Genomic DNA, 72089 nt, shown 5'->3' on the forward strand with positions numbered 1-72089 from the left:
GTAGCACATAGACAAATAGTGATACAAAACTCATATGAATCTCAATCATGTAAGGCAGCTCATGAGATCATTGTATTGAAGTACATAGGAGAGAGATTAACCACATAGCTACCGGTACAGCCCCGAGCCTCGATGGAGAACTACTCCCTCCTCATGGGAGACAGCGGCGTTGATGAAGATGGCGGTGGTGTCGATGGAGGAGCCTTCCGGGGGCACTTCCCCGTCCCGGCGGCGTGCCGGAACAGAGACTCCTGTCCCCCAGATCTTGGCTTCGCGATGGCGGTGGCTCTGGATGGTTTCTCGTACCGTGGCTTTTTCGTATCGAGGTTTTAGGTCGAGGACCTTTATATAGGTGAAGAGGCGGAGTCGGAGGGGCGACGAGGCGGTGAGGGGGTATGGCGGCGCGGCCAGGGCTTGGGCCTGATACGTCTCCGACGTATCGATAATTTCTTGTGTTCCATGCCACATTATTGATAATATCTACATGTTTTATGCACACTTTATGTCATATTCGTGCATTTTCTGGAACTAACCTATTAACAAGATGCCGAAGAGCCGATTCTTGTTTCTGCTGTTTTTGGTTTCAGAAATCCTAGTAACGAAATATTCTCGAAATTGGACGAAATCAACGCCCAGGGTCCTATTTTGCCACGAAGCTTCCAGAAGACCGAAGAGGAGACGAAGTGGGGCCACGAGGCGGCCAAACCCTAGGGCGGCGCGGCCTGGCCCTTGGCCGCGCGGCCCTATGGTGTGGGCCCCTCGTGCCGCCTCCTGACCTGCCCTTCCGCCTACTTAAAGCCTCCGTCGCGAAACCCCCAGTACCGAGAGCCACGATACGGAAAACCTTCCAGAGACGCCGCCACCGCCAATCCCATCTCGGGGGATTCAGGAGATCGCCTCCGGCACCCTGCCGGAGAGGGGAATCATCTCCCGGAGGACTCTACGCCGCCATGGTCGCCTCCGGAGTGATGTGTGAGTAGTCTACCCCTGGACTATGGGTCCATAGCAGTAGCTAGATGGTTGCCTTCTCCCCATTGTGCTTCATTGTTGGATCTTGTGAGCTGCCTAACATGATCAAGATCATCTATCTGTAATTCTATATGTTGTGTTTGTTGGGATCCGATGAATAGAGAATACTTGTTATGTTGATTATCAAAGTTATGTCTATGTGTTGTTTATGATCTTGCATGCTCTCCGTTATTAGTAGATGCTCTGGCCAAGTTGATGCTAGTAACTCCAAGAGGGAGTATTTATGCTCGATAGTGGGTTCATGTCTCCGTGAATCTGGAGGAGTGACAAGAACCTCTAAGGTTATGGATGTGTTGTTGCCACTAGGGATAAAACATTGGTGCTATGTTTGAGGATGTAGTCACTGATTACATTACGCGCAATACTTAATGCAATTGTCTGTTGTTAGCAACTTAATACTGGAGGGGGTTCGGATGATAACCTGAAGGTGGACTTTTTAGTCATAGATGCATGCTGGATAGCGGTCTATGTACTTTGTCGTAATGCCCAATTAAATCTCACAATACTCATCATAATATGTATGTGCATGGTCATGCCCTCTCTATTTGTCAATTGCCCAACTGTAATTTGTTCACCCAACATGCTGTTTATCTTATGGGAGAGACACCTCTAGTGAACTGTGGACCCCGGTCCAATTCTCTATACTGAAATACAATCTACTGCAATACTGTTCTACTGTTTTCTGCAAACAATCATCTTCCACACTATACATCTAATCCTTTGTTACAGCAAGCCGGTGAGATTGACAACCTTGTTGTTTCGTTGGGGCAAAGTACTTTGGTTGTGTTGTGCAGGTTCCACGTTGGCGCCGGAATCCCTGGTGTTGCGCCGCACTACATCTCGCCGCCATCAACCTTCAACGTGCTTCTTGGCTCCTACTGGTTCGATAAACCTTGGTTTCATACTGAGGGAAAACTTGCCGCTGTACGCATCACACCTTCCTCTTGGGGTTCCCAACGGACGTGTGCTGTACACGCCATCAAGCAATTTTCCTGGCGCCGTTGCCGGGGAGATCAAGACACGCTGCCAGGGGAGTCTCCACTTCCCAATCTCTTTACTTTGTTTTTGTCTTGCTTAGTTTTATTTACTACTTTGTTTGCTGCACTAAATCAAAATACAAAAAAATTAGTTGCTAGTTTTACTTTATTTGCTATCTTGTTTGCTATATCAAAAACACAAAAAAAATTAGTTACTCGCATTTACTTTATCTAGTTTGCTTTATTTACTACTGCTAAAATGAGTAATCCTGAAGTTGAAGTTCGTACGTTTAAGCAACGAGGGGGAGAATGTTTAAGAGATGCTTGGTATAGAATTATTGATGCCCATAATAGGTGCACTAAGAAACACTCCACCACTATCCTACTCAGGAATTTTTATGTTGGTATCTCTAGCTGGAATAGGTATGTTCTTGATAGTCTCGCGAAAGGTAACTTCCTAAGTACTCCTGCACTAGAAGCTAGTTGCATTATTGAGAGTCTATTTGGAATACCCCCTGTTGATGAAGTTAAAACTGAAATCTCTCTTGAAGATGTTATGAAAAAATTGGAAACCATAGAGAAATTTTTTCCAAGTATTGAAGCTAAATTGGAAATGTTACTTGATAAAACTGATGAACTTGATAAATCCTTAGGAGGAAATGATGAAAGAATTAGTGTCCTAGGAACTTGTGTTGTCCATGACGATCAAAGCAATAGGATTGACGAACTTGAAAAAGCTATGGGAACCTTGGGTTCAACATTTTCTTCTCTTAAATATAAGGAGAAAGCTTATGTGGGTAAGGAGCAAAAGTTTATGTATGTCTCTAAAGTGCCTAAACCAAAGAAGTATTATTATAGGCCTAAAATTGACAAAGCCCTTAGTGCCACTACGGATGGGGGAGCTCATAATAATGATGCACCATCTCTTGATAATACTTGATACACACTTTCTGCGCCTAGCTGAAAGGCGTTAAAGAAAAGCGCTTATGGGAGACAACCCATGTTTTTACTACAGTACTTTGTTTTTATTTTGTGTCTTGGAAGTTGTTTACTACTGTAGCAACCTCTCCTTATCTTAGTTTAGTGTTTTGTTGTGCCAAGTAAAGTCGTTGATAGTAAAGTTCATACTAGATTTGGATTACTGCACAGAAACAGATTTCTTTTCTGTCACGAATCTGGGCTGTTTTCTCTGTAGGTAACTCAGAAAATTATGCCAATTTACGTGAGTGATCCTCAGATATGTACGCAACTTTCATTCAATTTGAGCATTTTCATTTGAGCAAGTCTGGTGCCTCGATAAAATTCGTCAATACGAACTGTTCTGTTTTGACAGATTCTGCCTTTTATTTCGCATTGCCTCTTTTGCTATGTTGGATGAATTTCTTTGATCCATTAATGTCCAGTAGCTTTATGCAATGTCCAGAAGTGTTAAGAATGATTATGTCACCTCTGAACATGTTAATTTTTATTGTCCACTAACCCTCTAATGAGTTGTTCTAAGTTTGGTGTGGAGGAAGTTTTCAAGGATCAAGAGAGGGAGATGATACAACATGATCAAGGAGAGTGAAAGCTCTAAGCTTGGGGATGCCCCGGTGGTTCACCCCTGCATATTCTAAGAAGACTCAAGCGTCTAAGCTTGGGGATTCCCAAGGCATCCCCTTCTTCATCGACAACATTATCAGGTTCCTCCCCTGAAACTATATTTTTATTCTATCACATCTTATGTGCTTTTCTTGGAGCGTCGGTTTGTTTTTGTTTTTTGTTTTGTTTGAATAAAATGGATCCTAGCATTCACTTTGTGGGAGAGAGACACGCTCCGCTGTAGCATATGGACAAGTATGTCCTTAGGCTCTACTCATAGTATTCATGGCGAAGTTTCTTCTTCGTTAAATTGTTATATGGTTGGAATTGGAAAATGATACATGTAGTAATTGCTATAAAAGTCTTGGGTAATGTGATACTTGGCAATTGTTGTGCTCATGTTTAAGCTCTTGCATCATATGCTTTGCACCCATTAATGAAGAAATACATAGAGCATGCTAAAATTTGGTTTGCATATTTGGTCTCTCTAAAGTCTAGATAATTTCTAGTATTGAGTTTGAGCAACAAGGAAGACGGTGTAGAGTCTTATAATGTTTTCAATATGTCTTTTATGTGAGTTTTGCTGCACCGGTTCATCCTTGTGTTTGTTTCAAATAACCTTGCTAGCCTAAACCTTGTATCGAGAGGGAATACTTCTCATGCATCCAAAATCCTTGAGCCAACCACTATGCCATTTGTGTCCAACATACCTACCTACTACATGGTATTTCTCCGCCATTCCAAAGTAAATTGCTTGAGTGCTACCTTTAAAATTCCATCATTCACCTTTACAATATATAGCTCATGGGACAAATAGCTTAAAAACTATTGTGGTATTGAATATGTACTTATGCACTTTATCTCTTATTAAGTTGCTTGTTGTGCGATAACCATGTTCACTAGGGACGCCATCAACTACTCTTTGTTGAATTTCATGTGAGTTGCTATGCATGTTCGTCTTGTCTGAAGTAAGGGAGATCTACCACCTTATGGTTAAGCATGCATATTGTTAGAGAAGAACATTGGGCCGCTAACTAAAACCATGATTCATGGTGGAAGTTTCAGTTTTGGACATATATCCTCAATCTCATATGAGAAAATTATTAATTGTTGTTACATGCTTATGCATAAAAGAGGAGTCCATTATCTGTTGTCTATGTTGTCCCGGTATGGATGTCTAAGTTGAGAATAATCAATAGCGAGAAATCCAATGCGAGCTTTCTCCTTAGACCTTTGTACAGGCGGCATGGAGGTGCCCCATTGTGACACTTGGTTAAAACATGTGCATTGCGATGATCCGGTAGTCCAAGCTAATTAGGACAAGGTGCGGGCACTATTAGTATACTATACATGAGGCTTGCAACTTGTAAGATATAATTTACATGATACATATGCTTTATTACTACCGTTGACAAAATTGTTTCATGTTTTCAAAATCAAAGCTCTAGCACAAATATAGCAATCGATGCTTTTCCTCTATGGAGGACCATTCTTTTACTTTCATTGTTGAGTCAGTTCACCTATTTCTCTCCACCTCAAGAAGCAAACACTTGTGTGAACTGTGCATTGATTCCTACATACTTGCATATTGTACTTATTATACTACTCTATGTTGACAATATCCATGAGATATACATGTTACAAGTTGAAAGCAACCGCTGAAACTTAATCTTCCTTTTTGTTGCTTCAATACCTTTACTTTGATTTATTGCTTTATGAGTTAACTCTTATGCAAGACTTATTGATGCTTGTCTTGAAGTACTATTCATGAAAAGTCTTTGCTATATGATTCACTTGTTTACTCATGTCATATACATTGTTTTGATCGCTGCATTCACTACATATGCTTTACAAATAGTATGATCAAGGTTATGATGGCATGTCACTCCAGAAATTATCTTTGTTATCGTTTTACCTGCTCGGGATGAGCAGAACTAAGCTTGGGGATGCTGATACGTCTCCGACGTATCGATAATTTCTTGTGTTCCATGCCACATTATTGATAATATCTACATGTTTTATGCACACTTTATGTCATATTTGTGCATTTTCTGGAACTAACCTATTAACAAGATGCCGAAGAGCCAGTTGCTGTTTTCTGCTGTTTTTGGTTTCAGAAATCCTAGTAACGAAATATTCTCGGAATTGGACGAAATCAACGCCCAGGGTCCTATTTTGCCACGAAGCTTCCAGAAGACCGAAGAGGAGACGAAGTGGGGCCACGAGGCGGCCAAACCCTAGGGCGGCGCGGCCTGGCCCTTGGTCGCGCGGCCCTATGGTGTGGGCCCCTCGTGCCGCCTCCTGACCTGCCCTTCCGTCTACTTAAAGCCTCCGTCGCGAAACCCCCAGTACCGAGAGCCACGATACGGAAAACCTTCCAGAGACGCCGCCGCCGCCAATCCCATCTCGGGGGATTCAGGAGATCGCCTCCGGCACCCTGCCGGAGAGGGGAATCATCTCCCGGAGGACTCTACGCCGCCATGGTCGCCTCCGGAGTGATGTGTGAGTAGTCTACCCCTGGACTATGGGTCCATAGCAGTAGCTAGATGGTTGTCTTCTCCCCATTGTGCTTCATTGTTGGATCTTGTGAGCTGCCTAACATGATCAAGATCATCTATCTGTAATTCTATATGTTGCGTTTGTTGGGATCCGATGAATAGAGAATACTTGTTATGTTGATTATCAAAGTTATGTCTATGTGTTGTTTATGATCTTGCATGCTCTCCGTTATTAGTAGATGCTCTGGCCAAGTTGATGCTAGTAACTCCAAGAGGGAGTATTTATGCTCGATAGTGGGTTCATGTCTCCGTGAATCTGGAGGAGTGACAAGAACCTCTAAGGTTATGGATGTGCTGTTGCCACTAGGGATAAAACATTGGTGCTATGTATGAGGATGTAGTCACTGATTACATTACGCGCAATACTTAATGCAATTGTCTGTTGTTAGCAACTTAATACTGGAGGGGGTTCGGATGATAACCTGAAGGTGGACTTTTTAGGCATAGATGCATGCTGGATAGCGGTCTATGTACTTTGTCGTAATGCCCAATTAAATCTCACAATACTCATCATAATATGTATGTGCATGGTCATGCCCTCTCTATTTGTCAATTGCCCAACTGTAATTTGTTCACCCAACATGCTGTTTATCTTATGGGAGAGACACCTCTAGTGAACTGTGGACCCCGGTCCAATTCTCTATACTGAAATACAATCTACTGCAATACTGTTCTACTGTTTTCTGCAAACAATCATCTTCCACACTATACATCTAATCCTTTGTTACAACAAGCCGGTGAGATTGCCAACCTCGCTGTTTCGTTGGGGCAAAGTACTTTGGTTGTGTTGTGCAGGTTCCACGTTGGCGCCGGAATCCCTGGTGTTGCGCCGCACTACATCTCGCCGCCATCAACCTTCAACGTGCTTCTTGGCTCCTACTGGTTCGATAAACCTTGGTTTCATACTGAGGGAAAACTTGCCGCTGTACGCATCACACCTTCCTCTTGGGGTTCCCAACGGACGTGTGCTGTACACGCCATCAGGGCCGCGCCAGCCACCCTCTTGGGGCCCCTGTGGCCCACCTCTGGTCCTTCCCGGGTGTTCTGGAAGCTTCGTGTATTTCTAAGATGCTGGGCGTTGATTTCGTCCGATTCCGAGAATATTTCCTTACTAGGATTTCTGAAACCAAAAACAGCAGAAAACAGCAACTAGCCTTTCGGCATCTCGTCAATAGGTTAGTTCCGGAAAACGCATAAATATGACATAAAGTGTGCATAAAACATGTAGATATCATCAATAATGTGGCATGGAACATAAGAAATTATCGATACGTCGGAGATGTATCAGCATCCCCAAGCTTAGTTCCTGCTCATCCCGAGCAGGTAAACGATAACAAAGATAATTTCTGGAGTGACATGCCATCATAACCTTGATCATACTATTGTAAGCATATGTAATGAATGCAGCGATCAAAACAATGTAAATGACATGAGTAAACAAATGAATCATATAGCAAAGACTTTTCATGAATAGTACTTCAAGACAAGCATCAATAAGTCTTGCATAAGAGTTAACTCATAAAGCAATAATTCAAAGTAAAGGTATTGAAGCAACACAAAGGAAGATTAAGTTTCAGCGGTTGCTTTCAACTTATAACATGTATATCTCATGGATAGTTGTCAATGCAAAGTAATATAACAGGTGCAATATGCAAGTATGTAGGAATTAATGCACAGTTCACACAAGTGTTTGCTTCTTGGGATGGAGAGAAATAGGTGAACTGACTCAACATAAAAGTAAAAGAAAGGCCCTTCGCAGAGGGAAGCATTGATTGCTATATTTGTGCTAGAGCTTTTATTTTGAAAACATAAAGAGAGCATGAAAATAAAGTTTTGAGAGGTGTTTCTTGTTGTCAACGAATGGTAACGGGCATTCTAACCCCCTTGCCAGACAAACCTTCAAAGAGCGGCTCCCATTTTATTTTATTTTTGGGTGGCACTCCTTCCAACCTTTCTTTCACAAACCATGGCTAACCGAATCCTCGGGTGCCTGCCAACAATCTCATACCATGAAGGAGTGCCTTTTTATTTTAGTTTTATTATGATGACACTCCTCCCCACCTTTGCTTTCTCAAGCCATGGCTAACCGAATCCTTCGGGTGCCGTCCATCAATCACATACCATGGAGGAGTGTCTATTTTTATTAATTAATTTGGGACTGGGAATCCCATTGCCAGCTCTTTTTGCAAAATTATTGGATAAGCGGATGAAGCCACTAGTCCATTGGTGAAAGTTGCCCAACAAGATTGAAAGATAAACACCACATACTTCCTCATGAGCTATAAAACATTGACACAAATCAGAGGTGATAAATTTTGAATTGTTTAAAGGTAGCACTCAAGCAATTTACTTTGGAATGGCGGAGAAATACCATGTAGTAGGTAGGTATGGTGGACACAAATGGCATAGTGGTTGGCTCAAGTATTTTGGATGCATGAGAAGTATTCCCTCTCGATACAAGGTTTAGGCTAGCAAGGTTATTTGAAGCAAACACAAGGATGAACCGGTGCAGCAAAACTCACATAAAAGACATATTGTAAACATTATAAGACTCTACACCGTCTTCCTCGTTGTTCAAACTCAATACTAGAAATTATCTAGACCTTAGAGAGACCAAATATGCAAACCAAATTTTAGCATGCTCTATGTATTTCTTCATTAATAGGTGCAAAGTATATGATGCAAGAGCTTAAACATACAACAATTGCCAAGTATCACATTATCCAAGATATTATACCAATTACTACATGTATCATTTTCCGATTCCAACCATATAACAATTTAACGAAGAAGAAACTTTCGCCATGAATATTAAAGGCTAAGAACACATGTGTTCATATGAACCAGCGGAGCGTGTCTCTCTCCCACACAAGTATTTATTCAAACAAAAACAAAAACAAGAAACATACAGACGCTCCAAGTAAAGTACATAAGATGTGACCGAATAAAAATATAGTTTCAAGAGAAGGAACCTGATAATTTGTCAATGAAGAAGGGGATGCCTTGGGCATCCCCAAGCTTAGATGCTTGAGTCTTCTTGAAATATGCAGGGATGAACCACCGGGGCATCCCCAAGCTTAGAGCTTTCACTTTTCTTGATCATATTGTATCATCCTCCTCTCTTGACCCTTGAAAACTTCCTCCACACCAAACTCAAAACAACTCATTAGAGGGTTAGTGCATAATCAAAATTCACATGTTCAGAGGTGACACAATCATTCTTAACACTTCTGGACATTGCTCAAAGCTACTGGAAGTCAATGGAACAAAGAAATCCATCCCACATAGCAAAAGAAGCAATGCGAAATAAAAGGCAGAATCTGTCAAAACAGAACAGTCCGTAAAGACGAATTTTAAAGGGGCACCAGACTTGCTCAAATGAAAATGCTCAAATTGAATGAAAGTTGCGTACATATCTGAGGATCACTCACGTAAATTGGCATAATTTGCTGAGTTACCTACAGAGAATTTTGCCCAGATTCGTGACAGCAAAGAAATCTGTTTCTGCGCAGTAATCCAAATCTAGTATGAACCTTACTATCAACGACTTTACTTGGCACAACAAAACACAAAACTAAGATAAGGAGAGGTTGCTACAGTAGTAAACAACTTCCAAGACACAAATATAAAACAAAGGTACTGTAGCAAAATAAACACATGGGTTATCTCCCAAGAAGTTCTTTCTTTATAACCATTAAGATGGGCTCAGCAAATTAAATGATGCACTCGCAAGAAATAGTAGTTGAAGCAAAAGAGAGCATCAAGAAGCAAATTCAAAATACATTTAAGTCTAACATGCTTCCTATGCATAGGAATCTTGTAAATAAACAAGTTCATGCAGAGCAAAGTGACAAGCATAGGAAGATAAAACAAGTGTAGCTTCAAAAAATTCAGCACATAGAGAGGTGTTTTAGTAACATGAAAATTTCTACAACCATATTTTCCTCTCTCATAATAACTTTCAGTAGCATCATGAGCAAACTCAATAATATAACTATCAAATGAAACATTCTTATCATGAGTCTCATGCATAAAATTATTACTACTCCCATCATAAGCATAGTCATTCTTATTAATTGTAGTGGGAGCAAATTCAACAAAGTAGCTATCATTATTTTTCTCATCATCAAATATAGGAGGAATATTGTAATCATAATCAAATTTATCCTCCATAACAGGTGGCAACAAAAGACTACTATCATTATAATCATCATAAATAGGAGGTAAAGTATCATCAAAGTAAATTTTCTCCTCAATGCTTGGGGGACTAAAAAGATCATGCTCATCAAAACCAGCTTCCCCAAGCTTAGAATTTTCCATAGCATTAGCAACAATAGTGTTCAAAGCATTCATATTAATAACATTCCCATTAGCATGCATATAAAGTTCCATGGGTTTTTTAATTCTCTCTTCAAACACATCATGTCCTAATTCAAGATAAAGTTCATAAAGATCTCTCATATTTTTGTTGTTTTCCATTATGCCTAACTAGTGTAAACAAGAAACAAAAAGATGCAATTGCAGGATCTAAAGGAAATAGCTTCGAGCACAAACACAATGGCGCCAGAAAAATCACATTACCTGGAACCGGAGTATGAGTGCCTTTTACCTTTCCTCCCCGGCAACGGCGCCAGAAAAGTGCTCGACGCGTAGTTGACGAGGGAGGAAATGGTGTAGCTTTCCTTCGTTCCCCGGCAACGGCGCCAGAAAAGTGCTTGATGTCTACGGGAGCTTCTATTCTTGTAGACAGTGTTGGACCTCCAAGAGCAGAGGTTTGTAGAACAGCAGCAAGTTTCCCTTAAGTGGATCACCCAAGGTTTATCGATCTCAGGGAGGAAGAGGTCAAAGATATCCCTCTCATGCAACCCTGCAACCACAAAGCAAGAAGTCTCTTGTGTCCCCAACACACCTAATAGGTGCACTAGTTCGGCGAAGAGATAGTGAAATACAGGTGGTATAAATAAGTATGAGCAGTAGCAACGGCACCAGAAAAGTGCTTTGTTGTCCAGGACTGGCGTGTAGTTGATGGTGGTAATATTGCAGGCAGTAGAAACACAGTAAAACAGTAAACAAGCAGCGATAGCAGTATTTAGGAACAAGGCTGTAATATCCCAGGTATTGGGGTTACAAAAATAGAGGAAACAGATGTGTGCATTGCATTCATGCATAGAAAATCTGGGGAATTTTCGCGCTTTAAAGTAAAACGATCCACAAGAATCAAGTTTCACTTGACCTTGGTGGAATTGAAGTAGCTCATCAAGTCAAGCGCTATAAACCTCAATGTGACTTTGCTAAAACCTTGTTTTGGGTAGAGATGATTTGATCTAAGGGGTTAGATCAAATGGAATTAAAACTAACACAATAACTTATTAATCAAAGATCAATTGCTTGATCTTATAAAAGATTATAATATGGTAATCCTTGTCATAACATATGAACATCTAATCAATTGGAAATCAAGTAACAATAATTGGAGAAACTACTATTCACTTATCTTCTCCATGTCTCAAACTAATCCATGCTCTTATCATCAAACCTTGGATATCCATTCTACTTTATCCTTGGAAACCAGACAAGGAGATCCAACTCAAGAAGTATATATTCTTCTCTATTCCAAATAGTTAAGAATCAAACCTAGAGAGGTGAGAGTTCTATTATAATTATTAGAAAAGCATTAACAAACCTTGAGCTAAACCTTGGATATACATCCAAGTATTCAAATCATCATCTTTGAGAGGAACACTAGGATATTATTCAAGACAATTCCTAGAGAGGGAACCCTTATATTTAACATAGACATTGATGATCACATCAATCTCTATAGAGCCTAACCTTAGGATAGTATTAAAGTCCTTCCCAAATAAGAGAGTGACCAATCATGCCAATCTTAGCTTTACCTATTTTAAGAATAAAGGACAACCATTGCACTAAAATATTAGGAGTACACCATAAACCCTAGAATAACTATTCCTATATGAGAGAACTCAAGTTATGGTGTTACACTCAAATTAATGAGGCAACACTTGGACTTGGGAAAGAGAACTATCCATATACTCAGATGATTATATCATCATTCCCTGGAAAGAACTCTAACATAATATCTCAGGCATTCTCCTGGGATATAAATTTAGAGGCAACCATAGTAGTCCCATTCAAGAAGGTAAATTAGAAGTATTATACCCTAGTTGATCAAGACAATGCTTGATCATGGAAGTAAGAAACCTATTTAATGAGAGATAACTTAGAAGCCAAACCTTGATCATTATAAATTGAGTAATGATCATAAACCCTAAGAACTTGAGATAAGGATATTAAGAACAAGTGGATCAAGCCTAATCCATGACCATACTTTAGAGAAATAGGAGAATAATCCAAATGCTAACACTTATATGACTAGTAGATCTTATTCACCACATGAAATCATAGGGGGATCACTAGTAAGAAAATCCAGACTTATATCTCAATCCCAACTTGTGGATCACTAGGTGATCATAAGTAGGACTATAGCACATCTATAATCCATTTATTCCTCAATTCAAGGACCTAAGAAAACTTTAGAGTAAAACTCCATACTTTATATGGGGAGAAATCATTAGTCCATATAACCAAAGTTAACTATAAAAAGAACCATAATCATTCTAGTTACTTTAATGATAAGTTGGGGAGAATAATAGAAGTTAATTGGTAGAAGATAAAACCAATTCTCAAATTCTTAGTAATTAGAGAAGCACATAAGGTATTAAGCAAGTAACCTTATCATAGATAGGGAGATTAAACTTTAGCCAATGCAATATGGGTCACCTCATTCACACAAACTAAAATTATATCTCAACCCTAGTTATGGTATCACTATGGTGATTACCATATAAACCTAGACCATAATTGAGAATTAAATCAATGGCCATTAGGTAAATATCACTAGAACCCTAGTGTGGCATATTAATAAAATCTTATGCTTCAATTATTAAACCTAAGAAAAACCCTTGAGTTACATCTTACAATTAAACCACAAGACCTTAATCAATAAGTGCTCACATGAAATATCATGCAAGTGATTAATTCCCTAAATAGAAAACAAGACATAACCAAAACTTCTGAAATACTTTGAGAAGAAAGTAGTAACTCTTAGATTTCTAAATTGAATGGAATTCATAACAAAAAGGAAGATGAAGTAAAAATATCAATTCATGTCTAATTGCTATTTTGAATAAGACACCAATATGCAATACAATCTAATACCAAGTAATTAATTCAAATGAAATAGTGGTGAAATAGTCATTGCATTACATGTTCATTGAATTAACATAATTGAGACACCTGAAATTAAAATTTAGATTAAAAAACAGAATACAAAATAGGTAATACAAAACAGAAAATAGATAAAAGAAAAAAAAAGAGAGAAGCTTCACCTGGACCTTACCTGCTCGGCCAAGCCCACCAGCACTGACCCACGAAGCCCGAGGCCCGATCCGGCCGAAGCCCGGCACGACCCGCGTACCCCTTCAGCCAAAATATCACGAGGCTCGTCCTCATCCTCTTCCCCACGCATGAAGGCCACCGAGACGACGTGCTCCGCTTCTCCTAGCCGCTGGCGACCTCCCCTGGCTCGACGCCGTGACGAGGCTTGCTCCTGCGCCCTATAAAAGCTCCGTGACAAGCACTGGCCCGAGTTCTTCCCTCTCTCTGTAAAAATTTCCCCAAACCGAAACCCTAGCCGCTCGGACGCCGACCATCGCCATCGTTCGGAGCATCCCTGAGCTTCGCCGTGGCCACCATCAGCATCGCCGTCCTCGACTTGCTCTTCCTGCAAGAGGAATCGAGCTGGGGAGACCCGTAGCGCCGTCGTCGACTCCATCCTCTCCGACGGCCGGAGCTAGGAATTCCGGCGATGCCGACCTCCTCTCGTCTCGCCGCCATGCTCATCGTGCTCAGGGTGAGTCACTGATGCTCAAGCGCCTCCTAGCCCCCTCGATTGCTCGCTGTATCGCCGCCGCGTCGTTAGACCGTGAGTGCCGCCGCCCCTCACCGCCGAGCACGCTCCGGCGACCATACCGGAGCGGCGCCACCACTATTAGGTTCGCCTAGATGTCCTCTCGCGTTTGAGCACACGCACGGGTCCGCGGGAGGCCTCCAACGCCGGCGACCCTCGCCACTGGCCGCCGGTGAAGGCCCTGGTTGCCACCTCACCGCCACGGGGGCAGCCAGCGTGGACATGGCCCACCAGTCATGGACTGTGTGGGTGTGCTGTCCGGGTAGATTTAGGATTTTCGTTCAATTTTAAATACAGAAAATTGCTGAAACTTTGCAAATGCTTAGAAAATTCATAAAAACTCAGAAAAATAAGTATAAGATATCAAAAATTCTTATAAAAGTAAACTCTAACCAATAAAAATATAAAATGAAATTTTTATTTTTAATAAAAATTTAATTGTTTTATACTTGTTATTTAAGCCTTATTTATTAATTCTAAATTCAATTAAAATTCCATAATTAGGAAAACTTTCCAAATTAAATAATGACCAGTAAATAAATAAAGAAAACATTAAAACTAATTTTCTTTATTTTGTTAATTTAGTAAATCATTATTAAAGAGAATTAAACTCTAATTAATAATTACCTAATTATTAATTGTTTAAAATAATAAAATGCCAAATTCAATATTATTTTTATTCCCAAATTATTAATAACTTCAACTTTAAATTGAAGTTATCAATCATAGAATTATAGGGTAATTAGAAAACCCTAGTTCCATATGGTAGGAAAACAGGAATTCATCATTTCATTTGAAACCCTAAAACCCTAATTCAATTAGGAACCTTAGCTCCACTACTTCATATGAACCCTAAATTATTCCCAAACATAAACCCTAAGTAACATGTGATCATGTTACTTCATTAGTAACCATAGATTCATATTTAGCAACTAAATGCCTGTTCAAATCCACATAACATATGGGAACCCTATCACAACTAATTAGCATCCCATGTGTTCATCTTAATCAAACCTAGTTCCTATCACAAGGATCTCATCTTTAATTAACATTAACTAGCATCACACCATTGTGATGAACTCCAATAGCAACCATGCTAATATTAACATCATATCCCATACACACTAAACCCTATTAGTGTGAGATAATTATTAACATCCTATCTAGGAAATCAACATCCCTTACTTAGTGAATCCAATGGCTAATACAAGACAACCTCAACCTTAATTGCTATACTTCTTATTATTTAAGAAGTATGTTCTTCAAAAGTTATTCTTTTGAAGAAAATAAGGAATCATCACCAACCCTGCTTATAAGGACCTATAAACCCTAGCAGCTATCACCAGCAAGATAAATTAACCTTGATAGCAACCTTGTATGAATAATTGCTTAGGATGCCTAGGCTTAACTCAACCTTACAAGCCCTAGATGTTGATGAATCCAACTAGGTTGTGATCCATCTACTAATTACTCCAGAAACCAATTAGAACCATAGAAAACCATGAAAACCCCCTCAACCTAATTATCACACTTGTTCTTTATTAAAGAACATGTTCTTCCAAAGTTATTCTCTTAAAATATATGATAACTAATCAACAACCATGCCATATAGTACTAAAACTGACCACTGTTCTTTACTTGTTAACATTATGCCAATTATTATTCTTTGTCTGCTCAATTGATTATTATGCTCTATTAACTACCTGTTTATGATACCAAGTAATCACACCTGAATAAGAACCTTGTTTGTGAATCACTCTAAAAGTGCAACACACCCTGAAACAATTACTACAACTCACTGATCCTAAATCATCGGGGTTAGGTCACGCTTAGAGCGATTGCATCTCATTCTTATGCATTATTGCAATTTTGCCAACCTTTTAAACATCGTCCTTACCGGACGATGATGTTATTTCAGAATTTGGAGTTATTGCGTACCGAAGACCTTGCCTGCATAATCTTGCAGTCAAGAAAGGCAAGTTCATCACTTGCTCATGTCATTTGAGTATCTTTATCAAATTACTTGCAAAGTACTATGATTATCACTATTGCATAAAAACCAAAACCACTATTTTCATAACTATGAATATGACTATGTGGTGGGCAATGGAACCATGGATTGTGTTGATATGGTGGAGGTTCCATTGCAAGGGTTTATATCCATCTAGGATTAAACAACAAATGTCGCCAGTGATTCTTGTGCCGTAATACCCGTGTTAACCATAAGATCTGGAGTGGGACGGAGTAGTCAAAAGTGTTTCCACCTCTCGTTCATCAACGGATGCTCATTACCGGGTGCTCATGATCTTGCGAGACTTGATGCAGGGGTGGGAACCCGTAGAAGTCCCAACGGTAATGAGGTCTATGATGGGTTGCATCTGCCGGCGTAGGAATGTATGGTAGAGCCCTGCATTGACGTCGTGGTCGGAGTCCACCCTGAAATATATGGGAATAATGGGGCCGGCGTGGACCCAGGGTCGGAGTATGCAACAAAGGGTGGGTGTTCGAGGTAGCGGAGGAACATGATTGGCTAGACCTTATACCGGGCCTCACACCAAAGGAAGTGTGGACGGGAACATATGCCCGGTTGGCACCAAGGTTAAGATCTCTTATGGGTAAAGCAACACACCTCTGCAGAGTGTAAAGTACCGTGACCTGTCACTCCCTGTTCCGGGATATGGAACTGCGAACGCGGCCGGAAAGGAGCTCCATGAAGTTCTAGTAAACCGGTGATGGCTGACGGACATAGTTCTTCTGAATAAAAGCAACCTTTTGAAGAAATGATTATGAAAACTTGCATTGGTATTAGACTTTCTGGTATAATGCCGTAGCTAGTGCATTAAACACCTCTTTCCTATAATGAACTTGTTGAGTACGCTCGTACTCATCCCACTCTTAAATCCCCTGCTTAGATATGGAGGCATCAAAGGAGGATCTACAGTACAACTCGAAGACCGAGGAGTCAACAACTACTTCAAGAGACAGGACCCTGTCAGAAGAGTCAAACATCACATCCAACAAGGATAAAACTTAGCTTAGCAATAGAAGGGAACTAGTTTCCTAAACCTAGCTCCTATTTAGCTAGAATCTATTCATAGCCTCTATAGCTAGTTAAATACTCTACAAATAGAGTTCGTGATAAGACTAGACTACGAGTCGTTCTTCTGGAGTTTATTTGCTGTTTTACCTCATTGTAAAGTAGGAGGCTGTGATGATCTTATGTAACCAAGTCAATGTTGTAATTCTATAGACATGCCTTGGACCCGCATATGTTTCTTTTGTACCACTCTGAGCGATATAATACTAGTGGAACGGTGTTTCATTGGTGTTATATCAGACTTGCATACTACACCATGCAGTGGTATGCCGGGTCACCACAGTTGGTATCAGAGCAAATGCTTTGACCCTAGGATTAAAACCCTTTAAAGGAGACCTATAGGATTGGTAGTGTCTATAGGAAGTGTCCTAGGTAAACCAAATAATTCTTATGACTTGAGATGGATATTCACTTGAGAATAATCCTGACACACTTGAGTCAGCATTTCTTACCTAACTTACCAAGATAAAGTAAAGTTAGTCAGCTAATCCCAAACATGTAGTACACAATTAAGTTCCTAAACAATAGATGGGTAGATCACAGTTGGTATACCATACATGGTAGTCCAAAGAGAGGATACAACCATAAGGAAGATATCCTATTGGAAGAGGTGTACCAACACATGTTTTAGTTAAGTAAGAGTTATCCAGACTTGTAATATGAGTAATATCAAGTGATAAAGATAAGTATATAAGGAAGATATCCTACCAGAAGGTGTATACCAAGACAATTAATGGGTAAGAAAAATTTATCCAGAACTTGTGAAACAGTTGATAGTAAGTGATAATTATGAGTTATATGAGGTAGTATAGACCATGATGAGTCAATCATGGGAAGTAAGGAAGAGCTTTAGGAAAAAAAAATGTCTACTTACATGGTGGAGATAGTAATCACATATGATTCACTTGAGATTCATTATGTGATGTACTAGAACATCATAAATACTTAGGAGGAGTACAATAAGAAGTCAGGTGTTCACCAATAGTGCAAGAATTGTGTTCCAAAACCATGGGAAGTGTGCAAAGCACATCATGACCATAGTCTTATGATAGAAACACTTGGAAGCATAGGAGCTATATTCTAATAGTTATGTGTTTAGAGTAGCCACATAGAACCTGGAAACACATGTGAAGTAGTTCTCAACAACATGGAAGCTAAATTAGTACTTCCAAAGAAAAATAGGTTAACCTTAGCTATCCTAAACCACTTTGTTTCAAGGTTTATCTCATTGCAATTGTGCAATTAAGGTAAAGGATGAGACAAATAGTAGACTTCCATATGTGAGTACTAAGTATCACGATATAAACCTATCTGATGTGGTGTTATATACTACACATCAGAGCCTGATGTTTAGAGATGTCTTACTCAACTATTATATTCAGGCTTATGATGGTGTGTATTATTAGCACAAAGCTGAATCTTCTTGGATTTTATTGGATTTTCATTGTTTGACTAGATCCATACATGAAGTTTGACTTTGGTATGCAAATGCATGTTGCAATATCAAGTCCTTACTTGATGCTATAGATCTAGAGGGTAATAGTATTCGTGTGAGGAAGCGATGAATTCTGGAAGATTCCGAAAACAAGATGAAGGTTCATCGGAGAAATGAAGTAAAGTTGTGGGAAGTAACCACAATACTCTGAAAGAAGTACAATCAGAAACTCATGCTTACCTCAACAGAGGAGTACTTTAGTACATAAGAAGCATGAAGGTGAGAAATCTGGTGATTATGGCTAAGCTCAAGCAGATCCATAGTCAATATAGAAGAGGGAATGCATGGGAAATCACTCAGGATACTATATTCATAGTGTCAGCTAGTGGTTTTTCTGCAAAATAAACCCTGAAGGAAGGAAGATAACATATGAAACCATAGCAGATATAAGAAGACCATAGTTGATATCAGAAGACCAAAATTGGTATAATATCAATACTGTGAGATAAAGTAGAAGATGTCTCGTTCAGTTGATCAGAACCTATAATAGAATCCATTTTTAGATATCAAATAGCCACAGTTGGTATAACAACCACAGCTGGTATCAGTTAGTATTACAAATAGTCCACGATTTAATTAGTTGTAACAAAAGTTTGTGAACAAATAAAAATCTTGTCAGCCAAATAGCTAGATCTATAAACATTTAGTCAAAGGATTCACATTGGATGTCCACAATTGAGTGGATACACCACAAAGTTTCTTCGCAAAACCTTAGAGGAATATAAATTATAAACAAGACCTATACCAATATTCTAATCATAAGTCCAATAGTTGGAAGAAAAGGAGTTGAAGACCATACGAAAACTCTAAGGGGTAGAGTAAAGATTGAGTTGGATGTACAATAACTCAATACTTTGAGCATAATAGAAGAAGAAGGTCTGAACTGAGAGGAAGTTCGATCTTATTTTCATAAGATTGTTGAACACTACTTTCAGAAGGATGTCAGACCAGAAGCCGAGGTTCATACCTCGAGGACGTAAGAAGTGGACTATAACTTGAGAAAGTGAGTAATAATTACTCAGAAATACGAAAGCTCAAGTAAGTCAAGCATAAAGAAGTTGGACGAAGAAAATACCATAGACCAAATACAGCCCAAGAAGGCCAAAGACCGAAGGAGATTGACCATACCAGAACCACGGACTAAAAGAATGATTCCTTTCATAGAACCTAAATAACCCAAAATAGTTAGAGGTATCAATTATAAACCATGATTGGATGGACTAAATGAGTCTAATCCATTCTTAGAGGAATGAACCATCATGAGCATTTCCATGGTAAGTACCTTACTTAGTACCATTATTGCAGTTTTGGTAGTAAGGGAAAACAAAGACCTATTTATCAATTAGGAGTTTATTATTAAATTAGTCCTCAGTTAAGACTAGCAGCACCAGAAAAAGTCCCATCATTGATTCTTCAATGAGAAAGGAAACAAGCTTATAGAGTTGGAAGAAATCAATGAATCAGAGTAAGAACCATGGTTCAGAGACAAACTCTAATGGATTCCAGGAAGAATCTGGACAAGGGATATATTCAATTATATCCAAAAGGATCACCAGGGAGTTCGAAAAAAGAAGTAGTCTGCACAAGTCAGATCCACACTTCGGAAACGTGAGAGAGATCAAACTTCGAGGACGAAGTTAGTTTAAGGGGTAGAGACTGTAATATCCCAGGTATTGGGGTTACAAAAATAGAGGAAACAGATGTGTGCATTGCATTCATGCATAGAAAATCTGGGGAATTTTCGCGCTTTAAAGTAAAATACCACAAGAATCGAAGTTTCACTTGACCTTGGTGGAATTGAAGTAGCTCATCAAGTCAAGCGCTATAAACCTCAATGTGACTTTGCTAAAACCTTGTTTTGGGTAGAGATGATTTGATCTAAGGGGTTAGATCAAATGGAATTAAAACTAACACAATAACTTATTAATCAAAGATCAATTGCTTGATCTTATAAAAGATTATAATATGGTAATCCTTGTCATAACATATGAACATCTAATCAATTGGAAATCAAGTAACAATAATTGGAGAAACTACTATTCACTTATCTTCTCCATGTCTCAAACTAATCCATGCTCTTATCATCAAACCTTGGATATCCATTCTACTTTATCCTTGGAAACCAGACAAGGAGATCCAACTCAAGAAGTATATATTCTTCTCTATTCCAAATAGTTAAGAATCAAACCTAGAGAGGTGAGAGTTCTATTATAATTATTAGAAAAGCATTAACAAACCTTGAGCTAAACCTTGGATATACATCCAAGTATTCAAATCATCATCTTTGAGAGGAACACTAGGATATTATTCAAGACAATTCCTAGAGAGGGAACCCTTATATTTAACATAGACATTGATGATCACATCAATCTCTATAGAGCCTAACCTTAGGATAGTATTAAAGTCCTTCCCAAATAAGAGAGTGACCAATCATGCCAATCTTAGCGTTACCTATTTTAAGAATAAAGGACAACCATTGCACTAAAATATTAGGAGTACACCATAAACCCTAGAATAACTATTCCTATATGAGAGAACTCAAGTTATGGTGTTACACTCAAATTAATGAGGCAACACTTGGACTTGGGAAAGAGAACTATCCATATACTCAGATGATTATATCATCATTCCCTGGAAAGAACTCTAACATAATATCTCAGGCATTCTCCTGGGATATAAACTTTAGAGGCAACCATAGTAGTCCCATTCAAGAAGGTAAATTAGAAGTATTATACCCTAGTTGATCAAGACAATGCTTGATCATGGAAGTAAGAAACCTATTTAATGAGAGATAACTTAGAAGCCAAACCTTGATCATTATAAATTGAGTAATGATCATAAACCCTAAGAACTTGAGATAAGGATATTAAGAACAAGTGGATCAAGCCTAATCCATGACCATACTTTAGAGAAATAGGAGAATAATCCAAATGCTAACACTTATATGACTAGTAGATCTTATTCACCACATGAAATCATAGGGGGATCACTAGTAAGAAAATCCAGACTTATATCTCAATCCCAACTTGTGGATCACTAGGTGATCATAAGTAGGACTATAGCACATCTATAATCCATTTATTCCTCAATTCAAGGACCTAAGAAAACTTTAGAGTAAAACTCCATACTTTATATGGGGAGAAATCATTAGTCCATATAACCAAAGTTAACTATAAAAAAGAACCATAATCATTCTAGTTACTTTAATGATAAGTTGGGGAGAATAATAGAAGTTAATTGGTAGAAGATAAAACCGATTCTCAAATTCTTAGTAATTAGAGAAGCACATAAGGTATTAAGCAAGTAACCTTATCATAGATAGGGAGATTAAACTTTAGCCAATGCAATATGGGTCACCTCATTCACACAAACTAAAATTATATCTCAACCCTAGTTATGGTATCACTATGGTGATTACCATATAAACCTAGACCATAATTGAGAATTAAATCAATGGCCATTAGGTAAATATCACTAGAACCCTAGTGTGGCATATTAATAAAATCTTATGCTTCAATTATTAAACCTAAGAAAAACCCTTGAGTTACATCTTACAATTAAACCACAAGACCTTAATCAATAAGTGCTCACATGAAATATCATGCAAGTGATTAATTCCCTAAATAGAAAACAAGACATAACCAAAACTTCTGAAATACTTTGAGAAGAAAGTAGTAACTCTTAGATTTCTAAATTGAATGGAATTCATAACAAAAAGGAAGATGAAGTAAAAATATCAATTCATGTCTAATTGCTATTTTGAATAAGACACCAATATGCAATACAATCTAATACCAAGTAATTAATTCAAATGAAATAGTGGTGAAATAGTCATTGCATTACATGTTCATTGAATTAACATAATTGAGACACCTGAAATTAAAATTTAGATTAAAAAACAGAATACAAAATAGGTAATACAAAACAGAAAATAGATAAAAGAAAAAAAAAGAGAGAAGCTTCACCTGGACCTTACCTGCTCGGCCAAGCCCACCAGCACAGCCCACCAGAAGCCCAGGCCCAGTCCAGCAGCCGAAGCCAGCACAGCCCGCGTACCCCTTCAGCCAAAATATCACGAGGCTCGTCCTCATCCTCTTCCCCACGCATGAAGGCCACCGAGACGACGTGCTCCGCTTCTCCTAGCTGCTGGCGACCTCCCCTGGCTTGACGCCGTGACGAGGCTTGCTCCTGCGCCCTATAAAAGCTCCGTGACAAGCACTGGCCCGAGTTCTTCCCTCTCTCTGTAAAAATTTCCCCAAACCGAAACCCTAGCCGCTCGGACGCCGACCATCGCCATCGTTCGGAGCATCCCTGAGCTTCGCCGTGGCCACCATCAGCATCGCCGTCCTCGACTTGCTATTCCTGCAAGAGGAATCGAGCTGGGGAGACCCGTAGCGCCGTCGTCGACTCCATCCTCTCCGACGGCCGGAGCTAGGAATTCCGGCGATGCCGACCTCCTCTCGTCTCGCCGCCATGCTCATCGTGCTCAGGGTGAGTCACTGATGCTCAAGCGCCTCCTAGCCCCCTCGATTGCTCGCTGTATCGCCGCCGCGTCGTTAGACCGTGAGTGCTGCCGCCGCCCCTCACCGCCGAGCACGCTCCGGCGACCATACCGGAGCGGCGCCACCACTATTAGGTTCGCCTAGATGTCCTCTCGCGTTTGAGCACACGCACGGGTCCGCGGGAGGCCTCCAACGCCGGCGACCCTCGCCACTGGCCGCCGGTGAAGGCCCTGGTTGCCACCTCACCGCCACGGGGGCAGCCAGCGTGGACACGGCCCACCAGTCATGGACTGTGTGGGTGTGCTGTCCGGGTAGATTTAGGATTTTCGTTTAATTTTAAATACAGAAAATTGCTGAAACTTTGCAAATGCTTAGAAAATTCATAAAAACTCAGAAAAATAAGTATAAGATATCAAAAATTCTTATAAAAGTAAACTCTAACCAATAAAAATATAAAATGAAATTTTTATTTTTAATAAAAATTTAATTGTTTTATACTTGTTATTTAAGCCTTATTTATTAATTCTAAATTCAATTAAAATTCCATAATTAGGAAAACTTTCCAAATTAAATAATGACCAGTAAATAAATAAAGAAAACATTAAAACTAATTTTCTTTATTTTGTTAATTTAGTAAATCATTATTAAAGAGAATTAAACTCTAATTAATAATTACCTAATTATTAATTGTTTAAAATAATAAAATGCCAAATTCAATATTATTTTTATTCCCAAATTATTAATAACTTCAACTTTAAATTGAAGTTATCAATCATAGAATTATAGGGTAATTAGAAAACCCTAGTTCCATATGGTAGGAAAACAGGAATTCATCATTTCATTTGAAACCCTAAAACCCTAATTCAATTAGGAACCTTAGCTCCACTACTTCATATGAACCCTAAATTATTCCCAAACATAAACCCTAAGTAACATGTGATCATGTTACTTCATTAGTAACCATAGATTCATATTTAGCAACTAAATGCCTGTTCAAATCCACATAACATATGGGAACCCTATCACAACTAATTAGCATCCCATGTGTTCATCTTAATCAAACCTAGTTCCTATCACAAGGATCTCATCTTTAATTAACATTAACTAGCATCACACCATTGTGATGAACTCCAATAGCAACCATGCTAATATTAACATCATATCCCATACACACTAAACCCTATTAGTGTGAGATAATTATTAACATCCTATCTAGGAAATCAACATCCCTTACTTAGTGAATCCAATGGCTAATACAAGACAACCTCAACCTTAATTGCTATACTTCTTATTATTTAAGAAGTATGTTCTTCAAAAGTTATTCTTTTGAAGAAAATAAGGAATCATCACCAACCCTGCTTATAAGGACCTATAAACCCTAGCCAGCTATCACCAGCAAGATAAATTAACCTTGATAGCAACCTTGTATGAATAATTGCTTAGGATGCCTAGGCTTAACTCAACCTTACAAGCCCTAGATGTTGATGAATCCAACTAGGTTGTGATCCATCTACTAATTACTCCAGAAACCAATTAGAACCATAGAAAACCATGAAAACCCCCTCAACCTAATTATCACACTTGTTCTTTATTAAAGAACATGTTCTTCCAAAGTTATTCTCTTAAAATATATGATAACTAATCAACAACCATGCCATATAGTACTAAAACTGACCACTGTTCTTTACTTGTTAACATTATGCCAATTATTATTCTTTGTCTGCTCAATTGATTATTATGCTCTATTAACTACCTGTTTATGATACCAAGTAATCACACCTGAATAAGAACCTTGTTTGTGAATCACTCTAAAAGTGCAACACACCCTGAAACAATTACTACAACTCACTGATCCTAAATCATCGGGGTTAGGTCACGCTTAGAGCGATTGCATCTCATTCTTATGCATTATTGCAATTTTGCCAACCTTTTAAACATCGTCCTTACCGGACGATGATGTTATTTCAGAATTTGGAGTTATTGCGTACCGAAGACCTTGCCTGCATAATCTTGCAGTCAAGAAAGGCAAGTTCATCACTTGCTCATGTCATTTGAGTATCTTTATCAAATTACTTGCAAAGTACTATGATTATCACTATTGCATAAAAACCAAAACCACTATTTTCATAACTATGAATATGACTATGTGGTGGGCAATGGAACCATGGATTGTGTTGATATGGTGGAGGTTCCATTGCAAGGGTTTATATCCATCTAGGATTAAACAACAAATGTCGCCAGTGATTCTTGTGCCGTAATACCCGTGTTAACCATAAGATCTGGAGTGGGACGGAGTAGTCAAAAGTGTTTCCACCTCTCGTTCATCAACGGATGCTCATTACCGGGTGCTCATGATCTTGCGAGACTTGATGCAGGGGTGGGAACCTGTAGAAGTCCCAACGGTAATGAGGTCTATGATGGGTTGCATCTGCCGATGTAGGAATGTATGGTAGAGCCCTGCATTGACGTCGTGGTCGGAGTCCACCCTGAAATATATGGGAATAATGGGGCCGGCGTGGACCCAGGGTCGGAGTATGCAACAAAGGGTGGGTGTTCGAGGTAGCGGAGGAACATGATTGGCTAGACCTTATACCGGGCCTCACACCAAAGGAAGTGTGGACGGGAACATATGCCCGGTTGGCACCAAGGTTAAGATCTCTTATGGGTAAAGCAACACACCTCTGCAGAGTGTAAAGAACCGTGACCTGTCACTCCCTGTTCCGGGATATGGAACTGCGAACGCGGCCGGAAAGGAGCTCCATGAAGTTCTAGTAAACCGGTGAAGGCTGACGGACATAGTTCTTCTGAATAAAAGCAACCTTTTGAAGAAATGATTATGAAAACTTGCATTGGTATTAGACTTTCTGGTCTAATGCCGTAGCTAGTGCATTAAACACCTCTTTCCTATAATGAACTTGTTGAGTACGCTCGTACTCATCCCACTCTTAAATCCCCTGCTTAGATATGGAGGCATCGAAGGAGGATCTACAGTACAACTCGAAGACCGAGGAGTCAACAACTACTTCAAGAGACAGGACCCTGTCAGAAGAGTCAAACATCACATCCAACAAGGATAAAACTTAGCTTAGCAATAGAAGGGAACTAGTTTCCTAAACCTAGCTCCTATTTAGCTAGAATCTATTCATAGCCTCTATAGCTAGTTAAATACTCTACAAATAGAGTTCGTGATAAGACTAGACTACGAGTCGTTCTTCTGGAGTTTATTTGCTGTTTTACCTCATTGTAAAGTAGGAGGCTGTGATGATCTTATGTAACCAAGTCAATGTTGTAATTCTATAGACATGCCTTGGACCCGCATATGTTTCTGTTGTACCACTCTGAGCGATATAATACTAGTGGAACGGTGTTTCATTGGTGTTATATCAGACTTGCATACTACACCATGCAGTGGTATGCCGGGTCACCACAAAGGCCTAGGGATTATACTTTCACTAGTGGACACTCTCAACATTGATCACATAAATAAATAGATAGATGCTAGACTCTACACCCTCTTGTTGGATGATGAACACCATTGCGTAGGATTACACGAACCCTCAATGCCGGAGTTAACAAGCTCCACAATATTCAATGTTCATATTTAAATAACCTTAGAGTGCAAGATAGATCAACATAACCAAATAGATCACATCAATACCATCATAGTAATAGTTACTTCATAATCTACAAGAGATCACAATCATAAACTACGCCAAGTACTACATGATGCACACACTGTCCACATTACATCATGCAGGAGGAATAGAGTACTTTAATAACATCACTAGAGTAGCACATAGACGAATAGTGATACAAAACTCATATGAATCTCAATCATGTAAGGCAGCTCATGAGATCATTGTATTGAAGTACATAGGAGAGAGATTAACCACATAGCTAGCGGTACAGCCCCGAGCCTCGATGGAGAACTACTCCCTCCTCATGGGAGACAGCGGCGTTGATGAAGATGGCGGTGGTGTTGATGGAGGAGCCTTCCGGGGGCACTTCCCCGTCCCGGCGGCGTGCCGGAACAGAGACTCCTGTCCCCCAGATCTTGGCTTCGCGATGGCGGCGGCTCTGGATGGTTTCTCGTACCGTGGCTTTTTCGTATCGAGGTTTTAGGTTGAGGACCTTTATATAGGCGAAGAGGCGGAGTCGGAGGGGCGACGAGGCGGTGAGGGGGTATGGCAGCGCGGCCAGGGCTTGGGCCGCGCCAGCCACCCTCCTGGGGCCCCTGTGGCCCACCTCTGGTCCTTCCCGGGTGTTCTCGAAGCTTCGTGTATTTCTAAGATGCTGGGCATTGATTTCGTCCGATTCCGAGAATATTTCCTTACTAGGATTTCTGAAACCAAAAACAGCAGAAAACAGCAACTGGCCTTTCGGCATCTTGTCAATAGGTTAGTTCCGGAAAACGCATAAATATGACATAAAGTGTGCATAAAACATGTAGATATCATCAATAATGTGGCATGGAACATAAGAAATTATCGATACATCGGAGACGTATCATGGTGCTGGGTATGTTCTCTGTTAACTCAATACCCGCAAGAGTGTTGTTTGATTCTGGAGCATCGCATTCGTTTGTTACAGAAGATTTTGTGTGCACTAGTAAGATTCAACCAATCAGCTTGAAACATGTCATGATAGTTCAAATACCTGGAGCAACCACTAAAGCTAGAAAATTTTGCAAATATGTACCCATCAGAATTCATGAAATAGACTTTTATGCAAACTTGACTGTTCTGGGAACAAAAGGATTGGAAGTAGTACTGGGTATGGATTGGATGGCGAAACATCATGGATTGATAGACTGCGCCAAGAAGGCCATCACCATGACTAGTAGCACCGGAATAATAATAGAACATGTGTCTGAAAAACTACCCAGAAAATTTACCTGCAACCAAAGTGTAGCCAAGCCAACTCTGGATCAAATCAGGGTCGTCTGTCGATACCCTGATGTGTTTCCGGATGATCTACCCGGTATGCCCCCGGATCGGGATATCGAGTTCATCATCGAGTTAATCCCTGGAACAGGACCTATAGCCCAGAGAGCCTATAGCATGAACCCCGCAGAGCTAGTGGAACTAAAGAAGCAACTGGATGATATGCTGTACAAAGGTCTGATTCGACCAAGTGCGTCGCCTTGGAGATCACCAGTTTTGTTTGTGGATAAAAAGGACGGTGCCACTCATTTGGTTACGGATTATCGTAAGCTTAACGATGTCACCATCAAGAACAAATACCCCTTTCCAAAGATAGAAGACCTGTTTGACCAGCTGACCGGTGCCCAAGTATTCTCAAAGATTGATCTGAGGACAGGTTACCATCAACTGAAGATCCGTGCAACAGATATTCCGAAGACTGCCTTTACCACCAGATATGGACTGTATGAGTACAATGTCATGTCCTTTGGACTGACCAATGCCCCCGCTTACTTCATGAATCTCATGAATAAGATCTTTATGGAATTCCTGGATAAGTTTGTCGTTGTCTTCATAGATGACATCCTTATCTACTCCAAATCAGAAGAAGAACATGAGCAACATTTGGAAGTTGTCCTAGAAACCCTGAGGCAGCACCAGTTGTACGCCAAGTTTAGCAAATGTGAGTTTTGGTTGAAAGAAGTAGGATTCCTGGGACACATCTTGTCTGCAAGAGGAATTGTCGTAGATCCCGCAAAAATCAAAACCGTTGAGGAATGGAAAGCCCCAACCACCCAGACTGAAGTCCGAGCATTTTTGGGATTAGCGGGATATTACCGCAGATTCGTTGAAGGATTTTCCAGCATCGCAAGACCAATGACTCAACTGCTGAAGAAGGACAAGAAGTTTGACTGGAATGACAAATGTGAAGAAAGCTTTCAGCAGCTCAAGCTCAGATTAACCACAGCCCCAATACTGATCATGCCCGATGTCACCAAGCCTTTCGATGTCTATTGTGATGCCTCCAAGATTGGTCTTGGATGTGTACTGATGCAAGGAGGCAAGGTGATATCATACCTATCAAGGCAACTGAAGCAACATGAGCAGAACTATCCAACTCATGACTTGGAGTTAGCAGCCGTAGTTTTAGCCCTGAAGGTTTGGCGTCATTACCTCATGGGTAATCGATGCGAGATATATTCAGATCACAAGAGCCTGAAGTACATTTTCACCCAGAAGGAGCTGAACATGAGACAGCGCAGATGGATAGAATTAATCAAGGATTACGACATGGAAATTCACTACCACCCCGGCAAGGCCAATGTGGTAGTGGATGCTTTGAGCAGACTGCCGTGTCAGTTGAACTCCATGATCGCAATAGAGCAACCAAGCCTATACCAAGAGTTTGAACAGTTCAGACTAGAGCTAGTGAGCGAAGGATACTTAGCCAGCATTGAGCTCCAACCCACCTTGATGAGCCAGATAAAAGAAGCCCAGAAGGGAAATGCCAGCATTGACGGAATCAAGAATCAGATAGCTGCAGGAAAGGCACCAGGATTCACCGTAGATGAAGAAGGAGTTCTTTGGTACAACGGATGCCTGTGTGTACCGTCAGATTCAGAGTTGAAGCAAGTCATTCTGAAGGAAGCTCACGATACACTGTATTCCATTCACCCCAGAGGAACCAAGATGTATCAAGACCTGAAGGAACAATTCTGGTGGCACGGAATGAAGCGAGAGATAGAAAGCTACATCGCCAAGTGTGATATCTGTCAACGAGTCAAAGCAGAACATCAACGACCCGCAGGACTGTTGCAACCCTTACAGATTCCTGAGTGGAAATGGGATTCTGTCGGTATGGACTTTATCACAGGATTGCCCAAATCTAGCAGAGGAAATGACTCCATTTGGGTAGTCATCGATAGGTTGACCAAGTTGCACATTTCATCCCAGTCAAGACCACATACCAAGGCCCAAAGCTAGCAGAGTTATACATCTCCAGAATAGTCAGCCTGCACGGAACCTCGAAGTCCATTGTGTCCGATAGAGGATCGCAATTCACCTCAAGATTCTTGCAGAAGGTGCATGAAGGACTAGGAACTCGTCTGAATTTCAGCACAGCTTATCACCCGCAGACTGATGGACAGACCGAGAGAGTCAACCAGATACTAGAAGATATGTTGAGAGCCTGTGTGCTAGAGTATGGATCCAAATGGGAAGACTGTCTACCTTACGCAGAATTCTCCTACAACAACAGTTATCAAGCCAGCTTACAGATGGCCCCCTTTGAAGCTCTGTACGGAAGGAAGTGCCGTACCCCTCTGAACTGGTCGGAAGTCGGAGATAGTCAAGTCTTTGGCCCCGATATTCTCCGAGAAGCCGAAGAGAAGGTGCACAAGATCCGCGAATACCTCAAGACAACCCAGTCAAGACAGAAGAGCTACGCCGACAAAAGACGCCGAGAGATGGCATTCGAGATCGGAGATTTTGTGTATCTCAAAGTCTCACTCACCCCTCAAAGGAATGCAGAGATTCCAACTCAAAGGAAAGCTCGCCCCCAGATATGTCGGACCCTTCAAAGTTCTGAGTCGCCGAGGAGAAGTTTCATACCAGCTTGAACTACCGGAGGAAATGTCTGCTGTGCACAATGTGTTTCACATCTCACTACTTCGGAAGTGCCTAGAAGTGCCGGAGAAGACCGAAGTGTTCAAGAACATCGACCACAGAGCCATTGATATCAACAAGGATCTCACCTACCGTGAAGTGCCTATTCGCATCCTTGAAGAAGCTTTCAGGACCACCCGCACCAGGAGTATCAAGTTCCTGAAGATTCAATGGAGCAATCACACCGAAGAAGAAGCCACTTGGGAACGCGAGGAAGATATGAAGAAGGAATACCCAGATCTCTTTAGTACCTAGTTTTATTTAGATCTCGGGACGAGATCTTTTGTAAGGGGGAAGGGTTTGTAACATCCCAAGTTTTCAATAAAAGGAACAAGAGAGAAATTTCAAGAATCCAAAAATCAGAGCCAACAAAAACTTTTTCTCATCATATAGGACTATGCATATAGCTCACATTATTAATTATTTGAGTGTGCTTTTTCCATGATGCTTGCTTATGTGTTCTCTCTTACTCTAAAACCCTAGCAATGATTAATTGACCATCCAAAGTCAAAGAAAAAGAAATTGGAAAAGAAATTATAAAAATCAATTCCACACACACATATGGCCTAGGCCATTTTTGCCAAACATCAACCTAGACCATTTTGGTTTGCACCATTAGTTGTAAATGGATACTAAACACTTATTAACACTTTTGGAAACAATCAAACTCAATTCAAATCAAATTTGAATCAAATTTGTGCTCACATGTGATTATGGTCATATGTGACAATTTCAGCATGATACCCACTTTGAGCCCCTGGTTTTTGAAATTTCCTTTCTACACTTGGCCAACTCTTTGCACCTCTTCCAAGACAACATCAAGGACAACAATTTTGCTCAAAACCCTCACCCCAAACTCTGTCTCATTTTCAATTTAGAAGCAAGCCAAGTGGAGACTTTGAAACAAATTCAAGATCATATGCAAATGGTGATTTTGCAATTCAACTCCATTTTGATCACCACCACCACCATTCTACTCCTTTTAATATATGATTACAACCCACCGAAAAGATTTGCAAAATTCAAAAATAAGTTTCTTTCGGGCATTTCATCGAACACTTGTGAGGCAGGGATGAAATTCATGCCCATGCTGGTTTTGGAGAAAACCAAGTCCAAGTTCTGGCACCCCACTGCCCCTCTGGAGTCTCAACTCACTTCACCACACCAGTACCTCCACTTGCACTGACCATGGCTTGACCAAATCGAGCAGAACATGCCATGCCGTGGCATGGCATGCCACTCCATGGCCAGCCCTCTCTCTGGTCACCACAGGCCTGCCTCACCTTGTCATTTCTCTTCCTCTCACTCACCTGAACCTGCTCAGACTTTGACTCGACGAATCCCTGCGCCGGAGACGCCAGAACACGCATGCCCAGTGGCGCCCAGAACACGCCCATGGCGCGCCAGAGCGCGCCTCGCGCCAACCCTGGATGCACCAGAGCGTGACGACGCCCACTGCCTCGCATCACCTCGGCCCTTCCTCTCAGCACCAGTCGACGCACGACGACACACTGAAGTGCCTGGACACGGCCACCTGCCCGCGGGAACGCCGCAATCGACGACCACGACTCCGATCACCCGCCGCGGTACTGACCCTTCCCATCAAACGCGCCATCGCCACAGAGCCCCTGCCGCGCCACGATCAAGCGCGTCAGCTTCGCCAGTGCATCAGCAACCAGACGCGCCCACTCCTTGCCCCTTCGCGACCTTGGAACGGCGATGACGACGACGGCCCTTGCTCCGCCCCACGGCCACCTCCCGCTCCTATAAAAGGAGGACTTCTCCTCCCGAATTGAGCACACAGAACACTTCCTCTCCTCACCACAACTCTCCTCGACACCTCAATTCCTTCGATTAGCCACCCCACTGCTCGAATCGCAAGATCATCGCCGCCGCCAGTACACGGAGTTCGCCGGAGGAGGAGGCTGCCCCAGGAGACGCCACTGCTACCGTTGGCTTCCTCATCGACGACACGGTCCCTGCGCACATCTCCGACGACCGCTGGAGCTCCGACGAGCTCGCCGACCCCCTACCGCCGCCGCCAGTAAGTCCATCTCTCGCCGGCGATGACGAAGCACCTCCACCGTGCGATGCACTTCTAATCGCACGACTGATATATCCCGTACCGTTTCGCTCATTTCAGCCCAATGACAGGTGGCCCCCACCTTGTCAGCTGGCCCGCTGCAAAACTGGGCCGGCCCATTTCCTTCCCGCACTGCACAGCCCGTTATTTCTCCCGCCAGCCCACGTTTTAAATTCAAAAATGAAAAATAGAGAAATAATACAATCTGATGTCAACTTTGAAATTTAATAGGGACAACTCTACTAGGCCAAATTTTACAAATTTTATATATTTGGAAACCTTAGGAAATTATCTACCCAATGCCACTGGATTGAACCCTAGATCTATTATAGAATTAAAGTGAGAAAATAAACAAGGAAATGATTTTTCTGTCTTAGAATAATTATTAAAAATCAACCATAAATGCTTTTAAGATAATTCCAACTCCTATAATTCACATTTCACTTGTACTAATTGTTTCTGCAGAAATATGCCATGCTTACTTTGAATTATCATGGCCTAGTTTAATTAAAGGACTTTATGGCTATTTCTAGTCAAAGATATTGTCCAAAACTATTAAGAAATCATATGGGAGTGTTTCTCTCATTTAAATCTTGTCACCACCAATTCAAAATGAGGTAGATACTCTGGTCATTTAGGTCTCATATGAATTGTTGGTGATATTAAGTCTTTACCATGCTAGGATTAAATGGTATGAGGTACTCACCTCATTTAAATCATTTTCTTAAATGATAAGTGTGAAGAGGTTGACTTTGGTCAACCTAGGTCACATATTATTCATGAGAGAAATTAAATCTTAATAAGATAATGAGAGGAAATTATTTCTCTAAGTAATTAAAAGTAACATCCAAATTAGTATGAGAGGAAATTATTTTTCTTAAAATAATAAGAAAAACCCATCCACCAACTTAATAGTAATGTGTGATGCTAGTTTAGGTGTGTGAATCATGAGTGTGCCTAGTTTAGTAAATAAGTTTGGTATGATGATTGTGTACCTCGTATTCGTATTTTAGACGCTAGTACCGAGGAGTATCAAGAGAAGGTGGAGGTCTACTTCCAAGGAGAAGAAGACCACTTTGACCAATTCCCCAACCAAGGCAAGATAATACTCTTGCAAAGTGCAAAGCTCACCATGAGCAAGGCATTACCCATTTACTTTATGCTTATGATCCTATTTCCCAGTTTTACTTTCCAAGCTTTATCTACTTTTGTTTTATCAAAGTACTTTTGATTCATGATTCACTTGGTTAGTATTTGATTAGCGCAAGAGTATCAAAGTTAGCCTAGAAGCAAAGCAGAGTACTTAGCACCCCTCATACCTAGATGCTAGTGCTAAATTAAAAATGACTACTCTAGATGGGAACATGTGTTTGTGAAATGATGATGTTGAAAACCTTGGAATGATGAGTCATTTCCATTGAAAGATTTTGAAGGTGAATATGACATGATTTTGACTTGGTGAAATGGCTAAAAACTGATGATTGAGTTGGATGCGATACCATTCCAATTCTTGAGTACCCCCACAATACCTGATTATGGGTAAGGCTTAGCTGGAAATTTATGTGTCTTAGTATGGGTTCCCTCTGAACACACATCATAGGGGTTATGCTTGAGGCTGCCTCCGTTGTTGAGAAATGATGTGAATTGAGGTGAATTGTACGACCAAGCCATGTGCAGTTCCCGGGTTAACAGTTGGTTTTCACCGGGAGGCCAAGCTCATGGGGAGAGGTGCCTATACTAGGGTGTGTAAGTGAAAGGTTAACGGTTGATGATCCGTGTACTGAGTTACGATTATTCGGGGTTTATCCCTGACGGATGTAATCAAATGTTGTGGCACAAGTGTGCAACCTCTGCAGAGTGTAAACCTATTCGAATAGCCGCGTCCGCGGATATGGACAGTTGGAAAGGCCATACTGTTTCCGTCATCAGAATTTATATCTATGTGACTTATGAATTTGAACTCGAACTTGAACGGTGACTTTGAATTTGAATCACAACAGAGTTGTGGGAATGACACTAATGTTCCCACTGGAGTTAGTTAGCACCTGAGGAGTTGTTTACAAAAATGTTTCTCAAATAAAATTGGCTTTATGCACATAACCTTAGAGCTTAGAACACTCTCAGTAGAAATGCTAGTACTTACTTTAGTATTAGATTGCGAGTACTTAAAGTACTCACGGCTTTGTCCCTGGCTATTCAAATGGTCAGACTATGAAGCCGAGCAGCAGTACGAGGATGACGATCAGCAGGACGTCTACCACAACTAGGAGCGTCTAACGTCAAGCGTTGGCCTGTGGACTAGAGAGTCCATTTATCTTTACGCTTCCGCTATGAACTTGTGTTTGTTCGTTGATCAATAGATCAACTATTCGTGTAATATGGATCATGTGATTCCAATTTGTAAGACATTATGGTTTGTAATGAATGATGACTGTGATACTTAACTATTATGCCTCGCAACAACAATACTCCTGGGATTGCGATGTATGACATAATAGGCATTCGGACTTAAAAATCCGGGTGTTGATAGCTAATAATCTTTTCCAGACCGGCGGGCAGGCGGGAGCTGATGAAGACCAAGTAGAACCTCCAATCCACGGATCCTGAGCAGTAGGTCCCAACCATCGATGCCACGTCAAGCCAGCTCCTCCCCTCGCCACCATGGCCGGCCGGAGGAAGCTTCACGATGCGATAGTCACATCTAAAAAAAAGACCCTAAAAACCCTAACGAGGAAGGTGATTGTACCGTCCCCTTCCACTCCCTCGCTACCACAGCCGACCGAGGGGAAGACAACAGTAACAATAGCCCTCCGACTCCCAAAACACCACGGCAGAGTCGACAGACGACCGTGCCCGGAGTGACCACCCTCCTCAGATCCACCGACCTGAGAGGAAACCATGCCAGCAGCTCGCCGGCGCCGCCACACATGGCCTTGCCGAGATGGGGACCAAGCTCCAGCACCTTTATTCTGACGCGATGCCGCCTCCACCATCTCAGCAGCGCCTCCCGAGACCCTAGGGGCCCTCACCACCGGCGATCCAAAGATCCGCCGCCAGTAGGGCGATCCCATCGCGCAGGAAGCCGATCCACCACCGTGGAGACGTCAACGCCGCTGCACACCCGCGGCAGCTTGATGCCGGAGCCGCCGGAGCCGCACACCGCCACCGGAGACGCACGCCGCCGCCGCCAGGGAAGCCGCCACCGTACGAGGGACGAAGCCCCCGCCGCCGTCACTGCCAGGGCTGTGCCCTGCGGGTCTACCGGCGGCGGCGAGGATGAGGGTGCGAGGAGGGTGGTGGCAGGCGGCCGGCGGCGGGGATCGCCCCCGAGTCGCCTAGGGGGTTGGTTTTTTACCGCAGTGGGAGTTAGAACTGTTTGCTCGAAACTCTATCAATCAGCAATTTGGGCGTAGGGTGTGGATTTTTGACCCACCCGATGATGGTTTGATCTGGAAAATCCCTACTTCCCCCTAAAAAAAACATGGTAAGTGCTGAACGTTTGTATGACCCATTGGCCACTGCCCAACACATGTCTTTCTTCTGTATTTCGTGATCAGACTTTCCCAAGGAAGAAAAGCGTGTCTTTACAACTTCTTCTCCTAAAAAAAATTGTAGTACATATTAGGACAATTTGTACACTGAGAAATAGGGCGTACCTTCTTTTTTTTCTTGATAGATTTTCTTTTCCATTTTCCTGTGTTGTTCTCTGTAAGATTGCAGCAGAGCACACGTCTGAAAGAAGGTGGGCAAAGGAACAAAACGAGAAACAAATCATGGGTGTTGGCGGCGATCGCTGTTGCCGCTGTCGCCTTGTAAGGGCGACTTCTTTTGAGCTTCTAATGCTGCTTCTAGGTACCAAAACGTTGAAGCCTAAAAGAACTCTCCAGCTTTTGCTTGGCTTATCTCCACCGTGAAGCCACTTCCTAGTGCAATTGCAGAAACTGCGTCGGACCAGTTTCCCGAGCATCTCCACTCGTCTCCCCGAATAATAGGCCCCTGGCGTGCCATTTTTTCATCCGGACGGCGAAAAATGTCCAGCCGCACCCCCGGTTCCTCGTTTTTCGCCGGATTTGGGCTTTCATCCATCCGGCGAGCCCACGCCAACCCCGGCCTACCGGGGAGTGCTCGGGGACTCCGGACGAAACGAAAGCGTGCGAAACGCCGAGAAATCTCTCCCGCGCTTTCGTTTCGTCTTCGCCGCGGAGGTGGCCCCGACCGGTCAGCGACACACGCATCGTCTTCCGCGCACGCATCGTCTTCCGCGCGCAGTAAAGGCTGCCGCCGGTCAGTTCGCCGCGGACGCGTCGCATTCCACGCGGCATTAATCGCCGGCGCCAGCCGCGCCTATATACGCCGCTCCGCTCGCCGCGACGCGTACCCCTGCTCCACTCTCCCTCCACTCTCCCTCCACTCTCCCGATGGCGTTCTACGACGACGACGGCACAGCCAACAACGGCTTCCCCCGCCGGTCGCTCCACGCGTGGGAGGGGCACCTCCTCCACCAGGCGGGGTACCCCTGCCCGCCGGACACGAGGCCTCCCGGTGGCGGGTGGCGGCTAAGTGCTGGTGGCGTGCCAATCCCGCCGCCGTCCCAGGGCCACACCCTCGACGCCGCCATCGAGGAGGCTCGGATGGCGATGACGGAGGAAGAACGCGCCGACCCGCGCCACCACCCCGAGAACTACACGAGGTGGAACTCCTTCTTCCTCCGGCGGTGGGAGCGGGAACTGGCGTCCTACGACGGCCCGCCGCCTCCGCCTCCGCGCAACAACGCCGCGGGTCGCCAGCGTTGGTGGAGCGCGCCGAATAGGACGCTCCATAACGTCCTCGAGCACATCGAGGGCGGCAACTCCCCGGTGCTCACGATGCCCCCTCCATCGAGGGCATCGACCAGCCGCCGCCGGGGAAACAGCTGGCAGCCACGGCGCATGGCTGCCAGCTCGTCGTCTTCCGACACGGCATCGAGGTCGCTCTCCAGGTCGGCGCCATCCTTGGCGCCGGTGAAAAAGGAGCCGGCTTCCCCGCCGAGCCACCGCACGCGCGGCGGCGGCGGCATCGTCATCCGCGAGCCCTCGACGGCACAAGGACGGCTCCGCCCGACGCGCGAACAGGAGACCTCCGGCGAGCGGAAGCGCAAGCCGGCGAAGGTGAAGGTGGAAGAGGCCGAAAGCGCCGAGGACGCCGCCATCCTCGAGGCCGTCATCGCGAGGTCCCTCCAGGACCTCGTCCCCGCTGAGAACGCGATGCCGCTCGACCAGGCCTGGGAGCAGTGGGAGAAGGAGGAGGCGGAGCGGCAGGCGAGGCTCCTCCAGGACGTCGCTCGCTACTGCCGGCCTGCGACTCCTCCATCCGGCGCCGCCGTCCCCGTCGTCGACCTCGAAGCCTCCGACGACGACCTGTACAAGCCATCGCCGTCCCCGCCTCGCACCAGTGGCCGGTGGGGAGACGTCGGCCAAGGCAGCAGCCAGGCGGCTTCGACGCCGCCGCAGTTCGACGACGATGGCTCCGACGACGATGGCGGCGACTACACGGTGTTCTACCGCCATTTCAGCATGTAGAGCGCCGTGTTTTTATATTTACAGTTGTATTCCCCTAGCCGAATTCGAAATATAGTCGAATTCGGTCTCTATGTATGAACTTCGCCCTCTATATAGTAAATATCATTAAAATTAGTCTAAATTCGACCGTTTTATGCCGTAGTTTGTCAAGTTTCCGTTTTTCAAATTTAGATCGCCATGTTCGCCTGAGATCGCGGCTGGGAAACTACTCCTCCCCACGCCAAATTTACGTCCAATCCGGACGTAAATTTCCCCGGATTTCGGCGTGGGGAGGGCAAACGAGTGGAGATGCTCTAATCCTCGGTGGCAAGCAGTCATCAGTGTCAACTTTCGTGGCGCGGGCTATCCAACATCTTATCAGACGAACATTTGGAGGAGGCAATCATGTACGCACCCTCCGTTGGGCCTCTGCCGAGTACCTTTCGAAATGTCGCAAAGGCTCTAGGCTCACGTAAATGGGGTGCAGACGTGTTCGTCCATCCCCGTATGATTGGAGACACGATCGCACAAGCAACTCGTGGCTTGCGCAATGGTGTGTTAATGGATGGTATGGATGTCCATCGGCACCTAGAGCGCTGGCCCTCGGTAGGCCGGATTTGGATATCTAAACTAGATTGATTGAGCTTGCGTGGTGTATGTAAGGGCTTCATTAGATCGAATGGTTAATGCTTAGAAGCTACTCAACTAACCGATCTGAATTTGGTGGACAAGGGTTTAGGCGTATCCGTTTTCTAATATTTTTTTTGAAATAATTGATATATATTATTTTGGTATTTACCCATGTAAATTTTTAAGGCAAAATAAAAAAATGTGTACTGTAGCTTAAATAAAAAAAGAGAAAATGAAAATTTGTATGTTTTGAACAATAGAAATCCAATCATTATAGTGTCGCTTGGACACTTTTTCATTTTCATGTAGGCCACCTATAATATTTTTCTTCGGAAATTTGCACGAGGAAGCATCGGAATAACATGTACCTCAAAAAATATATTTCAACTTTTAAAAAACTTTTAAATAACAATGGGTAACCAAGTGTGCCTAGACGCGGGTTACACTAGCCATTTCTGCTTGAGTGTCCCCCTTTACTTGCTTTTTTCGTCTCTTTTTTCTCGAATTAACAATTATCATGGGAATATCAACATAATATCAAGTTGGTTTGTCTTTTGAAATGGTATCGAGGTGATTGTGAAATCATTAGAAGTTGTTTTTTGTACTACCTCCGTTCGGGATTATAAGGCCTACGCATATATCTAGGTCGTTTATTTGACCAACATAACATGTGTTGTACAAAACAAAAATTATATCATTAGAAGTAGAACATCTAAAATTTCTAATGATATATATTTTAAAATATATAAATTGTATTACGTTGGTTAAAATTGCGACCTAGGGACACACGCGGACCTTATAATCCCAAACGGATGTAGTATTGCGGTATTATTGAGGTATTAGCAAGGTAAGGGTAGAAGCATCTCGAGCGACGCTCCCATTAGGCTATTGGAACTTGCCAAATACAAAAATGTCACCTAGCCGCGGCCCTAGCAACATTTTGTCTGATGGCGTTTAATAATATGTTTGACATTCTCACACCAGCCTTGATCCATATGGGGAGGCCCAGGAGTGCCAGACACAACCGCCAAAAGGCGCCACGTCGTATTATGACAAGTGGCCCAACCCTATTGTTGGCACAACGAAAAATGTATTTCACTTTCATTTTTATCCACACTCCTATCCCTCTCATTTAGTTCTCCATTTCCCTGCCGAGCATCCACTGTCGCCGTCACATTTTAGTGGCGTCCACCGATGTCGCAGCTCCCGCACCCTAATATCTCAAGGCTCGTGAGAACCCACACAAAATGTTGTAGGAGGCGTCGACGGCCAAATGGAGGGCGGTCACAAAAGACCGAAGCGACCGTTGCCGGAGATGCTCCAACATCCTCTTACCAAGTGAAACCATATTGCCAAAAGAATCGCAATTATACATGTTACTACCTCCTTTTAAGCCCTTTTAGCAAGTTATTTTAGTTATAGCTATTTTAGTTTGTTATAAAACGGTGGAATGATAGTATATTTGGATAAAAAGATTTTGCTATCTATATATATTTGGATAGAAAGATTTGGCAATCCATTACAGCTCGCGTGCTTCGATGTTAGATTAATCAAAACACGGACCGCCTGTTTGCATTTGGAATGAATGCATGGAAATCGCATAATTAGGCTGACATGATACGATACGATACGATATCCTTTCTGTAGTACAATACAACAATCCTCGCGTCACGCGTGCCCTTTGCAACTGTCCATTTTTCATGACAGATCGCCGGGCTTTTCCAGCGAGGTGTCGGCGGTGCGGCTGGTCCGTCGTCGTCGTCGAGGAGCCGGACGTCGCTGCTCTTGGTCCGAACCAGCGGACGGCTGGTGGCGGCGGTTGACCCTATGCTGGGCGCCACGTGGCCACACCATGGCATCATCCTGACGCCAGGAATCTACCGTGGGCCCCTCCAATCCACGTGACGTGGCCCAGGATTCCTTTTACCCCCTCTTTACGCACCTGCCTTTCCACGCAAGATTTTCTACGCCCACTGGAACGCGGGCCCCCGCCACAAGTCAACGCTGTAATTCAGGATCTACTCGCCAAATCCGATACTAGGTAATTACGCCGCAGGTACTTACCGTAAAGTATATCTGGGAGTAGTAAATCCGTCTAGTAATATTTCCACAGCAGAAAATCCGTTCCCTAATAATCCAAAAAAAATCCAGATCCACTTCTCCAAGGCCACGATCCCGTCCGTCCACGTGTCCCCCGGACAAATCCCGGCCGTTCGTGTATTTATAGGTGGATCCATAAATGCCGCAAAGGCAGCGGGTAAAAGTTACCGGTTAAAACGCCGAGGGCCAGTCCCTCTCCTACGCGCCCGGGCGAACCATCCCTTCCTTCACTCCCTCGGATCCACAGCGGAATTCCTCTGCGATTCTTGCCGGTCGGAGAGAGGCTGATCTCAGCGATGGGGAAGGCGGCGGCGGTGGGCACGGCGGTGGTGGTGTGCGCGGCGGTGGGCACGGCGGTCGTGCTGGGCCGGCGCCGCCAGAAGCGGGCGGCGGAGCTGCACGGCGCCGCCGAGGCCGAGCGGAAGCGCAAGGTGGCGGACGTGATCGAGGAGGTCGAGCGCGCGCTCTCCACGCCCACCGCCCTGCTCAGGAGCATCTCCGACGCGCTCGTCGCCGAGATGGAGCGCGGACTGCGCGGGGACATCCACTCACAGCTCAAGATGCTCATCTCATACGTCGACAACCTCCCCACCGGGTAACAAAGATCCCATTCTTGTCCGATCTGATCCGATCCGATCCCGTCTTTCCTTTTTTTTCCCTTTCCTTTCCTTTTTGCGCGTTCGGTTGACTTGTTGTTGTGATCCCAAAGACGCCGTCTGTTGTTGGGACTGTCGTCGCGGCTGGACGAATTCTGATTCCGTGATCGCGGAAGCGTCAGCAATTCTTCTCTCCCGCTCTTGATTAGGAATGACCGCCCTGCCGGCGAAATGCCCGGATCTTATTGCGGAAGATCGACCCTTCTGCCGATTCTAGATGGATCATGGGCCAGGATAGGATACTTTTACCTACCAATTCCGCCCTGCCAAATCCCATGCTTGCAGATCACGTGGTAGTTCCAAACCAACCTTGATGATTTAGGATATGGTGTCAATGAGAATGTCACCAGTCTTGGAGTGACATGATGAGATTGCGATGAGTGCCTGGTGGGGCGAGCCTATTTGATAGCCCGTTAGTGAGATGTACATGTACTGTCCAATTAATGGCATTGATAGTTAGCGCATGTTTACACCTATACTGTGAATTCTGTAGAAAAGTTCATATGTCTTTATCGTTTCTTTCAATAATTTGTTTGTTCAGTTATATCTGCCAGTCCACCTAATCATCTCTAGATATAATCGGTCAAGTGCTTAGTTTTTCGATTAATGACATGCGTAGTTATCTCAGATTTACTCCTATAAGCTCAATTCTCTTAATTCTTTAGAAACGTTGATACATCTTTATGGTTTGTGTCAGCAATTTCTCTATTGAGTTATATCAATTACTCGACCTAATCGTATAACCTGTGAATTGCTTAGTTTTTCTAGGATCATCCTCTTATACACTAGGAAATTTCAGATCGAACTCATGTTGAGAAAACATTGGTCACGAATTATAACAGATAGTATATAAATGCTTTAACATGTTGAGCATCATTCACTGAAACTCAAGTTCTTAAAATCTAACATTTTGTTGCGTTCAGACTATTATGTGCAATTCACTGATAAACATGCATTTTTTTTCTTGACTCTTGAACTTTTGTGTTTAATCATCTGGGTGCTATGTCTGCAGAGACGAGCATGGGCTGTTTTATGCGCTGGATCTTGGAGGAACCAACTTCCGTGTACTCCGAGTCCAACTCGCAGGAAGGGAGAAACGTGTTGCCAAGCAACAGTCCGAGGAAGTCTCTATCCCACCTCACCTCATGGTTGGGACTTCCATGGTGAGTTTCCTGCTGTTTGATTCTCAAGTTTCCTGGAGTTGCCAAATTTACGCGCGTGGTTCCTAATGTATCTTTAATAACTATTGATACAGGAACTGTTTGATTTCATTGCTGCTGCATTGGCAAAATTTGTGGATACCGAAGGCAACGATTTCCACCTCCCAGAGGGGAGGCAGAGAGAGCTGGGTTTCACCTTTTCCTTTCCAGTGAACCAATTGTCGATATCATCTGGAACGCTCATCAAGTGGACAAAGGGTTTTTCGATCAACGGCACGGTAAATTCAGAACACTATGCAGATTATGTCCAGCAAACTCCTAGGACATTAGTTGACATGGCTTCAAGTGTATTTTTATTGATATGGCAAGTTTCTGGTGGTTAACCTTTATTTGATATGGCAAGGGACTCGGTTCTTGTCCTTGATCACTCTTTTGGTATAGTAGAGCAGATTTAACACACCCTTTTCTTAGCCAAACCATCTAAGATAATGTCTGACCTTGAAGGAGAGAAATGAAAAAAGGATTTGCCTCTTAGCACTTATGACATTTTTTCTATTGTACTAGTTGTCATCTCTTCGTCAATCACTTTCAATTTTAATTTAGTTAACTATATAATAGAGATGTTTTAGTCATTTCTAGATGGCATGGAGGGCTAAAAGAGGTTTGCCTTCTGAACCATTGTATATTTGTATATGCCACAAGTGTTGAACTTTAATAGTGGTGTGGGCGTGTGGCTATTAAATATTATTTCATTTTGACTCAGTTAGTTCTCTGATACTTCTCAATCAGTCATTGCATTATGGTCAAACTGATTTCTTTATCTCAATGATGAAATGTTATTAAATATTATTTCATGTTGATTCATTTAGTTCACTGATACTTCGTTATCACTCATTACATTATGGTCAAACTGATTTCTTTATCTCAATGATGAAATGTAAAGCTTGGTTAGGAAGCACATTTTTATGATGCAGTAAGAGTAGTATGTTTCTGGGTTGATGTTATCTGAGTTTATCACAACGATGAAATGTAGAGCTTGGTAAGGAAGAATATATTTGTGATACTTAAGAATATTAAGTTTCTCGGTTGATGGTCTCTGAGCCAATTTTTCAATCATCCCATAATAACCACAATTACTTTGATTTTAATTTGTTATTTGGTTACTCCCTAATCAGGTTGGTGAGGATGTTGTGGCTGAGTTGAGCAAGGCCATGGAGAGGCAGGGGTTGGATATGAAAGTTTCAGCATTGGTAATACACCATATCTATTTTTTACTCCCGCAAAATAATGCAATTTTTATTTTTGTGTGTCCTGATGCTACTCGTTAATCTTTTCTGTTGATGGGGATGGAAACATGCTTTGCGTCATGCAGAACTTTCTTCTTTTTTGAGATTTTCCTTTATGTAGGCTGATTGTTGATATTTTGTAGGTTAATGACACAGTCGGCACATTGGCTGGTGGGAGATATGTGGATAACGATGTTGTTGCTGCTGTAATTTTGGGCACTGGCACAAATGCAGCATATGTTGAGCATGCTAATGCAATTCCAAAATGGACTGGATTACTGCCTAAATCCGGAAATATGGTTGGTGTTTAAAATTCCCTTTCTGCTTGGAATGAACAAGTCCCATTAAACATCGTATGGGCGTACACATGCATCGTATCTTCACTGCTGTACTCTACTAGCCTAACTACAATATTGTTTGATGTTCTCTAGGTAATCAACACGGAATGGGGAAGCTTTAAATCAGACAAGCTTCCACTTTCAGAATACGATAAAGCTATGGATTTTGAAAGTCTGAATCCTGGAGAACAGGTGTTTATCTCGGTGGTATTTACACTTCCATTTATGTTTTGTTGCTAAACTGCACTAATATATGCGAATATCTTCTGGGTAACAGATATATGAAAAGATGATTTCTGGCATGTATCTTGGAGAGATTGTGCGAAGAATCTTACTGAAACTGGCTCATGATGCTGCATTGTTTGGAGATGTTGTTCCACCTAAGTTGGAACAGCCGTTTGTACTGAGGTATACTTTCTTGACCCATTAGTCATTGAACTCTTCATCTTTGCTGTAGCTAAACGGTGATCAAGAATTTTTACACACTAATATTGAGCTTTCAAAACTGCGCAAGGAAACAGATTCTCGTCCGAATTTATCATGTTACATCAGTTGACTAGTCCGTGTAAGGCCAAAGCCCAAAGCTATAAAAGAATTGGCAAATTTCGGGCCTTCTGAAGTTAACATATACTTCAGTCAAGTAATCTATGTGAGGTGGCAAAATCAAAATTTAATGCCGATTCATCATAACTGGTGATGAAATACTTTACATCTGGTCAATGCTCTGTTTTGTCCTCAACTGCGAGCAATTCAAAGCTTGGTATCTTTTTTCTCTGGTGTATTAGAATAATTTGGTGGATGGCGTGTGCAATTGCTTACTTGGATAGAGTTTGTTTCGTGCACACCTTAATATTCTAATTCAAAACCAAATGTTTGTTTTCCTTTTTCTTTTGTTTTTTCAAGTGGCTCAAAAGAGTGATGGTGAATAGTGTTATGCTCCTCTTCTTGGAACTAATCGAATATTTACTTGAGGCTAAGTAGATATACTATTTGTTGATTGATATGTGTATTGAATAGCATAGAATTCTTGAGAACTAATGAAGAGCCCATGCCATTAGTAGCAGAAATCTGTGTTAAATCTTGACAAATGTTTTCTGAACATGAGCTCAATTACGATTAAAGCGTTTATCTGTATGAAGTTTTGTAGTGTATTCTTACTCCGTATAAATTCAACTACTGAATCTTATGCATTGCAGGACCCCGGATATGTCAGCCATGCACCATGATGCATCACATGACCTTAAAGTTCTGGGAACTAAGCTAAAGGATATCGTTGGGGTATGACTTGCGTGAACCTAACTGGATACCAGAAATGTTCAATGACCATTGATTACTTGTATGACATCTCGATTTCATGTTCAGGTTGCAGATACTTCCCTGGAAGTAAGATACATTACTCGTCACATATGTGACATTGTTGCTGAGCGCGGAGCACGCTTGGCCGCTGCTGGTATATATGGCATCCTGAAGAAGCTAGGCCGTGACAAAGTGCCAACTGATGGCAGCACGATGCCAAGGACCGTCGTTGCCTTGGATGGTGGGCTCTATGAACATTACAAGAAGTTCAGCAGTTGCTTAGAAGCAACTCTTACAGATCTCCTCGGGGAGGAAGCCTCTTCGTCGCTGGTTGCTAAGCTGGCCAACGACGGATCTGGCATCGGAGCCGCTCTCCTTGCGGCCTCGCACTCCCAGTATGCGGAGGTCGACTAGTCTTTTGATAACTGCCGTGATGGACTGAACTCTTGAGTGTAGCCTCTCCTCTTCGTTTTCTCTTCAAATCTTCCTAATATTCTGGGCTCCCCTGGTGGTGGAATTTTACCTTCCTTCGGCTATTCTGCAGACATCTTTGCAGCGGGATAATAGCTAGTATAGCGCCAAAGAGTTTGGAGGTTTATCTAATGGCATGCATAAACGTTTGGATGGCAGGAACAATGGAGATGGAGGTTTGAACAATGCCATTCCTGTTCTGCCAGATTCTTTTTCCCTTGTCTGGTGTTGTAATCCAAGCATTTTGTTGTTAATCCTTTTGTATTTTTCTCTTCCCAATAAAGATGGGGATCGACATAGTCCAATTTAACCGTCTTTTGGCTGTGTTTACCTCATTTGTCCACTATATATATGTCTGAATGCACAATCTTGTTTTCAAAATGATACTATCTGATCAAACTTAGTTGCCTATACACCTGCATGATGGCTCACAGTGTCGATTCCACCATTTTTATCTGCTCTGCTCTCCCTAAGAAACTGCACTGCACAACTCTTGCTACTGTACCTTATTGCTACTACTTGTATTCTGACTTTCTGAGGTCACTACCGTATTTCGTCAGACGATGTCGAAGCTGCCCTTGCTGTCGTCGTCGTCGGAAACCTTTTTCCGGCGGCTGCCCCCTCGCATCGGCAGCAGCGGAGCGGCATCGTATTCTGAAGAAACCGTCTTCTCGTCGACCGTTTTCCGGTGCGCCTGCTCGCACCTGAGCAGTATCTGCAGCACATCCTTCATGGTTGGCCGCGTTGATGGCTGCGCGCCGGTGCATATGACGCCGAGCTTGAACACGACCTCAAAGTCGTTGCTGCGCCCGGCGTCCCCGATGGAGCTGTCCGCCGCGTCGGCGATGGGTTTCCCCGACTGCAGGTGCCGCCACGCCCATTCCGCGAGGGAGGTATGCTCGCCGCCGTTGCCGGCTTCCCTCCCGGTGGCCAGCTCCAGCAGGACCACCCCGAAGCTGTACACGTCCACCTTCTCGTTCGCCTTCCTCGTGTACGCACACTCTGCAGAACACAATGGACAGGATGAGTTGCCGTGCTTGCAAGAAAAATTGGAGTTGGATTAGGGAAGGTGATCGATGGGTGCTCTTACCAGGAGCCATATAGCCGAAAGTTCCGGCGACGGCGGACATGGTGTCAGCCGTCGTGCCAGCAGCGGCCTGGACGAGCATCCTGGCGAGCCCGAAGTCGGCGACCTTGGCGTTGAGCTCCGCGTCGAGCAGGATGTTGCTGCACTTGACGTCCCGGTGCACCACCGGCGGGGAGCACTCGTGGTGCATGTAGCTCAGCCCCCGCGCCGCGCCCACGGCCACCCTCACCCTCGCCGGCCAGTCCAGTGGCGCTCGCCGGGCAGACGACGGGGCCTTCGCCACCGCCCCCGCGCTCCCAGCCGCCCACCTGTGGCCGTGGAGCCACCGGTCCAGGCTACCGTTGCCCATGTACTCGTAGACGAGGAGCTTGGTCTCGGCGCGGGAGAGGCAGCAGAGGAGCTTGACGATGTTGGTGTGCCGGACGTGACCAAGGACGTTCACCTCCGAGTCGAACTCACGCTCCAGATTCTTCTCCACCTTCCCGCCAGTCCATATGCGCTTCACGGCTACCATGGTGGCGGTGCCGCCGCCGGTGCGGCTGGGGCACTCCACGCGGTACACGCGCCCAGACCCGCCTTTGCCGATCAGGTTCTCGTCGGCGAGCCCGCGCAGCACGGCGGTCTCCCCGAAGTCCAGCGCCTGGAAAGCGGTCAGCTTCCAAGCCTCCACGGCCGGCGCGAGCCGCTTCCGTCTCTTGGCGTCGCGGATGACGAAGAAGGCGAGTGCGACGATGGCGACGAGAAGCGCGGCGCCGGCAGCGAGAAGGCCCGCGCGGAGGCCCGGTGATACCTTGTCGGATGTCCTGGCTGCGCACGAGCTCACGCCGGCGAGGTTCTCTGATGATGACGCGGCCGTGCAGAGCGCGGGGTTGCCCAGGAAGCTCCCGTCATACGCGGAGATGGCGAGCGCCGCCGGTATCTCGCCGGTGAGCCGGTTTGACGAGAGGTTCAGCTGGTTCACCCTCATATTCCCCAGCGACGCAGGGATGCTGCCGGAGAGCTGGTTCGACGAGAGGTCGAGCAGGGTGAGCACCGGCATGGACCCCAACGCCGCCGGTATCTCGCCGCTGAGCTGGTTGTTGCTGAAGTTCATCTGCGTCAGGCCACGGAGCGACACGACGCTGTCCGGGATGGCGCCGGACAGCTGGTTCGCTGACAGATCGAACTCTTGCAGCAGAGGCATCCCGGCAGGAAGCACCGAGGGTATCTCTCCGGAGAACCTGTTGTTCCCCGCGTAGAACCTCTGCAGCCGGGCTCCTGCCGCCGGGAGAGCCCCACTGAACCTGTTGTTGGAGATGTACAGCTTCGTCAAGTTCCAGAACAGAGTCTGGGGCAGGGTCCCGGTGAGCCCACCATTGTTCTGCAAAAGCAGAGTCATGAGCTTGGTCTCCGTCCACAGCGCGGCCGGCACCTCGCCGGAGAGCTGGTTGTCCCGGAGCTGAAGGCTTATGAGCGCGGGGCAGGTAGCAAGGCTCGCCGGGATGGAGCCGTTGAGGCTGTTGTTGGAGGCGGAGATGATCCACAGCCCACGGTTCTGGCAGACGCCGGCCGGTATCGGGCCGGAGAGGTCGTTGTCGTCGACCTGGATGTCCCTCAGCACGGGAGAGTGCAGCCCGAGCTCCGCCGGGAGTGATCCGGTGAGATTGTTCTGGAACAGCCACAGGAACACCAGCGACGGCAGCCGCGCGAGGCTGGTCGGTATCTCGCCGGAGAAGCTGTTGGTGTTCAAGTTCAGATGCACGAGCTTCGTCAGATTACCGAACTCTTCCGGGATGGCACCGGTGAGGTCGTTGAAGGACACGTCGATCTGTTCCAGCCCCGCCGCCCCGATCGCGCCGTCGATGACGAGGTCGCCGGCGAGGTAGTTGGAGTAGAGGTACAACGTCTGCAGCTTGGGGAGGTTCCAGATGGCCGGGGGGATGCTCCCGGTGAAGGAGTTGTTGGACAGGTCGAGCCAGACCATCTCGGACATCTTGGTGACGTAGGCAGGGAACTCGCCGGTGAGGGCGGAGCTGGCGAGCCAGACGGTGGCCAGCTTCGTCAGGTTCTTGAACGAGTCGGGCAGCTTGCCCGGACTGAAGTTATTCAGCTCGAGCTTGAGCGTCTGGAGCCCCGTCAGCTCGCCGAGCTCCGTGGGGACGGTGCCGGTGAGCCTGTTGCTGTTGAGGGCGAGGTGCGTCAGGTTCTTGAGTTGCGAGAGCGTGGGCGGCACTGCGCCGGTGAAGAAGTTGTTGTCGAGGGCGAGGTGCGTGAGGTTCTTGCCCAGGCGGCCGATGTCGGCGGGCAGGTCGCCCGCGAGGCTGTTCGATGAGAGGTCGAGGTAGGCGAGGGCGGTGAGGTTGTAGAGGAAGGACGGGAAGCCGCCTGTGACGGTGGTGTTTTGGAGGTTGAGCGTGGCGAGGCTCGTGAGCTCGCCGATGGCGTCGGGAATGGGGCCGGAGACGGCGACGTTCGGGAGGGCGAGAGAGCTCACCCGGCCGGCGCCGTCGCAGGTGACGAAGGTCCAGCCGGTGCAGAGTGAGGAGGCGTTGGAGGACCATGACGCGAGCGCCGGCGGGGAGCCCCACGCGGCCTTGATCCGGAGCAGGACCTTCTGCTCGTCGACCTGCTGCGCAGCGGCGTGGCGCCGGAGGCAGAATGGGAGGACGAGGCAGAGCAGGAGGATGCGGAGGTAGGCGTGGCCTGGCATTGCCGCCATGGTGAGAACCGACTGAGAAATTCCGGCCGCCGGCGCGGGAACGGGAGAGTGAGGAGGCGTGCGCGCGTTCAGTTTGGTTGGCCTGACATCGCTGACTCCCGTGTGGAAACGTGTTGGGGCAGTATTTATACGTAGTGGGAACTGGCGATGGGCTGACGGCAGCTGATTATTATCCTTTTTAAAATTGTTTTTAATGCACTCAATCCACTGTGTGACCATCATCCTGTTTGATTATTGTAATCTGTGGGCTTGTCTGGTGGTGCTTGCTTGGAAGCTTCATTCTATCTTGTTCTCTACAAAATTCTTTAACTAATCTGTCTTTGCGACATGCACGTTTTATGTGGTTTTAGGCTGGGTCAACAAAATGGTTAGATGGAAAGGGATGTGTTCCAGATGGTTAGTGGTACGATATGCGTTTTCTTCTAGTTGCTGTCAACATCTTAGATTTCATCTCGATCTTGGAAAGACAATCGGCTTCTATCTATTGCTCGATCGCTATGGTCAAACAAAACTATTCGAATTATAGTGAGGCCGATCACTTGCGACAAGGGAGGACGAATGGTGATTTGTAATTCAAATCGACACAGTAGCTATCGAAGACTTCATCGTAGTTCCCCTAGTTAACCATTTCAGCAAACTCAGTTGTTGATGTCGTTCCAAAACAAAACTAAAAACTTGTTGTTATCCGTGCTGATTCTTTTATTTTCGGTCAGCTTCTAGAATCAAGATTTGCACCCACGAAATTAACTATGATCACTATCAGAGCGTGGCGGCAAGAGAGTACTTTTCGTTGCTTCCAGTACTGGACACCGTTTGAGCATCTGAGCTTGAGATCACGGGGCAGTGAGCATGACACGATTATTACGGCATAATTACCTAAATGGATATGTCTAGCCCGTGTCGCGGGACCCACACGTCAGTGTCAGCTGCTCACTTTCTCTGCCTCTCTCTGCATCTAGATGTTCTTCACAGCTCCGGCGTGCTTAAGCGAGTCAAACGGCGGGAAAGGTCGTAGATAAGGATGTGTGGTTACTTTACGACTGTATGATTTGCCGGTCGTCGTGTAATCTCAGTCTCAGACGAACAGCAAGGGAATGGAACGGAAAATGACACTTGATCGTGTCCATCACCGCACGTGCGTCTCTGCGCAGTACATGTACACGCCGTGCACCACGCAGAACACGATACATCCCGTGCACTTGGTTGCTCTCCGATTCACTTTGGTTTCTACTTTTAAATTCGTGTTGCAACTTGCAAGTAACATTATGTTTTGTTATATTTTAAAAATATGAAACGTAATATTTCGCAACGAAATCTAATGTTTTCGTGCAAGGGGTGTCCCGTCCACGGGAGAATCGCCGCTCTCGTGCAGCACAGCCACACGGGGCTTTTATTTTCTGTTCAAAACCCTTCTGATAGATCTCGGCTAACTGGGAGCTAAGTTGGAGATCGGTCGACATTTTCTCTGTCAGATCTAGCACCAAGATTTTTGCGTAGGTTCCTTATCTTTTTAGGCTTCCTTCTTTCTCGTGATGTGCGCAGAGGCGAAGCTTCTTGTTGGCGATAGGAACGACGCAACGGTGACATTGACGATGAGGAATAAAGAGAGATGAAGGAGAACAACAAACTTAGGGAAGGGGTGGGGATGTGTTGGCACCGGATAAAAAGATGCTAGTGTTGGGGAACACGGATAGAAAACAAAAAAGTTCTTACACATAAGCATGATCATATGCGAGAGGGGAGGTAACGGATCATACTTTTGTAGCTCGATCTAGTGGAAGTTATTGATGATGAGATTGACGAAGTCGCGTGGAGATGTATTATCCGTCGAACCGCTCCCACGAACAAGTGTTACACGTGAAACACCTCCACGGTATATATCCACACGTACAAGACCAGCAACACTGCATCAAAGTGTCATCAAGCACACGATCGAAGCGGGAACGTGTCGATTAAGATCCGGTAGCGCTTCTCCGAGACCGACTAGATTAGATCTAGGCGGTGGTAGACTCCGGCAACATCCCGAGAGTAAGAGGGAAGTAGATCTCCGCGGCGATGCTCCGATGGTGTCGGCTAGGGCGGCGGCAAGGGAAGGAGGGTGGCGCGGTGGTGGTGGCGGCAGCCGACGGCAACACTAGAGAAATATAGGATTATTGCTGATGGTGGCGGTGGTAGTGAAATATATAATATCCAGAGGTAATATAATTATAGCATAGAATATAAACTTAATCATGAAATAGAAAATATAGAATAATAGCGGTAAGAGCGGCTTCGTTTAGCCACCTAGACTTTCGGGCTTGCAGGGGACATGGGTCAAGGAGGTAGGCATGGTACTAGCTAGGACTAATGTCGAATAGGCGAGACTCAAAAGAGAACGAATATGCATCCACCAACCACATTCCCTTTAAATTACCTATTGGTTTGACTAGACCGACATAGTCTTGCCAGATAGTAGGGGCGCTATGAATGATAAATAGTTTTGCAATGTCGCCAATCGCGAATGAATCAAGATCATGAGTAGGGAAGGGAGAGGATGGGGATGATAATGATACGGTGAAGTTGATGGCGACAACGATAGAACTTCGATGTCGATTGGATCTGGCTATGGCGGTGGAATGTGATTTTCTCTCTGTGTGTCTCTCGAATGCATTGGGTAGCTTCACATTTTATATTGGGTTTGACAAGAAGAAGCCACTAGCACATGGTACGGCTAGGCCGTACAGATGGGTATGACCGTACCAGGGCTCGTTAAACCTTACGTGAATCATCTCTGAAGCCTGGTTGACTTGGTGATATCTCCAGCTAGTAATTCTTCATCAATTTCCCTTGATTTCCTCCTTACTTACATTGCTGCACAAAACAAATAAACAAGCACATTTGCACATCTTGGCATTGTTTAGTACTTTATAGCAGAGGTAGGAATATATTGGTTTCATATTGACACAAGATACCCCAGGTTAGATGGAGATAAAGTGGTTGTTTTCATGAGCCATCATTGAGTGTAAGCGATGTAAAGTACTTGAAACTTAATAAGGATAAAGGAGCTCTCACGGTGTTTTAGATTCACCACTAGCATATTTATTGTTCGATTAGGATATTATGAAGTCTTTGTAGTATGTGTGTACGGTGAAATCCCACATAGAGGTGCACTTAGTAGTACCAACATACACCCCTCATAACCACTATTGTTCCCCAAGATAGTGGATAGAGTCCTAAGTAATTAAGGGTTTCCTATGGTTATTGATATCAACTCTTAGATCTCGTTTTCCCTAGTTAATACATATTTGGTGGATGCAGTGGATGCTATCACATAATTAACGGACACATTCCTCAAACTACATATAACAATGAATTTTCCCAATCTCCCGATGGCAAATATTATGTGTTCTACAACACTTAACATCATTTAAGAAGACCACCAAATACATATTGCATAAATACAACAAAAATATGTATTTCATCTTATAATATTGCTAGGGTTCCTCCATCTCCCAAGAAAAAATGAAATTACTCACACATGGAGGCAACTAACATCATCATGATTAAATGAATGGAGTATGAGGAATCGAATTAATCTATTCTGAATGGAGTATGAGGAATCAAATGAATACATTTAATGAAGTTACAACAAGATGGATGGAGATGATGAAGGTGATGATGATGAAGATTGATGCCAATGCCTCTCTACAACAAGATACATGGGCCCTACTAGTAATAAATACCGAGGCACGCACATAAGAGCCGCACTCGTGCTAGCCCGACAAAAACTCCGCCAGAGATACCTTTGACGGGGAAACTGTAGACCCATCACATTTTTTTCTCGGGGTTCATCGTGATATGCCACGCTTTATGATGCGAGGATCCAACATTTAAATGCCTCAATGCATTATCAGATGACTGGAAATTTACTATCGAGATACGAATAAGTGCGGCACAAAATATACCTTCTTTGGTACATCTTTTATGACATCGCAATTAATCACAATCGGTAATAAAAGCAAGTGCTCTATTCCTTCCTTAGCATACTAATATCGATTTCTTTAAGACATCAAATTCCATTAAACTAAGAGAGATAAAACTCACTACATTACATTTTTTTATGATTAGTGCAAACTTGTACCTGTCCTAAAAGTGTGCACTAATATAAGAGGGCTTAGCTATCCTACACTAATTACAATTATTTCGAATCTTGACTACGCTTGAAGGCTGAAAGGCTTCGTCCTCCAGCGGCATTTTTGGCATCTCTTCGTTTGGAGGCGGGTTGGACGGCGACGGGTTGGAAGGCATGCGTACATTGTGTCAGATCTGAAAGAGAAGGAGCCACGATTAAATAAGGGAAATAAGAAAGACACGAAATGTGATCTATAGATGGGATGATGCCTAACTTGCGAGCCAGGATCATCGATAGACGAGAGCAATCGCCAAATGAGCGACTCTGGCCAAGCCATGACATCCTTGCAATCTTCTTCCCCTGAACCATCTTGTGAGTTGGAATTTGGATGAGCCTAATCGCGATCTAGGGTTAGAGTTGGACATTTGAGAGTACGGTGACAGGGTAGTGAGAAGGTGGAAAGTGGGGAAAGGGTTATACTACTATATAGAATTGCGAGTGGGGAGCAGGATATGGTTTTAATTGGGCCCTTAAGTACCCATGGAACAATATTATGGGTCAGGGTTGATAGAAGGGCCCATAATTTGCTAATACGGTTGTATTTGTTCTGGACCACACCCATCAACAAGGGAATGAGATTAAGCATGTGAACTAAATAAGAATACAAATAACGAGATATGTGATAAATTGAACAGGGAGGACTTCATATACTAATCAAAATACATAGTGCTAAAATTAATATCTAAACAACCATTGTTAGAGGGATTTGGAATACAAAGTGGAACACACACATATTACCGTTGCATCAAATGTAAATCCCTTACTCATTAGTATGCTAGGTGATCTAGAGTTTCCACAAGATACCCGAGTTTATCTGACACAAAGGCCCACGTTGAATTAATCACATGAGCCACCTCTTCTTCAGATTTCTTCTTTGCTTGCTTCATAGTTGCCTCATAGTCGGAGTCATAAAATTCATACAAGTCATCGGCCGTGTCCTTCCACATCACCGCCAACACACGTTGCAACTCCAATGAGTGCTCTTTATCAATATACAACATAAAGTCGCCCTTCGCTGTTGATGGTGACACCCGAGAAACCTGCAGGCGGTGTTCACCCATCTACTTTCAAATCAATTCACCTCGTCCCGAGGCACTGATCGGGAAAGAAAATCACAAATTAGCTTTTCAGAGATGGAGTAAAATATCCAAAATATATAAGAATGGCATACGTTGCCTCCACACCGCTCAACACATCTACGATCTTGCATCTCACTTTATCCATCGCACTCGACAACCCAGGATTCTACATCTTGATGTCGTCACCGACTGTTGCCTCAACAGTGCCCGCCACTACGTCAATATAACTTCTTGGGAGAGTTGGGGGAGCGATAAGTGTAGTGTGACGCGGGACACAAACGAGCGAGATAAATAATGGAGAAATAGGCGACTCAGCGTTGGTGGGCCACACCAGTGAGTGAGACTCGTGTGACCAATCAACTCAAGGTTCTTGACCAACGATCACTATAAGCGTCGCCTACAATGCACGGGGAACTTTTATATGCGTGTATCCATTAAAACGCGCCCCATTTCCGACCACCTACCACGGCACAAATATCTGCTGGCATGGATTCTATCAAGGTGCATATCATCCGGCCCTTAATTGGCTACCGAGAATAACCATCCGCCGTCTAAAAAACTGTTGCAGGAACCTAGGGCTTGTGCCATCCAGAAAATCCGCCAGACAATGGATGACTTTTTTTGTAGTGCCTCGAACAATCCAAGCATCTGCGGCTGTAGATTCCCGCTGCGAGGCCCCCCTCGAGATTCCTTCCAGAGGTGAGTTTTCATGATTTTGTGTTTCTCTAAGTCCGAGTCTCGGATATCTGATCTTATTGCACGAGGCGTAAGTATTTGATGAGATGAAGCCACCGACATGTGGTACGATCATGACATATGATTGGGCATGATCATAGCACCGGCCATTAAAACATATTTTTTGTCGTTCTTCACAACTTCGCTCTTTGGCTTGACCTCTAGGTACGTGTGTGAATACATGGAATGTATTTATTGCTTCCAAACACCATAATTATGTCCAAAATTGATATCTTTAATTGATTTGCCCACCAACCTTCTTATATCGGGTTGCCTGGTCAAACAAGCAGAATAGGTGTGCGTGAGCGCTAAAATACCAAAATTCTATCACTACTTAAGCAAAAATATAATGAAATATACAGCACTCATTATGTGGCCTAGACTAAGGTTAGACTAGTCTGGCCTAACATACAAAACAAGTTGCAACTTTCTCGAATTCCAGTTAAGATGTGTGACGTGGGCATTACCCTTCGGGTAACCAATGTTGCTCTACCCTACACGGCCCAACTAGAGGCCCATGAAGGTACCCGATGGCAAGATGGGCCACTAGGGCGGTGCGACGGAAGATTACTTGGAGTACAAGGCGCGGAAGAAGCCGAACAAGGAAAGATTGGAGATAGATCTATTGTAAACCTACTCGTACTCGATTAGACCTCTCGGGACCTGGCCACCTATATAAAGGCCAGGAGAGGGGCTATCGGGGGACAATCAATCTTAGAAAAACTAGCCAGCAGAAGCTTAGAACTAGGTTACCCTAGCAACTAGCATCTCGACGAGATCACAGCCGAACTATTCGGCACCCCATTGTAACCTGTTTTCATCATAATCAAAGAACAGACAGGCAGGACGTAAGGGTTTTACCTCATCGAGGGCCCCGAACCTGGGTAAATCGCTCTCCCCGCTTGTCTGCGTACCGATGTCTCGTGTCAGCTTGCAGGATTCCATCAACCCTAAGCCCCTATCGGAGGGCATTGCCAAGGAGCACCCTCGACAATTGGCGCCGTCTGTGGGAACCCTGTCGGCACAAGGCAGGACATCGGCAGATCCGATCATGACATCGGCAGCTTTGCCGGCAAATTCGCCGGCAACTTCATCAGCAACTTCATCAGCAGCTTCGTCGATACCATCGTCGCCAATCCTGGGAAGCCCGATTCGATTCGGCTCCTACGAGTTTACTCCACATAGCGATTCCTCCCGCTCGAACTTTTCAGATCTACAAGGGAACATGGAGATGACCTTCGGCAGCGTCCACTACAACGTCAACGCAGAAGGAATCCTTCGATTGCTGGAATCCCCCGCCTCCGGATCGACGAGTTCAAGCGCACCATCGTCACTCGATCTGTCGGCTGGTCTGACAGGATCGACATGCTCACCCGCGCCCTCGACTCCCCGCTCGGTGTCCTCCATGTCGGTAGGGTCAGACGATCCCACGTCTTCAGAATTAACCTCGTACTACTGCCTGAACTGCGACACCAGGCACGGGCTGGGATCGAGCGACACGCCGTTCATCTGCAACGCCCAGTATTCATCGGGAGAGGACAGCATCGACAGCACCATCCAGGGAATCACCCGAAGACCAGCACACCATCAGGTTTATGTCGCCAATAACACGGGAAACACAAGGCGTAGAGGTGACGAGGATCATACCCCCCGGTCCAGTAGAAGGGCGAGTTTTGAGAACAGCGCCAGCAACCGCGACAGCGATTACACCATCGCGGATGAGGAGTGGGCAGCAGCAAGGGCAGCAGTACTCAACAACACGCCGCTCCCCGCGGGGACTTCGGTTGGAACCCTCAATGCTTATCGCTCCATACTAGAGAAGAACCGGGAGCACCTGTCAAAAGAGCAAGCCTCCCTCGAGAGACGCTTATCTGCAGCGGATCGATCCAGCGAACGACGAAGGGGCTCACAAGGGAGTGCCTCCCGAAACACTCAGGGAGCAGGCAAGCACCGGTCGAGGATGTCCAGGCTTTCGGAAGATGACGCCAGAGAGATAACATCGAATCTGACTAAATCCTTTATGACTACGGATACCGCGGGCATGCCACGGCCGAAAACCGTCGCAGGAGCAACAGCCAACCTCGCCGCTTACCTCATCAACCAGCGCCCCGAAGGATCCATGGCTCAAGCCCATCGAGGTGCCCTGGAAAGCCTCGCAATATTGGGGAACAACCTAGTCCCGTCAAAGGAAAAGACCACCTTCCAAGGCAGTGGGTCGAAGCATCATGCGAGAGATGCTCGGGACGAAATCACCCAGAGCAAGATCGACAAAGCAAGGCGACGACGCGCCACTAGGAAGGACGACGACAGCGATTCTTCGGATGAAGACCAGGAGTACGACGGCGAACTCAGGGGAGCCGACTGTCTAAGTTACAAAATCCGTGAAGCAATGCCGCCCAAAAAGTTTAAACCTACCCCTACCGACGCTGCCAAGTACGATGGGCAGCAAGAACCAAGATCCTGGATAGACGACTAATTGCAGACTGTGATCCTGCACAAAGGAAACCAGATAGCGGCAATGCAGTGCTTACAGCTTTACTTGAAAGATTCAGCACGGGCCTGGCTAAGGGGGCTGCCGAAAGGTTCTGTCAAATCATGGGACGACCTAGTAGACGCCTTCGTTGCCAACTTCCAAGCAACATACAAAAGGCCCGTCGGGATCGAAGAGCTACGGAATTGTCGGCAGAAGCAGAAGGAGTCGATTGATACGTCTCCGACGTATCGATAATTTCTTATGTTCCATGCCACATTATTGATGTTATCTACATGTTTTATGCACACTTTATGTCATATTCGTGCATTTTCTGGAACTAACCTATTAACAAGATGCCGAAGTGCCAGTTGCTGTTTTCTGCTGTTTTTGGTTTCAGAAATCCTAGTAACGAAATATTCTCGGAATCGGACGAAATCAACGCCCAGGTTCCTATTTTGCCCGGAAGCATCCAGAACACACGAGAACCACCAGAGAGGGGGCACAGGCCCACCAAACCCTAGGCCGGCGCGGCCAGGGGGGGCCCGCGCCACCCTATGGTGTGGGCACCCCTTCGACCCTCCTGCGCCGCCTCTTCGCCTATTTAAAGCCTCCGTCGCGAAAACCCTGATACGATTGGCGAAAACCACAGAAACCTTCCAGAGCCGCCGATCCCATCTCGGGGGATCCAGGAGATCGCCTCCTATCACAAAGCTCGTATTTTTGGCATAATTCTGGCGCCGTTGCCGGGGAGATCAAGACACGTTGGGGGTGCTTGGGGACGGGGAATTCTTTACAAAGCTTGGGGGTGCTGATACGTCTCCAACGTATCTATAATTTCTGATGTTCCATGCTTGTTTTATGACAATACCGACATGTTTTGTTCACACTTTATGTCATTATTATGCGTTTTCCGGAACTAACCTATTGACGAGATGCCGAAAGGCCAGTTGCTGTTTTCTGCTGTTTTTGGTTCCAGAAAGGCTGTTCGGGCAATATTCTCGGAATTGGACGAAATCAACGCCAAACCTCCTATTTTTCCCGGAAGGCTCCAGAACACCGAAGAAGAGTCGGAGAGGAGCCAGGGGGCCCCACACCATAGGGCCGCGCGGGCTAGGGTCTGGCCGCGCCGGCCTAGGGTGAGGCCACCCTGTCAGCCCTCCTGCGCCGCCTCTTCGCCTATAAAACCCCTTTCGACCTAAAAACGCAGTACCGATTGACGAAACTCCAGAAAGACTCCAGAGGCGCCGCCACATCGCGAAACTCCAATTCGGGGGACAGAAGTCTCTGTTCTGGCACCCTGCCGGGACGGGGAATTGCCCCCGGAGGCATCTCCACCGCCGTCTTCACCGCCATCTTCACCGCCATCGCTGCCTCCATGATGAGGAGGGAGTAATCCACCCCCGAGGCTGAGGGCTCCGCTGTAGCTATGTGGTTCATCTCTCTCCCATGTACCTCAATACAATAATCTCATGAGCTGCTTTACATGATTGAGATTCATATGAGTTTTGTATCACTACTATCTATGTGCTACTCTAGCAATGTTATTAAAGTAGTTTTATTCCTCCTGCATGATGTAATGGTGACAGTGTGTGCATCCGTGTTAGTACTTGGTTTATGCTATGATCATGATCTCTTGTAGATTGCGAAGTTAACTATTGCTATGATATATTGATGTGATCTATTCCTCCTACATATGCATGAAGGTGACATTGTGCATGCTATGTTAGTACTTGGTTTAGTCTTTTGATCTATCTTACACTATAAGGTTACTAAAATATGAACATTAATTGTGGAGCTTGTTAACTCCGGCATTGAGGGTTCGTGTAATCCTACGCAATGTGTTCATCATCCAACAAGAGTGTAGAGTATGCATTTATCTATTCTGTTATGTGATCAATGTTGAGAGTGTCCACTAGTGAAAGTGTAATCCCTAGGCCTTGTTCCTAAATACTGCTATCGCTGTTTGTTTACTGTTTTACTGTGTTACTACTGCTGCAATACTACCACCATCAACTACACGCCAGCAAGCTATTTTCTGGCACCGTTGCTACTGCTCATATATATTCATACCACCTGTATTTTACTATCTCTTCGCCGAACTAGTGCACCTATTAGGTGTGTTGGGGACACAAGAGACTTCTTGCTTTGTGGTTGCAGGGTTGCATGAGAGGGATATCTTTGACCTCTTCCTCCCTGAGTTCGATAAACCTTGGGTGATCCACTTAAGGGAAAACTTGCTGCTGTTCTACAAACCTCTGCTCTTGGAGGCCCAACACTGTCTACAGAAAAAGGAGGGGGAAGTAGACATCAAGCTATTTTCTGGCGCCGTTGCCGGGGAGGAAAGGTAAAAGGTAGTCACACTCCGGATCTCGGCTACTAAGCTATTTTCCGGCGCATTGTAAGTACTCGAAGCTATTTCCTTTAGATCCTGCAATTGCAACTTTTTGTTTCTTGTTTACACTAGTTAGGCATAATGGAAAACAACAAAAAAATTGGTGAGCTTTTTAGTCTTTTTCCTGATTTAGAATTGTTTGATGCAAAAATTAAAAAACCTATGGAACCTTATTTGCATGCTAGTAGTGATGTTATTAGTATGAATGCAATTACTGCTAATACTATGGATAAGTCTAAGCTTGGGGAAGCTAGTTTATATAAAAATAGTCTTTTTTGCTCCTCAGCTTTGGAAGAAATATTTTACTCTGATAATGCTTTATCTCCCATATGCGATAACTCTAATGATGCTTCTGATATTTTAAATCCACCTGCCGAAAGTATTCCGTATAAAATACCTATGCAAATTATTGAACGCGTTATGGATAACCGTTATACAGGGGATGGAACTGTCCACCCTGGAGATCATTTATTGTTCTTGCATGAATTATGCGGTTTATTCAAGTGTGCAGGTATTGCTATGGATGAAGTGAAGAAGAAACTATTCTCTATATCGCTGTCTGGTAAAGCGGCGCATTGGTATAAATTACTGGATAATGGGGATTCTCTTGAATGGAATGATATTGTGCCCCGGTTTTATTCTAAATTTTATCCTCCTCATGAAGTGCATATTGATAGGAATTATATTTATAACTTTTATCCTCGTGATGGAGAGAGTATTTCTCAAGCGTGGGGGAGACTAAAGTCACTAATGCTCAAATGTCCCATTCATGAGCTCCCCCGTAATGTTATTGTTAACAATTTTTATGCGAGACTTTCAGGACAACACAAGGACTATCTGGATGCCTGTTCGGAGGGATCTTTCACAAGCAAGGAGATTGAAGCTAGGTGGGATCTTCTTGATCGGATTGAGGACAACGCTGAAGGATGGGAGAACAATGAAGGTAAAGAGTCAGGTATAAATTATGATTATGAATGCATTGAAGCTTTTATGGATACCGATAAATTTCGAAATATGAGTGCTACTTATGGTCTTGACTCTCAAGTTGCTGTAAATCTTTATAAAGCCTTTGCTTCTCATTTTGAATTGCCTAAAAAGAATTTTGATAAGTATCATGAACCTTTTAAAGAGGCTTGCATGAAGAATCAAATTGTTGTTAATTATTGCAATAAGCATGCTCAAACTCCTAAGAATGCTATTTCTTATAAGCATGTTAATTTTTGTGGAATGCATAGACCTTGTGGAATTAATCAAGTCAAAGATGAATATTGCATCCATCATATTAATGAAAAAACTAGAAAGTGGTTTAGGGCTCTAGATGATCTTGGTAAAAAAGTTTGTGCCCTCTATCCTTTTATTTGTGAAGTTTGCCATGAAGTGGGTCATTTTAATTTTCAATGCTCCTCCAATGATAATTTGAACCCAATGAGTGCTGCAAATTTGTATTGTGATGATGAAATTACTCCTAATCAGCATGATGAACTTACTTTATTTTTGGGGTGTGAAGAACTGTCGAGAAAAATCTCTTTGTTACATATGAGTGATCTTGATATTGATGATGTCCTGCATGGGTGTTTTTCTTATTGCATTGATAATAGCCATACAAATACTTACATACAAAATATTTTAGAAGACGACACCTTGCCAAAATATGATAGGACCACCATGTGTTTTGAACTAATTAATGAAAAGGAGGAATCCTTCCAAGTTTCTTCTATTGTTTCTGAAAGTAAATCAGGTTATGCGGACAAGCTACCCTTCAAGCCTCTTCCTCCTAAAGAAGGAAATGAGGAGAAGGAAGAGAAGAAGAAGAAGAAGGGAACGAAGAAGAAGAAGAAGAAGAATAAAAAGAAAGAGGTAACGGCGTATCCCCGCGTGAATGAGATAACGCTAAGTAACCGTAAGTATGTTGCTCCTAATGATTATTGTGATAATGAATCTAAATATGATGATCTTCCTATGCCCTTTACATACATTAGCGATCATGATTTGAATGAGCACACTACTTTTGATATTGCAAATCTCTGGGAAACTAATTCTGAAAATGATGATAATAATTGCCATAGTGTCAGTGCTATCCATGTTTCCTCCCATAATAATATAGAAAGCTGTAAGCTTGGGGGAGAGGTGTTTGAAAATCCTTTTGCTACTGATCATTATGTGTTTGATACATCTCCTTCTAATAACAACGATGGTATGGTCATAGATAAACCGACTGTGAAAGATAACTATTCTATTTCTTATGATGACACTGTGCCTCCGATCTTTGATGATTATTATAAAGAATGCTATGATATAGGTTATAACTACCCTTATGAAACTTTTCATAGTCATGATTGGATTACCAAAAACAATTCTTTTAATATGCAACTTGTTTACCATGTTCAAATTCTTGATAATAATCTTGCTCCAATTACTATTAATGAGAATAACTCTTCTTATGCCAAAATTAATGATACTTCTATGCATATGAACCATGATAAGAATGTTTTAAGTGATGGGTATATTGTGGATTTCATCAATGATGCTACTGAAAGTTATTATGAGAGAGGGAAATATGGTTATATGCATCTTAATAATATTAAGTTTCCCCTCTTTATGTTGAGAATCTTGAAGTTACTCGTGTTTTATCCTCTTATGCTTGTCACTTTGTTCTTCATGAATTCATTCGTGTACAAGATTCCTCTTCATAGGAAGCATGTTAGACTTAAATTTGTTTTGAATTTGCCTCTTGAAGCTCTCTTTTGCTTCGAATACTATTTCCTGCGAGTGGATCATTAAAACTGCTGAGCCCATCTTAATGGCTATAAAGAAAGAACTTCTTGGGAGATAACCCATGTGTTATTTCGCTACAGTATTTTGTTTTATATTTGTGTCTTGAAAGTTGTTTACTACTGTAGCAACCTCTCCTTATCTTAGTTTTGTGTTTTGTTGTGCCAAGTGAAGCCTCTAATCGAAGGTTGATACTAGATTTGGATTTCTGCGCAGAAACAGATTTCTATCTGTCACAAATCTGGGCTGTTTTCTCTGTAGAAAAATCAGAAAAATATGCCAATTTACGTGCGTGTTCCTCAGATATGTACGCAACTTTCATTAGTTTTGAGTTTTCTGATCTGAGCAACGGAAGTATTTATTAAAAATTCATCTTTACGGACTGTTCTGTTTTGACAGATTCTGCCTTTTATTTCGCATTGCTTCTTTCGCTGTGTTGGGTGGATTTCTTTGTTCCATTACCTTCCAGTAGCTTTGAGCAATGTCTAGAAGTGTTAAGAATGATTGTGTCACCTCTGAACATGTGAGTTTTTGATTATGTACTAACCCCTCTAATGAAGTTTATGAGAGTTTGGTGTGGAGGAAGTTTTCAAGGGTCAAGAGAGGAGGATGATATACTATGATCAAGAAGAGTGAAAAGTCTAAGCTTGGGGATGCCCCGGTGGTTCACCCCTGCATATATCAAGAAGACTCAAGCATCTAAGCTTGGGGATGCCCAAGGCATCCCCTTCTTCATCGACAAATTATCAGGTTCCTTCTCTTGAAACTATATTTGTATTCGGTCACATCTTATGTGCTTTTCTTGGAGCGTCAGTATGTTTTTTGTTTTTGTTTTTGTTTGAATAAAATGGATCCTAGCATGCTTTGTGTGGGAGAGAGACACGCTCCGCTGTAGCATATGGACAAGTATGTCCTTAGGCTTTACTCATAATATTCATGGCGAAGTTTATTCTTCGTTAAATTGTTATATGGTTGGAATTGGAAAATGATACATGTAGTAATTGGTATGATGTCGTGAATAACTTGATATTTGGCAATTGTTGTGCTCTTGTTTAAGCTCTTGCATCATATACTTTGCACCTATTAGTGAAGAAATACATAGAGCTTGTTAAAATTTGGTTTGCATGAGTGGTTTCTCTAGAGTCTAGATATTTTCTAGTAAGATGTTTGAACAACAAGGAAGACGATGTATAGTCTTATAATGCTTGTAATATGTCTTTTATGTGAGTTTTGATGTACTAGTTCATGCTTGTGTTTGCTTCAAATAAGCCTTGCTAGCCTAAACCTTGTATCGAGAGGGAATACTTCTCATGCATCCAAATCCTTGAGCCAAACAACACTATGCCATTTGTGTCCACCATACCTACCTACTACATGGTATTTCCTGCCATTCCAAAGTAAATTGCTTGAGTGCTACCTTTAAACAATTCAAAATTTATCACCTCTGATTTGTGTCAATGTTTTATAGCTCATGAGGAAGTATGTGGTGTTTATCTTTCAATCTTGTTGGGCAACTTTCACCAATGGACTAGTGGCTTCATCCGCTTATCCAATAATTTTGCAAAAAGAGCTGGCAATGGGATTCCCAGTCCCAAATTAATTAACAAAAATAGACACTCCTCCATGGTATGTGATTGTTGGACGGCACCCGAAGGATTCGGTTAGCCATGGCTTGTGTAAGCAAAGGTTGGGAGGAGTGTCATCATAATAAAACTAAAATAAAAAGGCACTCCTTCATGGTATGAGATTGTTGGCAGGCACCCGAGGATTCGGTTAGCCATGGTTTGTGAAAGAAAGGTTGGAAGGAGTGCCACCCAAAACAAAATAAAATGGGAGCAGCTCTTTGAAGGTTTGTCTGGCAAGGGGGTTAGAGTACCCGCTACCATTCGTTGACAACAACATACACCTCTCAAAACCTTATTTTTATGCTCTCTTTATGTTTTCAAAATAAAAGCTCTAGCACAAATATAGCAATCGATGCTTTCCTCTTTGAAGGACCATTCTTTTACTTTTTATGTTGAGTCAGTTCACCTATTTCTCTCCATCTCAAGAAGCAAACATTTGTGTGAACTGTGCATTGATTCTTACATACTTGCTTATTGCACTTGTTATATTACTTTGCATTGACAACTATCCATGAGATATACATGTTACAAGTTGAAAGCAACCGCTGAAACTTAATCTTCCTTTATGTTGCTTCAATACCTTTACTAAGAATTTATTGCTTTATGAGTAACTCTTATGCAAGACTTATTGACGCTTGTCTTGAAAGTACTATTCATGAAAAGTCTTTGCTATATGATTCAATTGTTTACTCATTGCATTTACATTGTTTCGAATCGCTGCATTCATCTCATATGCTTTACAATAGTATGATTAAGATTATGTTGGTAGCATGTCACCTCAGAAATTATCTTTTATCGTTTACCTACTCGGGACGAGCAGGAACTAAGCTTGGGGATGCTGATACGTCTCCAACGTATCTATAATTTCTGATGTTCCATGCTTGTTTTATGACAATACCGACATGTTTTGTTCACACTTTATGTCATTATTATGCGTTTTCCGGAACTAACCTATTGACGAGATGCCGAAAGGCCAGTTGCTGTTTTCTGCTGGTTTTGGTTCCAGAAAGGCTGTTCGGGCAATATTCTCGGAATTGGACGAAATCAACGCCAAACCTCCTATTTTTCCCGGAAGGCTCCAGAACACCGAAGAAGAGTCGGAGAGGAGCCAGGGGGGCCCCACACCATAGGGCCGCGCGGGCCAGGGTCTGGTCGCGCCGGCCTAGGGTGAGGCCACCCTGTCAGCCCTCCTGCGCCGCCTCTTCGCCTATAAAACCCCTTTCGACCTAAAAACGCAGTACCGATTGACGAAACTCCAGAAAGACTCCAGAGGCGCTGCCACATCGCGAAACTCCAATTCGGGGGACAGAAGTCTCTGTTCTGGCACCCTGCCGGGACGGGGAATTGCCCCCGGAGGCATCTCCACCACCGTCTTCACCGCCATCTTCACCGCCATCGCTGCCTCCATGATGAGGAGGGAGTAATCCACCCCCGAGGCTGAGGGCTCCGCTGTAGCTATGTGGTTCATCTCTCTCCCATGTACCTCAATACAATAATCTCATGAGCTGCCTTACATGATTGAGATTCATATGAGTTTTGTATCACTACTATCTATGTGCTACTCTAGCAATGTTATTAAAGTAGTTTTATTCCTCCTGCACGATGTAATGGTGACAGTGTGTGCATCCGTGTTAGTACTTGGTTTATGCTATGATCATGATCTCTTGTAGATTGCGAAGTTAACTATTGCTATGATATATTGATGTGATCTATTCCTCCTACATATGCATGAAGGTGACAGTGTGCATGCTATGTTAGTACTTGGTTTAGTCTTTTGATCTATCTTACACTATAAGGTTACTAAAATATGAACATTAATTGTGGAGCTTGTTAACTCCGGCATTGAGGGTTCGTGTAATCCTACGCAATGTGTTCATCATCCAACAAGAGTGTAGAGTATGCATTTATCTATTCTGTTATGTGATCAATGTTGAGAGTGTCCACTAGTGAAAGTGTAATCCCTAGGCCTTGTTCCTAAATACTGCTATCGCTGTTTGTTTACTGTTTTACTGTGTTACTACTGCTGCAATACTACCACCATCAACTACACGCCAGCAAGCTATTTTCTGGCACCGTTGCTACTGCTCATATATATTCATACCACCTGTATTTTACTATCTCTTCGCCGAACTAGTGCACCTATTAGGTGTGTTGGGGACACAAGAGACTTCTTGCTTTGTGGTTGCAGGGTTGCATGAGAGGGATATCTTTGACCTCTTCCTCCCTGAGTTCGATAAACCTTGGGTGATCCACTTAAGGGAAAACTTGCTACTGTTCTACAAACCTCTGCTCTTGGAGGCCCAACACTGTCTACAAGAAAAGGAGGGGGAAGTAGACATCAAGCTATTTTCTAGAAATTTAGCTTGATGACGCGTAAAGCACACGCTCGTTGGGAACCCCAAGTGGAAGGTGTGATGCGTACAGCAGCAAGTTTCCCTCAGTAAGAAACCAAGGTTTATCGAACCAGTAGGAGTCAAGAAGCACGTCGAAGGTTGATGGCGGCGGGATGTAGTGCGGCGCAACACCAGGGATTCCGGCGCCAACGTGGAACCTGCACAACACAACCAAAGTACTTTGCCCCAACGAAACAGTGAGGTTGTCAATCTCACCGGCTTGCTGTAACAAAGGATTAATCGTATTGTGTGGAAGATGATTGTTTGCAGAAAACAAGAGAACGATATTGCAAGAGATTGTATTTCAGTAAAGAGAATTGGACCGGGGTCCACAGTTCACTAGAGGTGTCTCTCCCATAAGACAAACAGCATGTTGGGTGAACAAATTACAGTTGGGCAATTGACAAATAAAGAGAGCATGACCATGCACATACATATCATGATGAGTATAGTGAGATTTAATTGGGCATTACGACAAAGTACATAGACCGTCATCCAACTGCATCTATGCCTAAAAAGTCCACCTTCAGGTTATCATCCGAACCCCCTCCAGTATTAAGTTGCAAAGCAACAGACAATTGCATTAAGTATGGTGCGTAATGTAATCAACAACTACATCCTTAGACATAGCATCAATGTTTTATCCCTAGTGGCAACAGCACAACACAACCTTAGAACTTTCACATCGTCCCATGTGTCAATGCAGGCATGAACCCACTATCGAGCATAAATACTCCCTCTTGGAGTTACAAGCATCTACTTGGCCAGAGCATCTACTAGTAACGGAGAGCATGCAAGATCATAAACAACACATAGATATAACTTTGATAATCAACATAACAAGTATTCTCTATTCATTGGATCCCAACAAACGCAACATATAGAATTACAGATAGATGATCTTGATCATGTTAGGCAGCTCACAAGATCCGACAATGATAGCACAATGGGGAGAAGACAACCATCTAGCTACTGCTATGGACCCATAGTCCAGGGGTAGACTACTCACACATCACACCGGAGGCGACCATGGCGGCGTAGAGTCCCCGGGAGATGATTCCCCTCTCCGGCAGGGTGCCGGAGGCGATCTCCTGGATCCCCCGAGATGGGATCGGCGTTGGCGGCGTCTCTGGAAGGTTTTCCGTATCGTGGCTCTCGGTACTAGGGGTTTCGTCACGGAGGCTTTAAGTAGGCGGAAGGGCAAGTCAGGAGGGGGCACAGGGGCCCCACACCATAGGCCGGCGCAGCCAAGGGGGGGGGCCGCGCCGCCCTAGGGTTTGGGCACCCTGTGGCCCCACTTCGTTTCGTCTTCGGACTTCTGGAAGCTTCGTGGCAAAATAGGCCCCTGGGCGTTGCTTTCGTCCAATTCCGAGAATATTTCCTTACTAGGATTTACGAAACCAAAAACAGCGTAAAAACAAAGAATCGGCACTTCGGCATCTTGTTAATAGGTTAGTTCCAGAAAATGCACGAATATGACATAAAGTGTGCATAAAACATGTAGATAACATCAATAATGTGGCATGGAACATAAGAAATTATCGATACGTCGGAGACGTATCAGCATCCCCAAGCTTAGTTCTGCTCGTCCCGAGCAGGTAAAACGATAACACAGATAATTTCTGGAGTGACATGCCATCATAATCTTGATCATACTATTTGTAAAGCATATGTAGTGAATGCAGCGATCAAAACAATGTATATGACATGAGTAAACAAGTGAATCATAAAGCAAAGACTTTTTCATGAATAGCACTTCAAGACAAGCATCAATAAGTCTTGCATAAGAGTTAACTCATAAAGCAATAATTCAAAGTAAAGGCATTGAAGCAACACAAAAGAAGATTAAGTTTCAGCGGTTGCTTTCAACTTGTAACATGTATATCTCATGGATATTGTCAACATAGAGTAATATAATAAGTGCAATAAGCAAATATGTAGGAATCAATGCGCAGTTCACACAAGTGTTTGCTTCTTGAGGTGGAGAGAAATAGGTGAACTGACTCAACATTGAAAGTAAAAGAATTGTCCTCCATAGAGGAAAAGCATCGATTGCTATATTTGTGCTAGAGCTTTGATTTTGAAAACATGAAACAATTTTGTCAACGGTAGTAATAAAGCATATGTATCATGTAAATTATATCTTATAAGTTGCAAGCCTCATGCATAGTGTACTAATAGTGCCCGCACCTTGTCCTAATTAGCTTGGACTACCGGATCATCACAATGCACATGTTTTGACCAAGTGTCACAAAGGGGTACCTCTATGCCGCCTGTACAAAGGTCTAAGGAGAAAGCTCGCATTGGATTTCTCGCTATTGATTATTCTTCAACTTAGACATCCATACCGGGACAACATAGACAACAGATAATGGACTCCTCTTTTATGCATAAGCATGTAACAACAATTAATAATTTTCTCATTTGAGATTGAGGATATATGTCCAAAACTGAAACTTCCACCATGGATCATGGCTTTAGTTAGCGGCCCAATGTTCTTCTCTAACAATATGCATGCTTAACCATAAGGTGGTAGATCGCTCTTACTTCAGACAAGACGGACATGCATAGCAACTCACATGAAATTCAACAATGAATAGTTGATGGCGTCCCCAGTGAACATGGTTATCGCACAACAAGCAACTTAATAAGAGATAAAGTGCATAATTACATATTCAATACCACAATAGTTTTTAAGCTATTTGTCCCATGAGCTATATATTGCAAAGGTGAATGATGGAATTTTAAAGGTAGCACTCAAGCAATATACTTTGGAATGGCGGAAAATACCATGTAGTAGGTAGGTATGGTGGACACAAATGGCATAGTGGTTGGCTCAAGTATTTTGGATGCATGAGAAGTATTCCCTCTCGATACAAGGTTTAGGCTAGCAAGGCTTATTTGAAAAAAACACAAGGATGAACCGGTGCAGCAAAACTCACATAAAAGACATATTGAAAATATTATAAGACTCTACACCGTCTTCCTTGTTGTTCAAACTCAATACTAGAAATTATCTAGACCTTAGAGAAACCAAATATGCAAACCAAATTTTAGCATGCTCTATGTATTTCTTCATTAATGGGTGCAAAGCATATGATGCAAGAGCTTAATCATGAGCACAACAATTGCCAAGTATCACATTACCCAAGACATTAATAGCAATTACTACATGTATCATTTTCCAATTCCAACCATATAACAATTTAACGAAGGAGAAACTTCGCCATGAATACTATGAGTAGAAACCAAGGACATACTTGTCCATATGCTACAGCGGAGCGTGTCTCTCTCCCATAAAGTGAATGCTAGGATCCATTTTATTCAAACAAAACAAAAAACAAAAACAAACTGACGCTCCAAGAAAAAGAACATAAGATGTGATGGAATAAAAATATAGTTTCAGGGGAGGAACCTGATAATGTTGTCGATGAAGAAGGGGATGTCTTGGGCATCCCCAAGCTTAGACGCTTGAGTCTTCTTGATATATGCAGGGGTGAACCACCGGGGCATCCCCAAGCTTAGAGCTTTCACTCTCCTTGATCATGTTGCATCATACTCCTCTCTTGATCCTTGAAAACTTCCTCCACACCAAACTCAGAACAACTCATTAGAGGGTTAGTGCACAATAAAAATTAACATATTCAGAGGTGACACAATCATTCTTAACACTTCTGGACATTGCATAATGCTACTGGACATTAGTGGATCAAAGAAATTCATCCAACATAGCAAAAGAGGCAATGCGAAATAAAAGGCAGAATCTGTCAAAACAGAACAGTTCGTATTGACGAATTTTAAAATAGCACCAGACTTGCTCAAATGAAAATGCTCAAATTGAATGAAAGTTGCGTACATATCTGAGGATCATGCACGTAAATTGGCTTAATTTTCTGAGCTACCTACAGGGAGGTGGACCCAGATTCGTGACAGCAAAGAAATCTGGAACTGCGCAGTAATCCAAATCTAGTACTTACTTTTCTATCAACGGCTTAACTTGGCACAACAAAACACAAAACTAAGATAAGGAGAGGTTGCTACAGTAGTAAACAACTTCCAAGACACAAAATAAAAACAAAGTACTGTAGGTAAAAACATGGGTTGTCTCCCATAAGCGCTTTTCTTTAACGCCTTTCAGCTAGGCGCAGAAAGTGTGTATCAAGTGTTATCGGAGGGTAGTGTATTCTCAGCGGGGTGCGGAGTGTTCTCAACTATGCATATTATCTTTTCTATGTGAGTTTCAGAGGCTCCCTTTTCATTGGTCTTGGGCTTGCTACTCTCATCAAACAAAT

At 43.6% G+C, this 72089-nt stretch overlaps 2 protein-coding genes across 2 annotated transcripts; one reads left to right on the forward strand and one right to left on the reverse strand.

Moving 5' to 3' along the window:
- Nucleotides 1–41327: 41327 nt before the first annotated feature.
- On the forward strand, nt 41328–46702 carry LOC127326633 (hexokinase-5). The gene is made up of 9 exons (XM_051353440.1): nt 41328–41760; nt 42834–42984; nt 43077–43259; nt 44157–44231; nt 44411–44566; nt 44699–44797; nt 44883–45013; nt 45802–45883; nt 45968–46702. The coding sequence occupies exons 1-9, from the start codon at nt 41462–41464 to the stop codon at nt 46313–46315; spliced, it is 1524 nt and encodes a 507-aa protein (XP_051209400.1). The 5' UTR covers nt 41328–41461; the 3' UTR covers nt 46316–46702.
- Nucleotides 46703–46741: 39 nt separating this feature from the next.
- Nucleotides 46742–50268, reverse strand: LOC127326621 (uncharacterized). The gene is made up of 2 exons (XM_051353430.2): nt 47463–50268; nt 46742–47374 (listed from the first exon to the last, which is right to left on the reverse strand). The coding sequence occupies exons 1-2, from the start codon at nt 50155–50157 to the stop codon at nt 46929–46931; spliced, it is 3141 nt and encodes a 1046-aa protein (XP_051209390.1). The 5' UTR covers nt 50158–50268; the 3' UTR covers nt 46742–46928.
- Between the last annotated feature and the right edge of the window lie 21821 nt (nt 50269–72089).

Source organism: Lolium perenne, chromosome 1, assembly GCF_019359855.2.
Source record: "Lolium perenne isolate Kyuss_39 chromosome 1, Kyuss_2.0, whole genome shotgun sequence".
Taxonomy (NCBI): Eukaryota; Viridiplantae; Streptophyta; class Magnoliopsida; order Poales; family Poaceae; genus Lolium; species Lolium perenne.

What these genes read in the sequence shown, in the direction of transcription:
- LOC127326633 (XM_051353440.1), top strand. Translation starts at nt 41,462, where the DNA reads ATGGGGAAGGCGGCGGCGGTGGGCACGGCGGTGGTGGTGTGCGCGGCG. An exon ending in TGCCTAAATCCGGAAATATG is followed by an intron (nt 44,567 to 44,698) that starts GTTGGTGTTTAA and finishes GATGTTCTCTAG; the next exon opens with GTAATCAACACGGAATGGGG. An exon ending in GTCTGAATCCTGGAGAACAG is followed by an intron (nt 44,798 to 44,882) that starts GTGTTTATCTCG and finishes TCTGGGTAACAG; the next exon opens with ATATATGAAAAGATGATTTC.
- LOC127326621 (XM_051353430.2), bottom strand. Translation starts at nt 50,157, where the DNA reads ATGGCGGCAATGCCAGGCCACGCCTACCTCCGCATCCTCCTGCTCTGC. An exon ending in TTTCGGCTATATGGCTCCTG is followed by an intron (nt 47,375 to 47,462) that starts GTAAGAGCACCC and finishes TGTGTTCTGCAG; the next exon opens with AGTGTGCGTACACGAGGAAG.